The 72,089-nt window shown below is 35.5% G+C and overlaps 5 protein-coding genes and 2 non-coding genes across 9 annotated transcripts in view; 5 read left to right on the top strand and 2 right to left on the bottom strand.

Moving 5' to 3' along the window:
• LOC141666025 (uncharacterized) overlaps positions 1-271 on the top strand; it is a 1,114-nt gene extending 843 nt beyond the window's left edge. Inside the window, exon 2 of the mRNA XM_074472012.1 lies at positions 1-271. This exon is cut by the window's left edge and continues 300 nt beyond it. Within this exon, the coding sequence (XP_074328113.1) occupies positions 1-271 (271 nt within the window).
• Positions 272-14,487: 14,216 nt separating this feature from the next.
• Positions 14,488-15,399, top strand: LOC141666024 (2-hydroxyisoflavanone dehydratase-like). Its single transcript, XM_074472010.1, has one exon. It carries the CDS (start codon positions 14,488-14,490, stop codon positions 15,397-15,399), a length of 912 nt encoding a protein of 303 aa, XP_074328111.1.
• Positions 15,400-18,200: 2,801 nt separating this feature from the next.
• LOC141666022 (putative mitochondrial protein AtMg00310) lies at positions 18,201-19,022 on the top strand. Its single transcript, XM_074472009.1, has one exon. The coding sequence runs from the start codon at positions 18,201-18,203 to the stop codon at positions 19,020-19,022; it is 822 nt and encodes a 273-aa protein (XP_074328110.1).
• Positions 19,023-22,933: 3,911 nt separating this feature from the next.
• On the bottom strand, positions 22,934-23,040 carry LOC141669955 (small nucleolar RNA R71). Its single transcript, XR_012554208.1, has one exon. It is a non-coding gene; the product is annotated as a small nucleolar RNA R71 (small nucleolar RNA).
• Positions 23,041-33,914: 10,874 nt separating this feature from the next.
• Positions 33,915-38,633, top strand: LOC141667449 (polyadenylate-binding protein RBP47-like). Of its 3 annotated transcripts, none has more exons than XM_074473951.1 (6): positions 33,915-34,408; positions 36,005-36,485; positions 37,000-37,085; positions 37,154-37,284; positions 37,536-37,632; positions 38,204-38,392. In XM_074473951.1, the coding sequence occupies exons 1-6, from the start codon at positions 34,067-34,069 to the stop codon at positions 38,207-38,209; spliced, it is 1,143 nt and encodes a 380-aa protein (XP_074330052.1). In that variant the 5' UTR covers positions 33,915-34,066; the 3' UTR covers positions 38,210-38,392. The 3 variants fall into 3 exon arrangements, with proteins under 3 accessions (XP_074330052.1, XP_074330051.1, XP_074330050.1); XM_074473950.1 differs by having other exon boundaries at positions 33,926-34,408; positions 37,051-37,085; positions 38,199-38,633; XM_074473949.1 differs by having other exon boundaries at positions 33,928-34,408; positions 38,199-38,633.
• Positions 38,634-43,491: 4,858 nt separating this feature from the next.
• On the bottom strand, positions 43,492-45,311 carry LOC141666021 (methyl-CpG-binding domain-containing protein 5-like). The gene is made up of 3 exons (XM_074472008.1): positions 45,029-45,311; positions 43,796-43,903; positions 43,492-43,710 (listed from the first exon to the last, which is right to left on the bottom strand). The coding sequence occupies exons 1-3, from the start codon at positions 45,281-45,283 to the stop codon at positions 43,492-43,494; spliced, it is 582 nt and encodes a 193-aa protein (XP_074328109.1). The 5' UTR covers positions 45,284-45,311.
• A 16,181-nt stretch (positions 45,312-61,492) lies between these two features.
• Positions 61,493-61,599, top strand: LOC141669884 (small nucleolar RNA R71). Its single transcript, XR_012554130.1, has one exon. It is a non-coding gene; the product is annotated as a small nucleolar RNA R71 (small nucleolar RNA).
• Positions 61,600-72,089: the final 10,490 nt, after the last annotated feature.

Below are 72,089 nucleotides of genomic sequence, written 5' to 3'. Positions count from 1 at the left end.
TGTCCCTAATTCATTCAACAGAAAGGGAGCTAAGCCATATTACTGCAACCATGACAAAATACCTGGACACAGTATGGAAAGGTGCTTTAAGCTCCATGGCTATCCACCAGGTTTTCAGGCTAAGAATGATACTAGGAAGTTTGCAGCATTATCTCAACATACTCTTGAGGGAAATGGAAATGATCCAGAAGGAAATGTCTCTAATTCTGATAATTGTCCGACTGTTCCTTTAGAGCAGTATAATCAATTGAAGGAGCTATACAATAAATAGTCTAATGTTTCTTATACTTCAACTGATCCTAAACATGCCTTATTAGCAGGTACATACTGTCTTTTATCTAATCTTAATCAACAATGGATAATAGATAGTGGGGCAACTGATTATATATGTCCTAATTTGGATAGTTTTGATCAATATTAATCTATTCAAGAACTTGATAGTTATATAACTATACCTGATGGAACTAGAGTCAAAGTTTTATATATAGGATCTGTCAAGCTAAATGATGAAATAACTTTGCACAAATCCTGCATGTCCCTGAATTTCACTTCAGATTGGTTTCTGTCAGAAAGCTTAGTACAGACTTACATTGTCAAGTTATTTTTACTGCTGATAATTGCTTTCTTCAGGGCCCTTTTCAGAAAAGGCCTCAGATTCATCTTGGTAAAATCACAAACGGCCTCTACAGTGTGGAGAACTCAAATTTATCTCTTTCTGACTTCAGTTGGCCTTGCTTGTCTTAAATCTGTTGAAGCAGTTAAAACTTGGCACCTCAGACTAAGTCATCTACCATTCTCTCAGATCAAATTCTTGTTTCCTGATCTACCTATCAAAAAATGTATTGATACATGTATTTGTCAAATTTGTCATGCTGCTAAGCAGACTAGACTTTCTTTTCCTGTCAGTAGTATCAAGACTTCTAAAGCTTTTGAACTATTACATGTTGATCTCTGGGGTCCATATAGGACCAAATATTTGAATGGATGTAATCAATTTGTCACAATTGTTGATGATTTTACCAGGTTCACCTGGGTACATCTGTTGATATATAAATCTGATGTTGGTCCTATACTAGAATCATTCTTCCAGTTTGTTGAAAATCAATTCAAAACTATTGTCTTAACTATAAGGACAAACAATGCTTTAGATTTATCTGTAAGATTCTGTAAAAATTTATTTCTTAGAAAGGGCATCATTCATCAAACAACATGTACTTACACTCCACAACAAAATGGTATTGTGGAGAGAAAACATAGGCACTTGCTTGATACTTCTAGAGCTTTATTCCTTCATGCTAAACTTCCTTATAAATTCTGGGGAAATGCTATTCTTTGTGCCACTTATCTCATCAACAAAATGCCACTTAGGAGTGTTAATTTTCAAACACCTTATTTTAGATTGTACAAAACAGAACCTCCACTAGACCATTTAAGGACTTTTGGTTGTTTATGCTTTGTGTCTACTCTTAACCGCAACAGATCTAAATTTGATCCACGAGCAATTGCTTGTATATTTTTGGGATATTCTAATAACCAGAAATGATATAGGGTTTATGATCTGCTTCATCATACTGTAAGTATGTCAAGGGATGTTCATTTTTATGAATCCCATTTTCCTTATCATTCCAGTTCCCCTGGATCATCCAATTCATCCTTTCTTACTGATGTATTCTTACCCACTGCTACTGCCATTGACTCATCTGAATCTGCTATTCATAATTTTTACCATCTTCTACAATTACTCATGATTCCATTGTCATTGATTTATCTCATTATGATATTTTTCATGAGACTTCATCCCATACCGTTGATGACAATTCTGCTGAAAGTGTTTGTCCTAAATTAAATCATGTATGATGAGTTAGGAAGAACTTTCTTGTATTCTTATTTAATTTCATTAATATTAATAAAATACTTGTTTTGGTTTTATTATAGGCTTTATCTATTTAAAGTATTTTGAATAAGATGTTCCATAGTTTAAAGTAAAGCTTCTAGAAATATAATGAGATTGTAATAGTGAGATCTAGATGATGATAACTTTAGACTTAAACAGTTCCTGATCATAGGATAACTAATCGGAAGTTAGTGAATCCGTAAAGATTGGTACATACTATGCTTGCTCCCTTTAGGAGGATTTCTTTTCTCATAGGCATTTGTGTGGTGACACTATAGCTAGTATGTAGGTGCTTATTAGGGAATAAGTTCACTGAACATGACTCGATAAATTGGACAACGAATGGAGATTACTAACATGTCAATAGTTATTCACCGAGTGATAGTTGTACAAGTGTCCTTAGACTTGAGATCGTTAAAGTTATCTTGTATATAATGAATTGTGCTTTGGTTTAGTCCTTATTTTCAAGGACGTCCACTAGGTCTATTCCGGGCATAGGGATTTGTGTATGGAGATAGTTAACGTCAATAGAGGATTTACCCCTTCCAGTATCAGAAGAGAATATCCTATGTTAATCTTAGTATGCGAGTTCTGGAATCTCTGGTCAGAGTGTATGAAATTAGAAAGGAGTTTCTAATTTGCATTAATATGAACTTTGCATTATGAATAAGAAATCATATGATTAAATTTGATAGGCCTGACACGAGATCCATGCCTTGTATTTAATCAGAATATTGTAAGGGTATAAGGAATTCATTGTACGGTAACTAGTCACTGACTGGTTCTTGGTATTCTAAGCAGTGAATTCATATTATCCGGATAGTCGTGATATGTTGCGAAGCATCACTCACGATGTATAATAAATATAATTAATCAGTTAATTATATTTAATAAATTTTAGAATTCATATAAATAATAAATCGGAGGTTTATTATTATTTATTTCTACTACCGGCTTAATATTGAACCTATAGGGTCACACCATAAAAGGATTAATTTATTGATGAAGGTTTGAGAGAGCAAGTTGTTTTCTAAAGAGTTTAGAAAAATAATAATGATTAAAATAGTTTTAATTATTATTTAAACATTTTATAAATTAAAGTATGGGATTTATATAATAATAAATATTGATATATTAATTATATGAAAACCTAGTGAGCCTTATATAAAGAATGAGATGAGAAGGGTTTTGGTATGTACTTGTGTTTTTTGTGAAAACTTAGTTGCCACCCTCTCCTTCTTCTTCATCTCTCTCTCTCTCAAAAAAAAAGGGCACCACTTTTATAAAGCTTCATCTTTATAAAAGCTTACTTGAAGGATTATTCTTGGTGGATACCAGTAGAGTGTTTCACAGTCTGAGGAGCAACTGCTAGCATCCATTGTTATAAAGCTTCGATTTTTAAGTTATGATTACGATTCCTCCGCTCCCTTGATTTTACATGTTTTTCTATATGTGCGATACACGGTTTTACGGAATAATTGTTATATCATGCTTTCGCTCGTCCGTAAATTCCTTCATTGGTATCAGAGTCAGGTTCTGCATATAGAGATTCATATAAAAAAATCAGATTTTTTATGCATGTATGGATTTATTATGATTTTTTCAAGTTTATTTAGATTTAATTATGAATTAATTCAAAATAATTTTTGCATTGGATTTTGACCACTGATCTAAGTTCTACAAGTGTTGTAGATCATCTAGGTATTGTTATTCATAATTTTGTGATATGTAGATTATTTATTATGATTTTTTTTTAAAAATTGTTTTAATTAAAATTCATAAAATAATTATGCATGTGAATAAATATGAATTTAATATTTGCTTCCATCCATTGGCTGACCTTGTAATTGTTGCTACAGTAAATGAATTCGTCAGTTTTTTTTGGGACATAAATGCAATAACAGTTACAAAAGGGGCCAATAATGATACTAATAATTGTTATTAATAATGCTACAATAAATGAATTCGTCAATTTTTGTTTTGGAATTTATATAATAGTTTTGAACTGTTTATATTCCCGGAATTGATTTAAAGCTTGGTTTAATTGTTTTAATTGCTTTTTAAATACTATAATAAATCCATACATCAAGATATATCAATGTGTGACATGATATTACTTGCATGCTTACTTGTTTATTTATTTATTTTTATATATGAGATATATGCCTATATTTACCATGCGATGATAGATTTAAGTGAACTTAAATCAAAATAAGGCATACTCTAGAAAATCTAGAATAAGAATCGTTTCTTGCCTTACCAATAATATTATGAATAAAATCATGAGATTCTTGTGTTTGTGAAACACGTAATTAAATATGAATTTTCAATATTGAGAGAAATGATGATTATGTTAAAAGTGGATTTCGATCTGTAAGAAAGGGGTATTAAGTGACGCCTCTTGACAATGCTCCCCCGATCTGGGAATCATCCAATTATCGATTATTGATTTGAAATATTTAATTTAAAAGAAAAAATCTCTTTATATTATGATTATGATTGTAACATAATATAATCCCTCTAAAATTAAATAATATCAAGTACTAATTGGCCAATGACACAACAGGCTTGTGTTGGTCATAGCCTTCCAATATGGTAGAAAGTAGTTCTCATTTTTGAATCATTGTCGTTTCGTGCTACAGCTGAGGGCTTTGATTTTGAAATAAGAAATACTTGTCTATTGCATAGAGATGTGTACAATGAATTGGAATCTAATGGTCGTTACGTACTACAGCCGTGGGCCGTTAGAGACTGATTCAATTGTATGAAATGTTAGGTTAGACTTGACTTAGAATATTGAGTTTGTTGTGCTACAGCCATGACTCAAATTATTCAAGAGGCTAAATTTTTATTAGGGAATAACATAAGATGTAATTGACAAGAGTTGTCTACCTATTGAACATCACATGGCGTTTCGTGCTACAGCCGAGGTTGTGTGATGGAATGTAGGATCCCTATTCCCACTAGCATTATAAATGCTTAATTTTTCACTTAGGGGGTTGTATAAATTAGATAAACTAGTGGGAGCCACTAATGAATAAAGACCCGATTCATATAGTGTTTTGAAATGTAATTGAATATTTGCTAAGTGTTGTTATGTGTTTATCATTTACAGATTTACTATATACGTTATGTCTTCTGCACTATCACTCCGGAGCATACTAGATGCTCACAAATTGAATGGTCCTAATTTTGCTGACTGGCTTCGAAACTTGAGAATTGTTCTCAGGGTTGAGAAGCTGGAATATGTGCTTGACTCACCTAAGCCTGTTGAACATGCTGATGATGCACATAATGATGAACATGTTGTGTATCGTAAGTGGATAGATGATGCAAATGTTGCTCAATGTATCATGCTAGCTTCCATGAACATTGAGCTACAGAAGCAGCATGAGCATATGGATGCTCACACTATCCTAACGCATGTACAAGAGTTGTATGATGTGGCAGGGAGGACAGCTCGATATGAGATATCGAAGGAGCTGTTCGGCTGTAGGATGTCCGAGGGATCATCTGTGAATGACCATGTACTTAAGATGATCAATTTGATTGAACGTCTTGGACAACTTGGTTTTGCCATAAATGGGGAGCTGACTCAAGACTTGATCTTGCAATCACTTCCGGGTTCGTTTTCGCAGTTTATTGTGAACTTTCACATGAATAAGCTGGACGTCAGCCTGGCTGAACTACACAACATGTTGAAGACTGCAGAATCAAATTTTCCCTCTAAGAAGAGTTATGTTCTTCTAATTGGTGAAGGTTCTAATCCTAAGAAAAGGAAGAGGAACCCTCCCAAGAAGAAGAAGAAAGTGGGTGAGAAAAAACCGATTCCACCAAAAGCTGAAGACCCCAAGAGCAAAGCTGTTTGGTTCCACTGTAAAAGATGGGGCACTGGAAGAGGAACTACAAAGTTTACCTTGCAGAATTGAAAAAGAAGAAGGGTAGTGAGACTGCCGCTTCTGATTCAGGTATGTTCATGATTGAAGTAAATATGTCACTAAGTCAAATTTCTACTTGGGTATTATATACCGTCTGTGGTTCTCATATTTTCAATTCGTTGCAGGGACTAAGGAGAAATAGGACTCTCGAGAAAGAGGAGGTGATTCTACGGATGGGATATGGAGCAAGAGTTGTTGTTGAAGTTGTAGGATCATTTGATTTATATATGCCTACGGGCAAGACAATTGTTTTAAATAATTGTTATTTTATTCCCTCGATTGTGAGGAATATTATTTCTATTCCCATGTTAGACTTGGCTGGATTTTCGTTTGTTATTTAGAATAGTAAATGTTCAATGGTATTTTAAATAATGGTCTGTATATATGTGACGTAGAGCATATTTTACTGCAAATTGAACAGACTAATAAAAGGAAAAGGGATGATGAAAATCTTAGCTATTTATGGCACTGCAGACTTGATCATATTAGTGAAAATAGACTGCGGACATTGCATAAGGAAGGGTTACTTGATCCCTTTGATTTTGAATCATATCCTACATGCGAGTCTTGTCTATTAGGTAAAATGACCAAATCTCCATTTAGTGGACATGGAGAGAGGGCTGCAGATTTTCTAGGATTCGTACACACAAATGTATGTGGACCAATTTCTACGCAAGCCATGGGTGGATATTCATACTTCATTACTTTTATAGATGATCGATCTAGATTTGGATATGTGTATTTGATGAAACACAAGTCTGAAGCCTTTGAAAAGTTCAAAGAATATAAGAATGAAGTAGAAAAACAAACCAAACATAGTATTAAATCCCTTCGATCAGATCGAGGTGGTGAATATTTGAATGGAGAGTTTCTAGATTATCTCAAAGAAAATGGTATAGTCTCTCATTGAACTCCTCCATATACTCCACAGTTGAATGGGGTATCTGAAAGGAGAAATCGAACTTTGTTAGACATGGTTCGGTCCATGATGAGCTATGCAGATCTTCCAGTATTCCTTTGGGGTTATGCATTGGAAACCTCAACATATTTACTGAATAAGGTGCCTTCCAAATCTGTTCCTCAAACTCCATATGAGATATGGAAAGAAAGGAAACCGAGTCTTAGACACGTTAAGATTTGGGGTTGTCCAGCTTATGTCAAGAAAGTTGACCCTGATAAGATGGAATCTCGATCCATAAAATGTAAATATGTGGGATATCCTAAAGAGACTTTGGGGTATTACTTTTACACCGATCATAGGGTATTTGTCTCCAGACATGCTACCTTTTTGGAAAAATAGTTTATCCTTGAAGGAAACAGTGGGAGCAAAATAGAACTTAATGAAGTTCAAGAAGCACAAACTACTACGGTTCAAGAGGAAACACCTGTTCAGACTGAACAACCTTCTGTGGAACAGCCCATTCGTAGGTCAGGGAGAGTGTCTCGCCAACTTGAGAGGTATTATGGCCTTGTCATTGAGAATGACAATGAGTTCTCATTCATTGATGATGATGACCCTATGACCTATAATGAGGCTATGAGTAATATTGACTCAGAGAAATGGCATAGTGCCATGAAATCCGAAATAGAATCTATGTATGCCAACCAAGTATGGACTTTGGTTGAAGCACCAGAGGATGTAAAGCCTATTGGGTGCAGATGGGTATACAAAAGAAAGATTGGAGCAGATGGCCAGGTGGAGACCTATAAGGCCAGGCTCGTGGAAAAAGGATTCAGACAAAGGCAAGGGATTGACTTTGATGAAACTTTTTCGCCTGTAGCCCTGTTAATCAATTCGGATTTTTCTTGCGATTGCTGCTTACTACGACTATGAGATCTGGCAAATGGATGTCAAACCGGCCTTTCTCAATGAGAAACTTGAAGAGGAAGTGTATATGACACAACCATAGGGTTTTGTTTCCAAAGGGAATGAACACCTAGTGTGTAAGCTGCTACGAACCATATATGGATTAAAACAAGCTTCTCGTAGATGGAACATCCATTTTGATGAGACAATCAAAGAGTTTGGTTTTATCAAAAACGTAGATGAACCATATGTCTACAAGAAGGTTAGTGGGAGCGCGATAACATTTCTTGTACTGTATGTGGATGACATACTTCTTATAGGAAATGATATACCGATGCTACAATCAGTCAAAATGTGGCTATCAAAGAACTTCACTATGAAGGACTTGGGAGAAGCATCCCACATTCTCGGTATGAAGATCTATAGAGATAGATCTAGAAGAATGATGGGTCTTACCCAGGGTACATACATCGAGAAAATGCTTAAAAGGTTTAACATGGAAAATTCCAAGAGAGGTCTCATACCGATGAGCCATGGAGTATCCCTTTCCAAAAGGATGTTTCCTAAGACACCTGAGGAAAGAGAGCGTATGAGTAAGATTCCTTATGCTTCAACAATAGGATCTATCATGTATGTGATGTTATGTACTAGGCCTGATGTTGCTTACTCAATTAGTGTGACAAGCAGATATCAGTCTGATCCAGGAGAAGACCACTGGAAAGCAGTGAAGAATATCCTTAAGTACTTGCGAAGGACTAAGGATATTTTTCTTGTTTTTGGTGGATCTGAGCTGAAAATAGAGGGTTATACTGACTCTATTTTTCAATCAGAAAGTGATGATAGCAAATCCATGTCAGGGTACGTTTTTACTTTGAATGGTGGTGCGATTAGTTGGAAGAGTTCCAAACAGTCTACAACGGCTGGCTGCACAGCGGAAGCAGAGTATATAGCTGCAAGTGAGGCTGCAAAAGAAGCCGTTTGGATGAGAAAATTTGTTTCTGAGTTGGGAGTTATTTAGAGCATTGAGGAGCCTATTGTGTTGTACTGTGATAACAACGCAACAATAGCACAAGCCAAGGAACTTAGGTCTCATAAAAATTCCAAACATGTTTTGCGACGCTTTCATTTGATTAGGGAAATCATTGAAATAGGAGATGTAAAGATTGAGAGATTTGACACACATAACAACATAGCAGACCCACTCACAAAATCATTGTCTCAGATTCACTTTGATCGTCATAAAGAGAAGATGGGTATTAGATACCAGGGTGATTGGCTTTAGTTCATATGGGAGATTGAAAGTGTTTGTCCTAAATCCAATCATGTATGATAAATTAGGAAGAACTTTCTTGTATTCTTATTTGATTTCATTAATATTAATAAAAGACTTATTTTGGTTTTATTATGGGCTTTATCTATTTAAAGTGTTTTGAATAAGATGTTCCATAGTTTAGAGTAAAGCTTCTAGAATTATAATGAGATTGTAATAGTGAGATCTAGAAGATGATAACTTTAGACTTAAACAGTTCCTGATCATAGGATAACTAATCGGAAGTTAGTGAATCCGCAAAGATTGGTACATACTATGCTTGATCCCTTCAGGAGGATGTCTGTTCTTATAGGCATTTGTGTGGTGACACTATATCTAGTATGTAGGTGCTTATTAGGGAATAAGTTCACTGAACATGACTCGATAAGTTGGACAACTAATGGAGATTACTCACGTGTCAATAGTTATTCACTGAGTGATAGTTGTACAAGTGTCCTTAGACTTGAGATCGTTAAAGTTATCTTGTATATAATGAACTGTACTTTGGTTTAGTACTTAGTCTCAAGGACATCCATTAGGTCTATTCTGGGCATAGGGATTTGTGTATGAAGATAGTTAATGTCAATAGAGGATCTACCCCTTCCAGTATAGGAAGAGAATATCCTATGTTATTCTTAGTATGCGAGTTCTGGAATCTCTGGCCAGAGTGTATGAAATTATAAAGGAGTTTCTAATTTGCATTAATATGAACTTTGCATTATGAATAAGAAATCATATGATTAAATTTGATAGGCCTGACACGAGATCCATGCCTTGTATTTAATTAAGATATTGTAAGGGTAGAAGGAATTCATTGTACGGTAACTAGTCACTGACAGGTTCTTGGTATTCTAAGCAGTGAATTCATATTATCCGGATAGTCGCGATATGTTGAGAAGCATCACTCACGATGTATAATAAATATAATTAATCAGTTAATTATATTTAATGAATTTTAGAATTCATATAAGTAATAAATCGAAGGTTTATTATTATTTATTTCTACTACCGGCTTAATATTGAACCTACAGGGTCACACCATAAAAGGATTAATTTATTGATGAAGGTATTTTGAGAGAGCAAGTTGTTTTCTAAAGATTTTAGAAAAATAATAATGATTAAAATAGTTTTAATTATTATTTAATCATTTTATAAGATAAAGTATGGAATTTATATAATAATATATATTGATATATTAATTATATGAAAACCTAGTGAGCCCTATATAAAGAATGAGATGAGACGGGTTTTGGTATGCACTTGTGTTTTTTGTGAAAACTTGGTTGTCACCCTCTCCTTCTTCTTCATCTCTCTCTCTCAAAACAAAAAAAGGCACCACTTTTATAAAACTTCATCTTTATAAAAGCTTCATCGAAGGATTATTCTTGGTGGATACCAGTAGAGTGCTTCACACTCTGAGGAGCAACTGCTAGCATCCATTGTTATAAAGCTTTGATTTTCAAGTTATGATTACGATTCCTCCGCTCCCTTGATTTTATATGTTTTTCTATATGTGCGATACATGGTTTTACGGAATAATTGTTATATCATGCTTCCGCTCATCCGTAAATTCCTTCATCTGCTAGTGACTCTCCTCTTGTTGATAATCCTAATAGCACCTTAATTGTTTCTCCACCTATACTTCTAGTCAGACATTAAACTAGAACAAAACAAACACCCTCTTATCTGTCAGATTATGTATGTAAAAATGGTAAATCTAACTCTATTAAGCATTGGTGCAACCCTATTGTTGCTCAATCTTTGCCTTCATCACATACGTCCTAGTTATTAACTAATCAGTCTTTGATCTCTGAACCTTCTTGCTATAAGGAGGCTTCTCAACAACCCCTTTGGGTTGAAGCTATGGACAAAGAACTCAAGGCACTTGCAGATAATCAGACCTGGGACTTAGTCCCTTTACCTAAAAATACTAAACCCATTGGCTGTAAGTGGGTGTATAAGGTGAAATGTAATGCAAATGGTTCTTTAGAAGGATGTAAGACCAGATTAGTGGCTAAGGGATATAATCAGAAATTTGGTGTTGATTTTTGGGAAACCTTCTCCCCGGTTGTGAAAATGAGTATAGTTAGATGTCTGATTTCTTTGGCAGCTAGTAATAAGTGGCAGTTATTTCAGCTTGATGTAAATAATGCCTTCATGCATGGTGATTTGCAGGAAGAGGTATATATGAAAGTACCAGAAGGAATTTCCTGTCCACCTAATATGGTTTGTAGTTTAAGAAAGTCATTGTATGGTTTACGACAATCATCCAGAAAATGGTTTGAGAAGTTATCTTGTGAGCTGCTCAATATGGGGTTTGTTCAATCCAAACAGGATTATAATTTGTTCATTCATAAGCTGGGTTCTGAGATCACAATCATGGCTGTTTATGTAGACGACATAATCATCACAGGCAGTAGTATTTCCCACATTAATTCAATCAAGGCTGTTTATGTAGACAACATAATCATCACAGGCAGTAGTATTTCCCACATTAATTCAATCAAGGCACATTTACATTCCACCTTCAGTATCAAAGATTTGGGCATCCTTCATTATTTTCTGGGTATTGAAATCACCTATTTAGCTGATGGGATTGTTATGAGTCAGAAATAATTCACTCAGGAGTTATTACAGGATTGTCCTTTTGATGTCTCTGTTAAGGCTGTCACTCCCTTGCCTTTGCATTTAAAGTTAACTGCTTCTATGGGTGATTAACTACCAGATCCTGATGTCTATAGATCTTTCATCGGTAAGCTCAATTTCTTGACTAACACTAGGCCAAATTTGAGTTATACAGTACATGTGTTAAGTCAATATATGCACATGCCTCGTTCTCCTCATCTACAAGCACTCATTCATACATTACGTTATGTTAATCACACTACTGGCCAAGACATCTTACTACAAGGATTTACCAGTCTTACTCTTCAGGTATTCTCAGACTCTGACTGGGCTGCGTCCCCAGGTTCGAGAAGATCTATCACTGGCTATATACTTTTATTGGGTAATTCACCAATTATCTGGAAATCTAAGAAGCAGGCAACAGTTTCTCCTTCCAGTGCAGAATCTGAGTATCGAGCCATGGCATCAGCTGCCTCCGAGGTCACCTGGGTTGTTCGCCTTTTAAAAGAATTGGGTGTCACAAATTTAACCCCAGTAACGCTTCATTGTGATAACCAGTCAGCAATTCATATTGCAAAAAACCCCGTATTTCATGAACGAACGAAGCATATCGAGGTAGATTGTCATTTTACATGCGATAAGGTTTTGGAGGGATTACTTCAATTAACTTATCTCCCTACCAACATCCAGTTGGCCGACATCTTTATAAAGACAATTCCTTCTCCTCAAATGTCTCACTTGCTGTCCAAGCTGGTATCTATTGCTTCACCAGCTCCCAATTTGAGGGGGGTTAATGGAAATATAATTATACAGTCAGCATCACATCAGCAACCAAGTAGTACAGCAAGCTCATGACTCATCGCCACATCATTCATTCTATTATAACCGTTTTTCCCGCCTAATTATAGATAGATAAGAGTTTGGATAGTTGTATATATTAGAAGCTACATTCTGCTTGTAATAGATTTTTGATGAATGAATAAATTTCAGAGCTTTTACTTGTCTTCTACACCAAAATTAACACAGTACATATATGATATTCAAGATTTTGAATAAAATAAGGATTTTTGTAAAGTATGATTCGCAAAATAATATGTTTTGCAATGTTTTTATGCTACAGAACATAGGTGGTCTCCAAGGTCTCCAAAAAAAGTGGTCTTCATAGAACTTAACTCTCCCTCCCTCTCTCTCTTTATATATATATGTCTGTGTGTGTGTTTCATGAAGTGTCGCCACTAAAAAAGTTAAGTGTCCAAAAAATACTTGTAAAATTTTTCATAATTTGAGTCAAATTTAATTTAATTTTATAATTATATGATAATAAGTTGGAGATTAAATTACTGGAATACAAATTTTAGCACTTAAATATGAAAAAATAAGAAATATAGTAAAAATGATAAAAAAAAATTAAATTTAAATTACCGACTCATGACATTAAGGGGTCGTTTGGTTCAAGATGTGCTATCGGGTTGGAATCAGGAATCGGGTTAGAGTAGTATGGGTATTAGGTATCATATCTGATATCATGTGTTTGGTTGAGTACTTGAATGACTATTTTTAATTTAAAATATGTTAATTCAATAATTTTATTTTAATTAAATATATTAATTTTATTATTATTTTTAATATATTTTAGGTTCATAGATTTTTATAGTATTAAAAAATATATTTAATTGTTTAAATAGAAATTAAATAGTAAAATTAAAGTTGATATCCATACCCGTCCCACATATCAACCTTTCTACTTGGGTATGAAAAACCCATAACTTGAAGTTTGAGAAATAGGTATGAAATTTAATTATTTTGAACCAAAAATCAGGTATGGGGTTGAAATGGCTGAAACGCATACATGATTCCAGAATTTGGCGAAACACACGATCCGTATCCCCTAAGCAGTGTTGTAAAAATACCTGATTAATCCTTAAAAAATATTTGGCCGATCTATTTTTTGAAATCCGATTAATATTTATAATTTATTTTTGAATTATATATTTCATAATAAATAAGGTAAATATATTAAATATTATTAAAAAAATTAAATGTATCCGATTTTTGTTCCGATTAATCCCCTCTAATTAATCCCCGATTTGTCGATTAATCCCTAATCGATACCTAAACCAATTAGGGCCGATTACCAATTTTTACAATCATGCCCCTAAGTTAATCGTGTCTCGGAGAATTCCCGAGAAAACTCGGACTCTGGATTTCCCACGGCCCGTTAGCGTATGAAATGTTTATGAAATACTCTCTCCGTCCCAATTTATCTGTCATATTTGATTTTTTATGGTCAAATTGACTCAACTTTGACAGTAAATTAAATATCAATCTTTCATTATTTTGAAAAACCGAAGAATACGTGTTAAAGTAAATTATGTGTACTTTCTAATGATATAATTTTTATAATTTGTTTCGATTATATACTATATGAAATTTTCAGTCAAAAATTGGTCAATTTGACCATAAAAAATCAAACATGACAGATAAATTGGGACGGAGGGAGTAATAGCGAACACATTCTGAATAATTATTGTATCTTTTTCTCAGGGTTCCTGTACATAAAAATACTAGAAAATTGGATATAACCCCCGAATCATTTATAGATTTCACTGATAAAATAAAAAATTATTATCATCCTACTCTAATTGCATTTTACTTTTTTGGCTGACTTGATCTTCAATTACCTTCTGTGCAAGCTATGAGGTCAAATCTGGATAGACAACACAAGTGGGAGAAAGGATAAAAAACCGAGACTTTCTCGTAAAGAAAACAAGGACGCTGACTACTGAGTACTGATAATCTACTTGTAACTAACACAAGTCACCTCGTATAAATAGACACAAAAACAAACACAAACACTCCTCGTACAACACACACAAAAACAATTACTCACATCTCAATCACAACTTCAGCAAAAATGACATCCTCGGAAACTGAACTAGTTCACAACTTTCCTCCTTTCTTCCAAATCCTCAAAAACGGCACCGTTAAGCGTTTCTTCAACGACCCTTTCTTTCCTACCACCGGCGATGAGCCCAATAGCGACGGCGTTTTGACTAAAGACGTCGTCGTTTCGTCTGACCCTAAAGTCGGTGCGCGTCTCTTCTTGCCCAAAATAACCGACCCGACCCGGAAACTCCCGCTCCTTGTTTATATCCACGGAGGTGGGTTTTCGATCGGGTCGGCTTGTAATCAGCTTTTTACGAGCTACGTTATCTCGCTCGTTGCGAGCGCTAATGTGATAGCTGTTTCTGTTGATTATCGATTGGCGCCGGAAAATCCTATTCCGGCCTGTTATGAGGATTCGTGGGAGGTTCTGAAATGGGTCGGTTTTCACGGGTTGGGTCAAGGATCTGACCCGTGGTTGAACAAGTACGCTGATTTTTCGAAGGTGTTTTTAGCGGGTGAAAGTGCAGGTGCTAACATTGCACATAACATGGCTGCTCGGGTCGGGTCAGAGGATCCGGGAATGAAGATATCGGGTATGGTTTTGGTGCATCCGTTTTTCGGGAACAATGAGGTGAGTCCAATGTGGAAAGTGATATGTCCGGATATAAGTGGGTATGATGACCCGAGATATAACCCGGCTGCGAATCCTGGTTTGATGGGTAAGATAGGGTGTGGGAAGGTGTTGGTGTGCTGTGCTGAGAATGATGATTTCAAAGACAGGGCAGTGAGTTATTATGAAGCTTTGAAGAAGAGCGAATGGAGTGGTGAGGTTGAGATATTTGAGACAGAAGGTGAAGGCCATGCGTTTCATGTTTTTAATCAAGGTTGTGAGAAAGCTGCGGTACTCAAGAAGAAAATGGCTGATTACTTCAATAATTGACATGACAAAGATTTGTGTTTCTGCATGAGCACGTAACATCTTTGTTGAATAAAATGTGAAAAATAAGGCAGTGACTTTGATTTTATCGGTTTGTGTAGGTTTTTGCCTTTGGTTTAGTTTGCTAGGTTCCTGGCTTGATTCGAATAATGACTGCTTAACGGACTTGGAGCAAGCTCTATGTAATCTTAGTAGATTTTTTTGGTTAATTCATTTTAATTTGACTTTGTTTTCCTTATCTCGAACTGAGTTTATTTTCAATTTTTCACTAAACAATTTTACTTTTAATCTTTTGATAAAATAATTTATTATATTTACAGATTTTAATTAAACATTTTTACTATTAATCTTTCCGTGAAATAATTTATTATATTTCACAAAAATTAAGTTCATATTATTAGGTAACTCGTCCATCTTAAATCCTAAATTGATAAAGGTAGGTTTCAACATAATTTTATATTCTTCAACACATATTTCATCCTGTCAACCTAAAACAAAATTTCGTCAATTAAATAGAAATAAATTTGAACTTTTATGCCTATTTTGTCAATTGATATTTTACATACCATAAATACTATATGTACCACAAGTTCCTTGATAACCAAACATAAAGAGATGAGTACCATAACTATTGAATTCTTCAGCAAAATAATCAAAAAATAAAGCCAATATGATAAGTCGGAAAATCAATTTCATCATCTAAAAGTCTAAAACTATTGTTTGACAACAGGTCTTTTAAGTGTTCGTGCTGAAGTAAGGCGACGGAAATGAGAGATCTGTTGAAATCATGCAAAATCTCGAAATTTCATAGATTTTGAGGTGGAAAATAGTCAAATGGGGCGTTTACGATATACGGATTTTTATGGGTGTCCGGAGCGTGAGAAAAAACAATAGTCTGGGATTTGTTGAGAGGTTTGGCTGCAAAGACGAATCTCCCTTGGTGTATTCTTGGGGACTTTAACGACATGATGAGTGATGACGAGAACAGGGATGGAAGAGATCATCCTCGACGATTACTTGAGGGTTTTACAACAACAGTCAGTGAATGTGGTTTGTATGATATGGGTTTTGTGGGAGAAAAAATCACCTGGGAAAAATCTCGAGGCCAGCAAAACTGGATCCAAGAGCGGTTAGACAGAGGTTTGGCGAATCAGGCGTGGCAGAGGCTGTTTCCTGAAACAGAGATCCAGGTTATTGAAGTAGCAACATCAGATCACTTACCCCTGTGTTTGGAGTTAAACAAAAAGGTATATGTGCCTAAACGGAAATGCTTTCGTTTCGAAAATATTTGGCTTAGAGAACAAGAGTGCAGGACGGTTGTTCGTAATGGGTGGGAAATGGGGGTGGATTTGGACATCATGGGAAAGATCAGATTATGTGGCGTAAAACTTGAAGAGTGGGGAGGGGGTACTAGTAAGGTTTATAAGTTGCAATTACAAAAGTGTAGAAGCTTGCTTCGTAAATTGAGGTCGAGAAGGGATGTGAAAGGTATTCAGGATTATAACACAACTAGATGGGAGTATCTTCAGTTATTGGAGAAACAAGAGATTTATTGGAAGCAAAGGGCCAAACAATTTTGGCTAAGGGAAGGCGACAAAAATACTTGTTTCTTCTATAGCTTTACATCAACTCGTCATAAAAATAATAAACTGGAGAGAATAAAGGACAGTACAGGGGAGTGGAAGGAGGAACCAGGAGATATCCATAAAATTACTGAGGAGTATTTTACTGACTTGTTTACTGCTTCAAACTTGGATGGTAAATTAACGGAGGGGGAGGTAGTAAATCAATTATCTCACATGGGCAATGATAGTTTGTTAGTAGAAGTGACAAATGAGGAAGTGTATCAGGCGGTGTTTGCCATGCATCCGGAAAGAGCACCAGGTCCGGATGGGTTTAATCCGGCGTTTTTTCAAGTGTTTTGGTCGATAGTGGGAGGTGATGTTGTCAGATTCTGCAGTGATTTCATGATAACAGGAAGCTTGCCTCAAGGAGTTAATGAAGCGTTGGTTTGTTTAATTTCTAAGACTAAGGTACCGCAAACAATGGGGGACTTAAGACCAATCTTCCTCTGCAATGTACTTGTTCGAATTCTATCTAAAGTAATGACGAACAGGTTAAAATTCCGTTTGCCTACAATTATATCAAACAATCAAAGTGCTTTTGTCGAAGGGCGACTCCTCACAGATAATGCGTTGGTAGCATTTGAAATCAATCATTATTTGAAAAGACGGACTCAGGGTAATAAGGGGATGGCAGCCTTGAAATTGGATGTTTCAAAAGCATATGATCGTTTAGAATGGGCTTTTATACGAAATATGATGGGGAGATTTGGCTTTAATCAGACTTGGATTCAGCGTGTTATGACATTCATTACCACAGTTACATACAGGTTTACGCAGAATGGAGAATAGTTTGGTCATGTTGTTCTGAGCCGAGGGGTTCGCCAAGGAGACCCGATCTCACCTTATATTTATATATTGTGTGTCGAGGGTTTAAGTGCTATCATAAGACGGAATGAAAGCGCTGGTTTACTGCATGAGTGTCTTGCAAAAGGGGCACCGATAATTTCATACTTATTATTTGCGGACGACTGCTATCTATTCTTTAAAGCGGTTAGGGCTGAAGCAAATGTAATAAGACGTATTTTGGAGAGATATGCAGGGATATCAGGTCAGGTGATTAATTAAACTAAATCTGCAGTGAGTTTTTCTCCTAACACCAGGACTAGAGATCGAGCTGCGGTATGTGAGCAACTGCAGGTGCAAGAAAGTGCACATCCGGGCAAGTATTAGGGTATGCGAATGCATATTGGTAGACATAAAAATTCAGTGTTTGTATTCTTGGTGGATAGAGTAGAGAAAAAGCTTCAAACTTGGAGCTCACAAAATATATCGAAAGCTGGTAAAGTGACTTTGCTCAAGTCGACAGCCCAATCAATGCCAAATTTTTGGATGAATTTACTGTTAATTCCAGTGGCTGTATGTGAATCAATAGAGAGGAAAATGAATGCATATTGGTGGGGCACTGGCAAAAATCGCAGGGGAATCAAATGGATATCTTGGGATCGCTTGTGTGAAGCCAAAGAAGGAGGTGGTTTAGGCTTCAGAAAGATTCAGGAGTTTAATATAGCCATGCTCTCAAAACAGGCTTGGAGATTACTGAATGATGCTAATCCACTGGTAACACAACTGATGAAATCTCGATATTATGTTGATTCAGAGTTCACTAATGCGAATCTGGGAGCTAATCCCAGTTACATGTGGAGGAGTATATTAGCAGCTCAGGAGATGGTGAAACAAGGGGGAAGAAGGTGGATTGGGGATGGTCAAGATACACGAGTGTGGCAAGTACAGTGGTTACCATGCCGACAAAATGGTTTGATAACAAGTGAGATGCCCCCAGAGTTGGAGCAGATGAGAGTAAACAGCTTAATGCAAACTGACTGTAAAGCTTGGGATGAAGAGCTGGTGCGAGATTTATTTAATGACAGAGACATGGACTTAATCTTGCGAATTCCTTTATCGATTCGGTCTAATTTTGATTCATGGTATTGGGTTCATGATAATGATGGTCACTTTACAGTTCGGAGCTGTTATAGGCAGTTGAGGGGGGAGCGAGAGTAAGAGAATAAGATGTTTTGGAAAAAACTTTGGGGTCTGAAATTGCCTGGTAAGGTAATTAATTTTTTCTGGAGGGTTTGTTGTGGTGTGTTACCTACAGCTAGGGCGTTGCTAGAAAAATGAGTAGATTTGCAAGGGATTTGTTCATGGTGTCACACAAGTAATGAGGATGTGGTACACATTTTATTTGATTGTGTTTTTGCTAAGGAATTTTGGCAGAGTGTGGGGATGCAAGATTTGATCACAGATAGTGGGGGAGTAGCATTTATGCATCTGATACAACATATTTTAGACACAAAGACTGCTAAACAATGTGGTCAGATTATTTTTATTTTGTTGGGGCTTATGGTATCGGCGAAATGCATGGGTATGGAATATGCGGAGTATATCAGTTTTTGGCATTAAAGCTATGGTTAGTCAGATGTATCAGGAATGACAGTGTGCACAGGCGGAGTTCAGAACCAACACAGCAAACTTGCAGCTGAGAAAGTGGTGTCAGCCTCCTCCGGGATGGATTAAGATTAACGTCGATACAGCTTACCAAACCGGTGCTTCTCATATAGGGTTTGGATGTGTGGTTCAAGATGATCAGGGGCAGTTTATTGGAGCAAGGGCTGCAAAAATCCACGACGGTATATCAGTTAGAGAAGCTGAAGCATTGAGCTTCAAAGAGGCGTTGACGCGAATGAAAAATTGGAGAAATGGCAGGTGTATCTTCGAGTTGGATGCTAGATTGGTAGTAGATGTTGTTCATGGTCATAGTAAGAAGTCTGTTTTTCATGGTATTATAGATGATTGTAGAGAGATGTTTCAACACTTTGAGGAAGTGTTAGTAGCGTTTGAACACAGGTTTGCGAATAGAGTTGCCCATGTCTTAGCAAAGGTAACTTGTTCTATGTCAGACAGTATGGAGTGGTTTGATACGGCTCCAGAGTTGATTTGTAACCTTATTGCTGAAGATTCTTAATATATACAAGTGCATTTTGTTTCAAAAAAAATACAATGTTTTGGTCCGAATTTTATCTAAAGTTATGGCTAATGGGCTCAAACCATGCCTGCCTATGTTGATATCGAAGAAGCAAAAAGTCATTATTGAAGGACGCTTATTGTCTGATAATACTTTCGTGGCTTTTGAGATAAATCACTATATTAAAAGACGCACACAAGGGAAAAATGGAGTAGCGGGCACAAGATAGACGTCTCTATTGGATATATAACGAAATTATACTCAATAAGTATTTCATCAAACTTGGATTAGTAGAATCATGTTGTGTATTCGATCAATAACCTGTAGTTTTATGCATAATGGGCGGATTTTTGATGAAGTTGAACCACATCGAGGTGTGCGCCATGGCAGGGTCGGATCCAAGAATTATATTCCGAGTGGTCACCGACCATATTTTGTGAATACACACTTGTATTTTTTTAATTTTCGGGGGGTACTTTCATATATTTTTTTAAAAAAATAATGGGGGGGGGGTGATCACCATACATATAACGCTGAGGGACTTAGCGCAATCATTCGGAGAAATGAAGATGCAGGGCTGATTCATGGATGTGCTATAACACGAGGGGCACCGACTATTTCCCACCTTCTTTTCGTGGACGATTGTTATTTCTTTTTTAGAGCTACAAATGCAGAAGCAGGAGTAATGAAAAACATATTACGGAGGTATGAACAAATCTCAGGACAGGCTATTAATTTTAACAAGTCTAGTGTTATGTTCGATCCTTCAGTCCAAATACTACAACATCAAATCGTAGTCTAGTTCGTAAATGTATCCAAGTGAATAAAGTACAGGAACCGGGAAAGTACTTAGGTTTGCCAATGAATGTGGGATGAAAGAAAGCTTATGTGCTTCATTTTCTCACTGATCGTGTTAAAAAATATAAGGGTGGAGTAGTAATGTATTATCTAAGTCAGGAAAAGTTACATTACTAGTAATGGCTGCACAAATAATTCTGAATTTTGAGCTATTGTTAAGTGGCATTTATGTCCACTTAGAACACTTCGTAAAGACTCGAATTGGTGGTTTGTACTCAAGTTGTTTGTGTATTTGATGCATTTTTCGTAGTATTTTGCATTTCAGGGGATAATCGGAAGAAGGTCTGTAAATTGCATGATTGATGCTTGGAAGAGTGTTAGGATGAAACCTTGGTTGAGTGCACGAAGAAACCAGCTAGAGAAGACAAGTGAAGAAAAAAAATCTAGATTTTCAGAAGCTCAGCGCGACCGCGCTACACTTGGGAGCGGTCGCGCCAAACACAGAGCGGTCGCGCTGGATCCTAGGGCGGTCGCGCCAGGACGTTTTCCAGAACTCCTGATTCTAATAGAAGATCGATTTGTTGGGCTTTTGGACGGATTGGGCTGCTATTTAAAAACTCTTTAAAGACGTTTTTCATAACAGAGAGCACAAATTTAACGAAGGAGAAGAAGAACTTGTTTTACTTGTGATTCTTTGCTTAAGTTGTAATCTTGGATGCTCGTTTTCTTTATTGTTGAACCTAATACTCTTGTTAACGCACTTTGATTATTTATTTAGTTTATAAAAACTTAGTTTTATACACCATGCTTTCATCAGAACCCACGGTGATGATGAGTTTGGTTATGAACTAATCGTTATCGTGGGGTTCTAACGAATTTACTTATGGATTTCAATAGTTAATTTGTTTCGATATCTTAGTGTGTGGTGATTGTATGATATCCTAGTATTGGTTGTACTTATTAATCTTATGAGCGTCGCGAACTTATAAGATAGTGTGTTAATCTCTATTGAAGCGACAGTGAATATAGAGATTTAGAACTTGCCATGCTAACATAGGTTCATGTATTTGTTATGCATGATTCGTAGATAATTTTAACCATCTTACTTGCCCTATGTAATCACGGTAAATAACTTGCACATTAAACCATTATGTTGTCAAATTCTATAGACATATAGGGTCTCAATATAATCGGTGTCTATTCGGCTTCTATCTCTTTTGCGGATGTCTGGTAGTAGGGTATTTGTACAACGAAAGTTGGCGTTTACTAGTTTCATGTTATCTGATTAGTTGTCATCACCATTGCATGCTAAGGTTAAGAACAATGACTTTGAATGAAGTAGTAATGAAGTTAGAATCCTATGTTTGTCTCATATAAGTAAGTCAACCTAAATTCTCTTAGTTAATGCAATTTAGTATAATCTCTTAGTGTAATCAAAACCCAAATTTGTTATTTGTCTTAACAATGAACGATAGCCATATCATTGTTGCATAAGTACATAAATTGAACTTAACTTGAGCCAGTCTCTATGGGAATGAACTAGAAAGAATTCTATATTACTTGCGAACGTGTATACTTGCGTGTAATATTAGTGCGTGTTTTCGCCCTAACAAGTTTTTGGCGACGCTGCCGGGGTCTTGGTGTTAATTTTTAGTTTATGTGCTTAACATCAGTGGTCATTAAAGTTCACTGACTCAGACTCTTTTACTTACAAGGTTTACTTTAGTCGTGTATTTCAGGTACTCTAGTTATCATTGCAATGGGAGAACCAGTAGTAAATCTGAAAGCTTTGATGGATTATTCTCAACCGAAGATCAATGATATTCAGTTTAGCATTGTCAGACCAACCATCGCGGATAATAATTTTGAAATCAAAGCTAGCACGATTCAGATGGTGCAGAATTCAGACCAGTATGGGGGTTCTCCAATGGAAGATCCCAATATGCACATTAAAGATTTCATCGATATCTGTGACACCTTCAAGTTCAATAATGTTTCTGAAGATGCTGTGAAACCGAGACTATTTCCATTCCCTCTGGGGGATAAGGCTAAGAGCTGGTTACACTCTCTACCAGCTGGTTCTATCATTACTTGGGAGGATCTTGCTCAGAAGTTTCTTACTAAATTCTTTCCTATGGTGAAGAGAGCTGCACTCAGGAATGCTCTTACTCGATTTGTGCAGCAATCGGGAGAAACTCTATGTGAAGCTTGGGAGCGCTACAATGAGATGCTTAGAAAGTGTCCTCATCATGGGATGCCTGACTGGATGATTATCAACTGCTTTTATAATGGTTTGGGAGCACAGTCTAGACCCATGCTTGATTCAGCATCAGGTGGAGCCTTATGGGCTAAGAGCTACGATGAAGCTTATATGTTGATTGAACTGATGGCTGCTAATGAATACCAGAACCCTTCTCAGAGACTACCTCAAGGCAAGGTAGGAGGAATTCTGGAGGAAGATGCAGCTACTGCTATAGTTGCTCAGCTTAAGGCTTTAACGATAAAGATCGATTCTCTGGCTAACTATAGAGTTCATCAGAGGACAAGTGTTTGTGAGCTTTGTGCAGGTTCACATGCGACGGAGCAATGCGCTATATCTAGTGAATCAGCTCAGTTTGTGAGCAACTTTCAGAGATCACAGCAACCAATGCCAGACACTTATCATCCTGACAACTGGAATCATCCTAACTTCAGCTGGAGCAACAGTCGTTCCAGCAATTTGGAAACAAGCAGTTTAGTCCTACTGATTTTCAGCAAAAATTTGCACCAAGACAACAACTCCAACTTCAACAACAAACTCATGGAGGTGCAGGTCTATCTTCGAATGAAAAATCTGAACTGGAGGAGTTGCGGCTTATGTGCAAAAATTAGGCTCTTATATGCCAAAGCTAGGCTGTTTCAATCAAGACTTTGGAGAACCAAATTGGGCAAATTGCCAATGCTTTGTTGAATCAACAACCTGGTACACACCCTAGTGACACAGAAGTTCCAGGCAAGAGAGAAGCACGAGAGCAGGTTAATGCAATCACCTTGAGGTCTGGAAAGGTCGTAAACCCTCAAATTCAGCAAGATGACGATTCTGAAGATTCTGTTCAGAATGCAGGTGCGTCTGCACCCTTGCCAACTCCAGAAAATGAGATTGTAGCTCAAAAAGTTGTGCAGAAGGATGCCGATGTGGAAACAAGGAAGAAAAATATGGAACACACTCCTCCTGAGGGTAATACAGGGGAAAACAGATCTATCTTCCACCTTCTTTTCCTAAAAGGCTGCAGAAATAAAAGTTGGATAAACAATTTGCTAAGTTTCCGAAGGTGTTCAAGAAACCTCATATCAACATACCTTTCGCTAAAGCTCTTGAACAGATGCCTAGCTATGTGAAGTTTATGAAAGGTATTCTCTCCAGGAAAATAAAGCTCGATGACTTAGAGATCGTTGCTCTTACGGAGAAATGCAGTGTTGTGCTGCAACAGAAGTTGCCTCCGAAGCTTAAGGATCCTCGAAGCTTCACTATTCCTTGTACCATCAGAAATATGTCCTTCGACAAGTGTTTGTGTGACTTGGGAGCTAGCATTAATCTGATGCCCTTGTCCGTTTTCAAGAAACATGGACTACCTGATCCAAAACCCGTGAACATGTCCTTGCAATTGGCTTATCGGACCATGACTTATCCGCGAGGAGTAGTGGGGGATATCTTGGTCAAGGTGGACAAACTCATCTTCCCTGCTGATTTTGTAATTCTAGACTTTGAGGAGGATAAGAAGATTCCCATTATCTTGGGAAGACCATTCTTGACTACAGACTGAACTATGATTGATATGCAAAAGGAGAGTTTACGATGAAGGTTCAAGATCAGAAGGTCACTTTTAATGTATTCAAGGCAATAAAGTTACCCACATATAAAGAGTAGTGCTTTAAAGTAGAGCGGGTCGACTCTGTCATGAATTTGGAGCTTGAGCAATTGCCAAAGTCAGATCCCTTAGAGAGATCCTTAATAGGGGAATCAGTTATTGAAGATGAAGAACGAGCATATCAACTGCAGGTTGTGAATGCCCCTCCATGGAAGAGGAAGTTGGATATGCCATTCGATTCTCTTGGGTTAGCAGAGCTGAAAATTTCTCAGGAGCGTTTCGAACCCTTGATTGAAGAAGCTCCCACACTTCAGCTCAACCCACTGCCAGTTTACTTGAGTTATGCGTTCTTAGGTGCACCACCCGACAAGGGGTTGAAATATATATATATATATATATGTATATATATATATGATAATCTAAAGGGTGACCGGCCGGTTCCCCACGTGCTTACAGATGATCCCTCACGTGCACCACAGACAGTTGATATGTTTGGTATGGGTGATGCGCAGTATAGAAGGTTGATTCGGCGTATTGAGGCCATGCATGACATCCACCGACATTTTGCTGAAAATTTGACACACGTTCTCGGTACTGTTTTCTGAGACACTGGTGTTGAGGTTGATTGGCCACCTGATCCTCCACCCAAATAGGGTGATCCTTTTTCTTTCAAGTAGGTATGCCATGATTCCTTGCTATTACTTTCACCGAGGACAGTGAAATTTTTAAGTTCGGGGGTGATAGTTAAGGAATATTTGTGTGTGAGTCCATATAGATGCATATTCATGATAGTTTAGTTAATATAGTTTGCATATTTTTCATATAGTTATTTGTTTTTATTTTTATTTTGCGTATTTGTTTTCATGTTAGTATGTTGCATATAGTTGCATTGGCATTATATCATGATCCCTTAGGTTGCTTTTCTGATTAATTTTTGATGTTGATTCGAGTGTAGTGTTGTCGTATTTAAGGAATGTTAAGTCCTAGCGAATTGATTTGCATGCTAGAAACAAGAAAATTTTCACTAAGTCTTATAGGTTGCTTGAGTGCTAGATCATGATTTGTTTATTTGGCGAGGTTTAATCACTTATTTATGTCTAGAATTTATGCTATTCTCTTAGTGATGAAATAACATGGATTTTTATAATTGGAGAAAAACTTGGATATCAATGCTAGTTGTGGCTAGGCGTCAAATGGCTAGTAGCCGACTCATATTTATATGAGTAGTCTAGGGTTGAATGAGATGGAGCGAAACACACTCGTTCAGAAATTGTTGAAAAAAATATAAAAAAACAAGAAAAAAAGAAATAGAAAAAGGAAAAAAAAAGAAAAAAGAAGAAAAAAATATGTGTTATGTGTAATTGATCACGAGTGGGCTCTTTAATGCTCAAGTTATTAAGTTCCAGGGGACTTTGTGCCCAGTGACCTAAGGCTTTTATAGTCTGGAATCCGCTAACCTAACGCTCACTACATGGGTATTATTGCATAAGTCTTTTGTGGACCTCACTCATTGCACGATCAAATAAACATGTGTGTTTTGTTATGTGTTAGCAATAAAAGCTTGAATCCTTGTATAACTCTGATAAAAATGAAGTGTTGTCAGTCATTTTGTGTTTATTGTTTATTCTGTTTATAACCTTGTGATTTTCTTAACGAGAGGTGAGTTATGATTATTGATCTAGTTTCGAGAGTATATCTGTTAAGCAATTGCACACACGCACGTTTCTGGCTTGTGAGTTCATTTGTAGGATTTGGTTGAACTTTGTGCGAACAATTGCATTCTTTGAGATGTTGCTCATTGGTTGGTTAGTTATTATGAGGGGATCATTGCATTCATGTTAGTTGCATTCATGCATTTTTATGTTTCATTCTTTGAGTCTGTTATGCTTGAGGACAAACATCGATTGAAGTTTGGGGGTGTGTTAAGTAGCATTTATGTCCACATAAAATGCTTCGTAAAGACTCGAATTGGTGTTTTGTACTCAAGTTGTTGGTGTATTTGATGCGTTTTTCGTTGTGTTTTACATTTCAGGGCATAATAGGAAGAAGGTCTGTAAATTGCATGATTGATGCTTGGAAGAGTGTTAGGATGGAATTTTGGTTGAGTGCGCGAAGAAGAAACCAGCAAGAGAAGACAAGTGAAGAAGAAAAATCCAGATTTTCCAGAAGCTCAGCGCGGCCACACTACACTTGGGAGCGGCCGCGCCGGACACAGAGCGGCCGCGCCGGATCCCAGGGCGGTCGCGCCAGGACGTTTTCCAGAAATTCTGATTCTAATAGAAGATCGATTTGCTGGGCTTTTGGACGGATTGGGCTGCTATTTAAAGACTCTTTAAAGACGTTTTTCATAACAGAGAGCAAGGAGAAGGCAATGAGAAGACTAATAGCACAAATTCAACGAAGGAGAAGAAAAACTTGTTTTACTTGTGATTCTTTGCTTAAGTTGTAATCTTGGATGCTCATTTTCTTTATTGTTGAACCTAATACTCCTGTTAACGTACTTTGATTATTTATTTAGTTTATAAAGACTTATTTTTATACACCATGCTTTCATCAAAACCCACGATGATGATGAGTTCGGTTATGAACTAATCGTTATCGTGGGGTTCTAACAGATTTACTTATGAATTTCAATAGTTAATTTGTTTCAATATCTTAGTATGTGGAGATTGTATGATATCCTAGTATTGGTTGTGTTTATTCATCTTATGAGCGTAGCGAACTTATAAGATAGTGTGTTAATCTCTATTGAAGCGACAGTGAATATAGAGGTTTAGAACTTGTCATGCTAACATAGGTTCATGTATTTATTATGCATGATTCGTAGGTAATTTTAACCATCTTACTTGCCCTATGTAATCACGATAGATAACTTGCGCATTAAACCATTATGTTGTCAAATTATATAGACATATAGGTCTCAATATAATCGGTGTCTATTCAGATTCCATCTCTTTTGTGGATGTCTGGTAGTAGGGTATTCGTGCAACGATAGTTGACGTTTACTAGTTTCGTGTTATCTGATTAGTTGTCGTCACCATTGCATGCTAAGGTTAAGAACAATGACTTTGAGTGAAGTAGTAATGAAGTTAAAATTACATGTTTGTCTCATATAAGTAAGTCAACCTAAATTCTCTTAGTTAATGCTATTTAGTATAATCTCTTAGTTTTATCAAAACCCAAATTTGTTATTTGTCTTAGCATTGAACGATAACCATATCATTGTTGTATAAGTGCATAAATTGAACTTAACCTAAGCCTGTCTCTGTGGGAACAAACTAGAAAGAATTCTATATTACTTGCAAACGCGTATACTTGCGTGTAATATTAACGCGTGTTTTCGCCCTAATAGCTATACACGTTATACTATGAGTCAACCAAACAATTCAGCACATACTTTCTGATGGATGTAATCAGAGTGCTTCCAAGCATTCACAACATACAGAGTCCGCGTGTTGCTCTCAGCGGTGAGAAATGGTACCTCTTCCTTCAGAAAGTGATCCAGATGCAATGTGGCTGGATAAAAGTGCATCTTTTGCTGTCAACGTTTGAAGTTCATTCTGTTGGACTTCTCAGGTTTATCAACATGTGCAACAGGTACAGCAGGCACCACATGTATGACAGTCGGCACGTACAGTTGTACTACATGTGTATGCACACCAGTAGACACTGCATATATAATCGGAAAAATGAGTCATGTCGATATCTGTCCAAAAGGCACATTAATCTGTCAAATGACAGTGTGTCCCACATGCACATGTCCCGAATGCACATGTCTGGTAGGCGTCTGACTCCCATCAGATACTCCGATCTGTGCGTTAGGGTTAGGCATTTGTTGGTGAACCCCGTCAGGTATAACAACTTAAGCGTTAGGATCAGCCGCACTGTTCATCACGTTGTTCACTGTGTTATTTTCCATGATCTGTTATTTAACAAACAAGCAGAGAGAGATGTATTAGTCACAGATAAAATATAGATAATAGCTTTAAGGTTGTGAACTACAATCTACGATCAATACAAATAATTTATGTGAGTGCGTGCGAATTACAGATGTGTGTAAACCGCGAATAAACAAAAATAGAAGGATATGAACGGATAGGTTCTCAAGTCCAGATGTATAACTTTCTGCTTAAAGCTATCATGACCCTCACCGTATGTGCGAGTCGATAGCCTCCCAGGATAAAACGAGAAGATGATGTTGTTGCGTGAGCCGAGCCTTCAGCGAGCTTGTAATAAGAAAGAAACTATTAGCAGAGAGAGAATTAGGTTTTTTGTATTTGAGAGAGATGAAGCTGCGATTTCAGATCATAAAACCCTATGACCTATAACGATATTATATAGGCCCGAGAAAACATGTGCGGTACTCCTCATAATTATTTAAAACAAAAATGAATCAATTAATATTCGTAACTGATTCAAATTATATATTGTCAAATCAATTCATAATTCGTATTTTCAAAATAAATAACGAATTAATGAATATTTGTTTAAGAGCCCAAACCAATTGAAATATTATATAGAAAAATTAGTCCGTGATTTGATAGCCAAATTTCCTGCTATATTAGTGTCTGCACGTCACACACGTGGCCTTTGCAAGCTTCGAAATAGCTCCGAAATCCCATGATTTGTACCCCTGCGCACACGTAGAGGATGGAGCAACACATTACTAACATATTTGGACACTAGTATAGTATTGTGATATATAAAGTGTTATGATATATAAGGCTATATAAACTCCTTTTCCATATCAATGTAGAACTAAATCTTATTTATGCTCGCAAGGGTTGGCTCAGTTGGTTAAAAAAGGGGATAACTATCCTCGCAGTCACAGGTTCGTATCCCACAGGAGGAGAATTTATGATTATGCCTCCTAAGCTAGAGCATGTCGCTTAAATGCAGTTTATCTTGGTTCACGTGGTTTGCATGCTACTGCATTAGCCAGTGGGGTTTACCCAATGCGCACTTGAAGGATAGTGGCTGCGGGTTCCCTAAGATAAAAAAGAAGCTAATATATAATTTTTTCCACTTTTGAGGTACCATCCTTGAACAAGCATATCTTATCCATCTCTCAATCATTTTGAGTGATTTTAAGTGTTTCGGAAAGCTCTCACGGAGAAGAACGCATTCCAAGCGTCACCCATTACACACACGTAACATTGATTCACTCAAGTGCGACTTAAAATGACTTGACAATGTGAGACTAATAGTCACATTTTCCAATAATATGACATCTCATTATGACTAGAAGGCCCGTGGTCAGTACTCCAAGGGTCGCATGAGTAGAGGGTATACTATGCACAACCAGATAAGGATGAATTATTATGAATGACATTGTATTTAGAAATGCATAAATAGAGGGTATACTATACATGGCCAGATTAAGGATGTATTATTATGAATGCCATGATATTTAGGAATCACACATGCATGTATTTGCAGGACTGCATCATATGTCCTGACCACCAAGGTTCTCTTAATGTATCATTTTATCCCTCTCTCAAATTTTATCTATCAACTTCTTAATGCCCACTATGACAATTCAGATCATCCCGATTATTTTAAAAATATTGTTATACCTATTTATCTTAGTATATACAAAGTTTGTGTAATAAATTAATTTCAATAAATAGAATTTTTATGGCCAATTATAATTAAACTGTCAACTACCAATATTAATCATTGTTGTTGGAGGAATTTCTAACAACGCGAATCGGAGGGTTGATGGAATAAAAGAGCGTAATTGTATGAATATGACTGCTTTTAGGGATTATGGTTTATGAAAATATGGGGGGGGGGGCAGGACTTGGGAGGTGTCTCGATTTGTCTCGTTGTATTGGATACCTTTGCCAAGATGTCTGCATACCAATTTATATTGGATCAAGCCTACGCAGTTCTGTGAAATTTGGGTTTATCCCTAAGAGACTTTAGGGATAAGTTTCGTTAATGTGGTAATTACTGATTTTATCTGATTTAATTTGAGCGTTATGATATTTTCCGTTATTGATTTATTGAGATTGATTCTTTGCTCATTTCGGAGAGAGGATAACTTGGGCCTTAAGTAATTAATTATTAAACATAATTAATAATTAATAAATTATGTGATTATTAGAAAATATTGGCTATGCCAAAATGTGGCATAACAACTACCCCCAGTTTTTAGTGTGGCTTGCTGCAGTGGAGAACTAAACATTCGTCGATCGCTGAAACAATTAGAGTTTAGTACATAACATAGAGCACCTTCGTGCTCAAAATAATTATGCTAATGCACGTGTGAGACCATGCAAGATCCGAAAAAGATACATATTTCCCTTGTTTGTGGCTACGCGAGCACAAATTTATAAAACCATTGTAAATATCATTATTAAGTTGGACCTTGACGTACACACTCTTCAAGATAAATATAGTAGCGGATTGCGAAATAGTATTGTTGAGGTGAACTGCTAGTATTATCCAAATGTAATAAGATTAACAAACATGCCTTCAGCATAAGATAAGGTGGAACTCCCGACCTTCAATCACTTTCCGTACTTGAGATAAGGTGAAACTATCGACCTTCAATCTCTTTCCATACTTGAGATAAGGCGAGTTCGCACCTTCAATCTTTCCATTTGTAATTTTTCTGCCTATCTAGGCATAAGGTGTCAACAATAAACAAGTTCACAATCCATAGTGTATATCCTTCTAAGTGGTTGTCTTAGCTACCCAACTTAGCAATTTCCAATTCACAAGTTTGAAAATATTTTTCAACATATATGTACTACAGCGATAGTATATGCAAAATATTTTAAAATGCAATTCAATATAATAAATATGTCAATTTGAAATTGTCGCGATATTTATTTTTCCCAAAAATAATGCTTTTTCTTAAACATTTTCCCCAAATTATGCATCTCGCATATATAATTTATTTTTTATAAAGATGCAGCTCGTACGATCTTTTAAAAATTCAAACAAATCTTCAAAATAAATATCTCATACGATATTTTTCGAAAAAAAACATTTCTCCCAAATCGGGTCTCACGAGTAATTTTACAATCATAAAAATACGTGACTCTCACTAAATATTTTTATATAAAAAATAATTAAAAACATAATATTCATGCATCAATGACATAACACGCATCGCATAATAATTAATTTACAGAAATAAATCAGCAGAAAAATAAATCTTATCTTTATTTTTCTTCCCCGACCAATTGTGAATTTCTGGTTCCACGGGTTTTGCCCTTCCGTTGTCGTTGAGGATTCTTTCACTTTTGTTTTAATCCTTGCTGGTGCTGGTTCCAGGAATAGGTCGTCCATCCTCGTTCGAATTCTTTATTTAGTTTATTGTTATCACACGAGTCCAACAAGTCCAACTAAAAAACAAGTTTCGTGGTCTTGTTTTTTAGTTCCTTGGCCTTGCCGAGCATACCCGTACATGATATGGTCATGTACTTAACCGAAAATCACGACCTCATCCTCGATTTTTTTTGTGCCACCGCCGCGTCTTTTTGTTCACCGTGAGACTGATTTTGATACTCCGTATTAAACCGGCTGGACTCCGCTCAATTATGTGTTATTATACAGCCATATAGAATAGATGTGCCACGAGTCATTTTTTTTTATTTTTTTTCCACCATCGGTAATACACTGCCGATCTCCCATTATACGGTTAAACCATAAATTCCACATAGTTTTGTAAAATTATTCGTCCTCCTCGAATAATAAACCCCTTCTTCTAGCGCCAAATGTTGTTGGAGAAATTTCGAAACAACGCGAAATCAGAGAGTTGATGGAATAATAAAGCGTAATTGTATGAATATGACTATTTTTTGAGATTAGGGTTTATGAAAATATGGGGGGCTGGACTTGGGAGGTGTCTCGATTCGTCTCGTTGTATTGGATCCTTTTGCCAAGATGCCTGCTAGGGATGACAATCAGGTCGGATCGGGTATTATAGAATCCATATCCAAACCCAAAAATTTTATCCATACCTGAACCCGACCCGAACCCGAAAAATACCCGAAAATGAATACCTGAACCCGATCCATCGGATTTCGGATCGGATCTGGGTATACCCGAAACCCGAATTTTGTTCAATTGGATATTAATACTAGAACCCGAAACTCGAACCTGAACCCGAAATTTAAAAATTTGTATAATTATTGATACTGCAAGTGCTTGGGATCGAACACGCGACCTGTAGAGAAAGAGTTTTAACGTGTTATCTTCAACTACTCCACCATATCATTAATTGTGTTATTATATGTATAACTAATATTTAAAAAATCAACTAAATTGATATCCAGTTTTTTAGATTTATTACTAAAAGATGTTTTGTTAACCTTATAAACCTTATCACATGTTTAAATGATTGAATAATTATATTTCATTAAACTTTATAATTAGTTAATTTTTATCATAAATATAAAAAATATATGTTCTAAAAATTATATAATAATACATATAATGTATATTATATTATAATATATATATTATATAATATTATAATGTATAATATATAAAATTATAATATTATATATATATTTAATATGTATATAATAATTCAGGTTTTTTTTTGGATTTCGGGTTCGGATCGGGTTCAGATAGAATTTCGGATTTCGGATGAGGTTTCGGGCCGGTATACATAATATCCAAATCCAAAAATTTCCCGGTTTAAAAATTAAATCCATATCCAAATCCAAATCCAGAAAATCGTGTTCGGTAAATCCAAAATTTCGGATTTCGGATCGGGTATCCGTCGGATCAGATTATTTTTCCATCCCTAATGCCTGCGTACCAATTTATATTGGATCAAGTCTACACAGTTCTGTGAAACTTGGGCTTATTCCTAAGAGACTTTAGGAATACGTTTCGTTAATGTGGTAATTACTGATTTTATCTGAGCGTTGTGATATCTTACTGATTTGAAGAATATCTTTGAAAGATATTTTCCGTTATTGATTTATTGAGCTTAATTTTTTACTGGTTTCGGAGAGATGATAACTTGGATTTTAAGTAATTAATTATTAAATATAATTAATAATTAATAAATTATGAGATTATTAGAAAATATTGGCTATGCGAAAATGTGGCATAACAATCATTAATCATTATTTTATTCCATAATTTCATGTTTGAAAATTGTAAGTTGCCTAAGGCCAAAAAGTTTAAATTAAAGGGAGGTGGGGTTGTGTTGTATAAACGCGGCTAGATAAAGCGCTCCCACCCTGACAAATTCATCACAATCGAATCAAGATCAAAACCCAACGGCCAGGATCGAAAGGCGTAAAAAACAATGTACAGAACATCTGACAAAAAAACACATCACTCAGATCCATCTTATAAACTCCCCGCCGCCCCCCTCCCACCACCCCTATCAACTTTCTCTCTCTAAAACCCCTAACTAACTTCTAGAGAGAGAAACAACTCAAATCTCACCTCACCGGAAAATGATGTCATCAAACCCTACACCAGCTGCCGGAGAACTAACTCCACAGCAACAACAACAACAGCAACAATGGTTAGCTATGCAACAGCAGTACCAGCAGCAATGGATGGCGATGCAGCAGTACCCGGCTGCTGCTGTCGCTTCGATGGCGATGCAACAACAGCAACATATGATGTATCAGCAGCCTCAGTATATGCCGTATTTTCAGCAACAACATTATCAGCAAGCGAGTCAAGGTCAGATTCAATCGTCCAGTGAGGATAATAAGACGGTTTGGATCGGTGATTTACAGACGTGGATGGATGAGGCGTATCTCCAGTCCTGCTTTGTTCCTACCGGCGAGGTTGTTTTACATAATTTTATTCATTTGTCGAGATTATGTTCGATTAATTGTGTTTAGATTGCTCAGCTGATTAGTTTTTTTGGAATAAGAATGTTTGACTTTGACTCGTTAAGTTAGAAATTTATGAAATTGAGCTAATTAATACTCGTGTAGCTAATTTATACTCAGTAGTTTTTGTTAGAATAAGAATGTTTGATTTTGACTCGTTAAGTTAGAAATTTATGAAATTGAGCTAATTTGTACTCGTTTAGCTGAAGCTGTATCTTTTTAGAAGTTCTAATTCGTATAATGTAGGATTGCGCTACTTGAAATGGTGAATGACTTATATTTTCATTATGTAGTATGTGTATATTAGGATTTAGAAGTTATTATAGATATTTATCTATGTGTTAGAAGAGAGAGAAGGTTGAACTGTTTGGTGATGAATAACGAAAGATACACTTTACATTGTTTGGTCTTTGTAAAAGCTCGATTTTTACACTCTTTGGTCTTTGTAAAAGCTCAATTCTTTTAAGTAAAATAGATTGTGCTTCAGTGCATTAGAATCAATTTGAGCTGAAATCTTACAACCCTAGAATGGTATACATGATAGTCCCTAGGGCTGGAAGCAGAATTAACCTCATCCTCAACTTTAGAAACTTGATTCTGATTAGTGCTGCTAAATAGAAACTCGAAGATTCCTCAACACATAACTGAATAAGCCTCGTTAGAAAACCAGCTAATGCTTAAATCTAGATTTCGTTTATATTTAGTTCTTGCATAGAACAATGCACTCCTTTCTTTCTGATTACTAGTTGTTTCCAACTTTCCAAGACCATATTTGGGTATGGGTGAATTGTGGACAATAAAATTAAATCTTTGTTTTTCAACATTAAATTTAGCATAGACAGTGCAGTTAATAATTCTGCCTTTCAATCAAAAAGGTTACATTTATGTTGGAGAAATTACAAGCAAAGTGACATGCCATGTACCTATATTTGTGCAAGTGCGTTGGTTTACTGATTGTATAGTGCCAAATAAAAAAAATAGTGAAGAGTATGTACACTTATCGTGTTGCTTCGTTCACTCATATCGAGGATAATATCCGTTGACATCTTTTTTTCGTCTTACTAATAAAATTGGAGTATCCATTTTGCACCTTTTATATGTTAGCACGGTGACACTTTTCCTTATGCATACTGATTTCTATCAGAGATTAAATGTGAGGAATGTTTACCTTCAGTAATATATTTGTGCCTATTTCGAAAGAGATGAGCACCTGGTACATAGAGACTCATCGTGTTCACTAACTTGGAACTATTGAATTTTGGGCTTTACACATAATGGCTGATGAAATTTTCAAGTAATACAGTTTCACATTGCAGTCTACTGTATTTTTTCTTGACGCTGTAACATATTAGCCTCTTTTATATCAAGCATCTGTTTTCACTTTGCAATACCTGAAATGAATTGCCTGTTGATTTCCTTTTATGGTCATGTTTCTATATTTAAAATGTATTCATCTGTATCTGTATATGTTACTCTGTAATTGAACACAGACATGTCCGTTTGTACTCCACTATATGAAACTGAATTTTGGTTCCTTCACAAAAGCAGGCTGTATCAGTAAAGCTTATTCGCAATAAGCATACCGGTCAGTCCGAGAGATTCGGATTCATCGAGTTCCAATCTCATGCAGCAGCGGAGAAGATCTTACAAAGCTACAATGGCACATTAATGCCTAGTACAGATCAAGCATTTCGGCTGAACTGGGCAACCTTTAGCACGGGCGAAAGGCGTCAAGATGCTGGTTCCGATCAATCTATATTTGTAGGCGATTTGGCTTCTGATGTTACTGATACATTATTGCATGAAACTTTTGCCAGTAGATACTCATCAGTTAGGGGTGCAAAAGTTGTAGTTGATACAAACACCGGTAGATCAAAAGGTTATGGCTTTGTTAGGTTTGGAGATGAAAATGAGAGGTTGAGGGCCATGACTGAAATGAATGGGCAGTATTGCTCTAGCAGGCCCATGCGCATAGGTGTTGCAACCCCCAAAAAACCGTCAACAACGCAGCAACAGTACTCTTCACAAGGTGATTAATAAGTTCTCTATTCTAGTGTTTTAGTTTTTCATCAAGTCATTTTAAACCTAATTTAACTTTCTTCTTGTTTCCGAATCATGAAGGTCCTGCCTTCTTTTTAAAATTCATTATACGCTTTTCAGTATATTAAATTTTTTAAGTTGATAGAGCTGATGTGTAAGGATTTGAAGGCATGACCTTGGTTAGGGTGGGGAAGGGGGGATAGCCTTCTCCCTGCTTTATTAGGCTATCCCTAAATCCTGGAATGGTCATGCTTTCAACTAATAAGAATTAGCTTCAAGGCCGTCGTGTTTCCTGTCTGTAGGCAACATTTTCCATGCTGATTTTTTTCTTTGATTACCTGTGATAAACACATGAGATAGTGTGGAAGGGGAATAACTTTGCTATTAGCTATTTCTGGATCCTTGGAGGTCTAGCCTTTAACTGTTAAGAATCAGCATCCAGGCTGTCCTTTTTTCACATGTTTAGGAAATATTTTTCATATTGATTCTAATTTGTTGGTTAGCTGTGATATTGGCCGGTGGTGCTGCTGCTGCAAATGGTGCTCTCACTCAAGGCTCCCAGTCTGACGGTGATACATCTAACACAACCGTGAGTCTTGCTTTCCCTTGGTGAGTTTGATTATGTTTTATCCTACTTTACTAACCGATGTCTTGCAGGTATTTGTGGGCGGGCTTGATTCTGAAGTAGGTGATGAAGAACTCAAACATACCTTTTCCCAATTCGGCGAGGTTATTTCAGTAAAAATACCAATTGGGAAAGGATGTGGTTTTGTGCAATTTGCTGATAGGTATTCCCTCTACAATTTAAAGACTTTTATTTATTGATAGTGATGATCAGCAGTCTTTACAACATTACAAAGTCCTTTGTTTACAGACTATTTATGTATCTTGAATTTGCAAACATAGAAATTGATGTATCTGGGGCCACAATTCAAATTGTTTTGTTACGTTCAAAGAAGAAGATATTAATGACATAGAAAAGGTATCCTGTATCTGATAACCTTGGAATAATCCTGTTCTTCCTGTCTTCTGTATGCAGAACTAGTGCTGAGGTCTCGATTGAACAGCTAAACGGCACAGTTATCGGCAAGCAGACAGTTCGTCTATCTTGGGGTCGCAGTCCTGGGAACAAGCAGGTAGGATCTGTTGATTTATTGATCAACTGTCAGTTTACATATATGACCATCATTAATAATTTAATGGCACATCTGACCTGAGCTATGTGAAAAGAAAATGGCAAGGACTTCTTATTTAATATAGTCCATATCGCAGTTGCTGCAAGCAATTCACATAAATTATACAAAAATAGCTTTAAAAAGTCTATTTCGATATTTAGGTAAAAAAAAAAGAGAAAGAGAACTTCAATTTCTACATAAAATTATATTTAGCAAAATAAAAAAAGAGAAAGAGAACTTCAACTTCTACTGTAAAATGAGATGTTCGTATATTAATATTGAAAATCTCTCCTTTTTTCTTCCCACTCTGAATCATATAGGCCTTTTAAAATTTTTTAACGTATTATTGGAAATCTGTTGTATTTTTAATGTATGATCCGTCTCTTAGGAATTTATGAAAATATCACACTGTTGAACCTGGCCTCAATATTGTAGGTTTTGGACTTGAAACCATCGTGCTTAAATGATTTTCAACATTGTTCAAGTTGCTCTCTGTTTTATAATTTTTTTCCCATATATTTTGGCAGTTTAGAGGTGAATCGGGTAATCAATGGAATGGGAACTCTTATGGGAAGCAAGGTTACAACGGGCATCAGGATCCCAACGGTTATGGTGCTGCTGCTACAGCTTACGGGGCATCAGCAAATGGGTATGGAAATCAATAGCAGCCTGTAAGTTCATATCAGGATCCCAACGGTTATGGTGCTGCTGCTACAGCTTACGGGGCATCAGCAAATGGGCATGGAAATCAATAGCAGCCTGTAAGTTCATATTCGGTCGGTGGAACCAGTTTGTGAGATCAAACATACAATGAAGGGCCTTGAGGCTCGCTGGACATGTTTTTAAACTAAAAATGTACTATGCTAAATTTTGTAGCTGGATGTAGTTTGATATATGATTTGCTAGTATGCTATTATGATTTAAATTTATGATTGAAGACATAGGCTTAGGTTTTTTGGGAATGAGGTTTTTTTAAAACATATTTTTTCAACATTGGATAAAGATTCATGACTTTGGGCAATGGGAGGGGAGGGATGTAAACTTGTCATCTAAACTGTAAAGTTTGATTAGAATGACTTGGGCAATGAGAAGAATGATAGTTATACCAAATATTGGCAGACTTCATGCCCTCTATTAATCCTTGGAACATTAGGGCTGTCTTTGTTATTTCTTTGATACTTTGCAAGTCAAGTCATAAATATTGTGACTTGTTATTTTCCTCCTTTATCTGAACTTATTACTTTCTTCTCCCGTTATACTTAAACATTTTTTTCTGTCATCATTTCATGGAAAGGGGCATTACCGGTTAGATAAAGTAGGGTTAAGTATAGCCACTAGATTTTCTTTCGGATAGTAATTGAAAGCCAGAGAAGAGTCGCAGTTTTACTAAAGTTGATACACATTTGTTAGTAATAGTAATTGTAGCGGGCTCTTGATAGATGATATGTTCACCCCCTTGAACTTTTAATTCTAATACCAAAAAAAAAATAGAACCAATTTTGCCACTTTGATTATGCTCCGGTCTATTAAATTCAGTGGTTAAGAGATAAAACAATGTCATTGTCAATCGTCATTTTAAATCAATACGCACAGGATTTGGAATAGAGTCACAAGCATCGTATGAGTTACATAAATATGACTGACAGGTAATTAATTTCATCCATATATGTGATAAACGTTCATTCTTGCACTGTTGTGCATAAATTATACGTTTGTTAGTTTGTATATATACAAACACAAATCCTCATATGTGCGGTGTGCCTCAACATATCAAATTTTCTCATTTACACATCCCTTCACCTATAACGTGATCAACCGAAAAATAACAAGATTTATGGAAGTAATAATACCGTCGGCAACCACCGGCATCGGAGTTTTGGACTTGGCCAGTAAATATTCATCTCCATGCCCAAGTTCCAGAGCAGAAGCTTACAATAATAGTGGAGAGCTTGCCTTCTGTTCTAGTTCGGCATCTATTTCTGCAGATGTGCTCTTTGATGGAGGGATCAAGCCTTTAAAGCTACTTTCTCGTTCTCAATATCAACAGAATGCAAGTACTTTCCCAGAATCTCCTCGTTCACCTAAACGAATGCTGACAAGAGCTGTTTTAATGGCGTCACGACATAGGAAGAGAAATGATAATGATCATCCATTTTTCACAAAAGCAAAGCAAGAACAAGAAGAAACGTCCTATTTGACTCTATTCAAATTGGTATCAAAACGAAATCTCGTTAAACAAAGCTCAATAGACAGATTTCAAGTCTAAGCTCGAGTTCAAGATCTTCTAGCAAATGGAAGTTTTCAGAATTTTTGGTGTTCCGAGGCTCGTCCAACAAGGAGATTGTGACAAATAAGGACGATTGTGCGTTTACAATGACACAAGTCAGGGCCGTTGAGAGGAGGCATGTTTATTATATAGTGTCTTCAATGAGAGGATTAGCGTCTTCTGCTGATGAATTGTAAGAATCACAGGGTAGCAATCACTCCCTCAGTCCCCTTACATTGCTTTTTAATATTTGTTTAAAGTATACTTTTATATTATTATTATTTTTTTAAAATTTGAAAAGAAAGTTTCATGTTTAAATTTTTATTAAAAAAAATATTATGAAACTATAATTTATTGAAGTCTCATAATACGTGTAAACATTGTACGTAAACTATTCAGCTGGGAGGAGGGAATAACTACCAAGTCAGATGGGAAGGAAACTTTTTCAAATTTCAAATCTACACTGTTTTTTAACTACAGTTCAAATCTAACAATGATTTTTCTGGATTTCTAATTTTCGTTGGGGAAGTTTATGTTAGCTTCAAAAATTGCGAACAATATGCAGAGCCGTGCTAAGTATCCTACAAGGGGCACATTTTTGATGCATGTGTGTAAATATATTTTGTTTTCAAAAAATTAAAATAAGAATAATTGTCTTTTCGAGCAAAAATGTCAAATGGAATAAAGGTTAGAAAATATAAAATGTTAGTAACTATAAATTATTATCTTGAGCAGAATAAAAAAATATATTATATTAACCTTAAATATTTAATTAAGTAAAAAAACATTTAGAAAAAATAAATTAATAACGAAAGTATGTAATACTTAGTTTAGACTATTTTTTTTTTGAAATACTTAGTTTAGACTATTAGTGTTAACGAACATTTGTCCAATACTTTTATAATATGAAGACGTGGAATGAATACGTGGGATGACTCTTAGCTTTTTGAATGGAGCGTTTGACAACATGAGCAGAATGATCATATAATCACATTATATCTTATTATATCCTTATATCTATACTATATATCTATCTATACTATGTTATAATAAACGAGACATTAAAAATTTGGTAGTCGGTCGGTCGATACTTATTAAAATTACTTAATTAAACTTACTTCATTATTCTAATTCTAATTATTGGGTCGATCAATTCTAATTTTAATTGATATTGAAGTCAACTTCCTCTATTACTTTATCAATTTCAATTCTATTTTATATCGAACTCTATATAATTATAATTTATATTAAATTTAATTTAATGTGACTCGGGCTAAGATAAAATAATAATACTATCAACCCTTCTAAAAAAATTATACTAATGAAATTGGATAAACAAAATAATATATTTTATTTATCCAGGATAAAAAAATACATTATACAATTGATTCAGACTAACACAAAACTAAAATAAAAATACAATTTGACCAATAAAAAAAACATATATACTAATTATTCAGTCTAAAATATATTTATCTTATTCATCCGGACTTAAAAAAAAATTTAAAATTAAACTAAAAATAATTAGTTTGATTTGGTCGGTGTATTCGGCATCAGGCTAAAATAAAATAATGTAAATCGCTGATCCGAGATAAATCAAATTAATATTAGACTGAGTATAATTCGTATCCTATTCATGTTAAATAAAAAATCAAATTTTATTTAGAACATAAATATTTTTTTAATACACTTAGAATTATCAATAAAACTATATCGTTCAATAAATAATATTGCCTTTTTCAAACATCTTTTATAGAATTATAGTTAATCAACTAAGTAATCACCATGCAAAAATAATATTTTTTTAAGGTTCCAACATAATGGAGGCACTATATTTTGACCTTCAGTAAAATAATAATTTCATTATAATAATATTTCCCCATACCAATATTATCACTTTAAATAAGTTTAAATATTCTAAAAAGTTATATATATATATATATATATATATATATATTTACTTATATAATAATTATGGAATCATATCATTTAAAATTTTAAACGAACAAAGTTAAGAATTGAATTCAAGTATTTGTTTTTAAAATTATGTAATATTAAAAAAAATGTGCAGTCCATGCATCGCACGGGTTTTAAACTAGTATTATATAATATGCATAAGGGAGATCTTATTCAAATATTTGGTAGTTATAGTCTCTCTATCGCCAAAAAAATCTCAACCGTTGGATCATAAAAAAATGTTATCTTAGCCGTTAAATTATAAAATTAGATATAATAATTATAATATAAATACATTCACTCATAGTTCTTTACAAAGTTTTCTATAACCAATGATAAATAGATATTCTAAATTTAATAGAATAAAAGATTTAAACTAAAAAGTAGGCATTCTAAAACAAATAGAATAATAAGACAAAATTTGTAATTATTATTTTCTTCAATTTCTGGATAATATTTGTTGATTTTTTTTAAACCATCAATGTATTAAATATAACTTCATAAATTTCACGTGCTTATAAAATCGTCAAAATCTAATTATATTCTTATATATAGTAAGCGTAACATACTTTTTATACAAAACTTTGATCATATATCGTCAAAATAATTTCAATCGTTGATTTTGTATAATTAAAAATAAACGATTAAAATTATATTTTACTAGAATAAGTGTATTCTTAATACAGTCATAAATAAAAAAATAATTACATTGTTCTACTACTATTCAAACACCAATTGCGATATCCTGTTATAATACAATCCTAAATAGAATATGATTAGAAATTTAACAAATCATAAATCATAAATATAAGATGATTACATTATTCTACTACTATTTAAACACTAAAATATGAAGATGAAATATGATTAGATATTTTACTATATATAGCTACAGTAATTTAAATCTACATCCGTATATTTCTCAATATTTGTATATTTATTGCAATAAAATTATAACAAATTACCAAAAATAAAAACAATAATGCAACATCATAAATAACGTGTATACTAAAAAAATTAAAAAAATAATTAAAAATCGTGCATCGCATGGGTTATAAACTAGTATATGACGAAAATCTGAAAATGGATTCAGGGGCACTTTCCCATTTCAACCCACGTTTTGTTCTCAATTCTTCACGTTTTCATTACGTAAATGTTGTGATGTTTTGATTTTGGCTATAATTATTTATTTTTAGTAATTTATATTTAAATTTTTTGTTATAAATTTTGTCTTTTAAATTTTATATTCATGTATTAAATTATTTTATTAAAATTTTTGATTTTTTTTAGAAAAATGATAACTTATATGATATTTTTTACCAAACACATCACCAACTTTTAATTAAAATTATCTAAACGCCTAAATCACTCATAAGTAATAATTACAACTTTTAAGTAAAATTATCCAAACACGTAAATAACTAATAAATTATGATATTCATATCACTTGTATTACACTTTTCAACTTAAAGTTATAAGTTACATTTTTTAAGAAATCTCAAACAGGTCCTTAGATCCAAGACCATCACTGATAGCCATGGTAAATAACGGAAATATTTAACGTTCTCACTTTAACACAAAAAACATGTTTGGTGTTGTTAAATGAAATTATGAAATTTTGGTTCCACTCGAGATATCCGCTGGTAAGTATTTTCCCACTCCAGGACAGTTGCTTCAGGTACCTTTTCTTCACCAATTGATGGTGTCCACAAGTCCTTATCTTCATCCACGAGGGACCAGGTAACTTCTTCTGGTGGACATTCAGAATCGAAACTGCATGCAGTTTCCTTCTTCTCAGTGCCTGTCTTTTTGGAAGGCTGCAAAATGTAAGGAAATTAATATATTGAACAAAAGTTCCTTCCACGACATATATAATCGAATGAAAAAAAATTATTGCCTCACCTTTGCGTTGTCATCAGATTTTGATTTATTTTGACTTCCTGTATTTAAGTAGCGTTCGACGGCAATCTTAGACCGGAACCTTTGGCCTGTTATTGGCTCTATATAATACTGCAAAAACACAATTTAAGATATAGACAACTTTTACAGGAAACTTACAATTCTTAAACATATTGTATATGATATACAACAAGAGTATATATATAGTTTTATTTATAGATTTATATGTAAATGCAAATCTCCCCGAGCGGGCTGTTTTATAATTGGATTTGGTTCTTAATTCAGAAGGATTTTATATTTGGATTTGGTTCTTAATGGGAGTTGGTCCATATTGGGACAATCTTACATTATTTTTTTTAATAAAATTACAAGTTTATTTTATCTGAAATTAAAGCATATACATAATAATCAGTTCGCCTCCGAGTGAACCGCCAGCACAGCTAGCCAATATCAAATTAATTCACGTTATGAATCTTTATTTTTCTTCTCCATCTCACTCAATCTCAACACGAATATCAAGTGAGAATCAGTAAAAGTAATTTAAAAATCTCCAGAGTCCTCAAATTTACACATCCCTTGATAGGTTTATACTATTTCAAAATTATTAATCTCTTTATTTTAATCTCATACGGTTTCCTGAATAATTTTATATTCATCCGAATACATATACATATATGAAATTAGATATTGTGTTGAATGCTAAAGACCCTTTATTAATTTATTTAGGAAATATTACTTTATTTTGGAAGATTTCATTATCCACATTCGATTTTGTTGTACATAACCCAAATGAATTAAGTGTTAAGTATGTGCCTGTGTGGGAATTCGTGTAAAATTACTATTTTATATCAATGATCTTGAACCACTAAAAATGTGTAATAACTCATTAAAATACGCTTTGAAGACGCGTTTGTAAAGCACAAAAAGTTAAAATAACTTATGATCCAATTCCTTGTTCAGCACTACCAAATTCATGCTTACCATTTTAATTACTTTTAACTATCAATCAACTTTAATTATGTTGAACATTTCATTATTATTATTAATTTTTTTTCTCTTAAAGCATTCTCGAATTTGCCGTTCATAATTCTACGAGACAACCTAATTTTTGTACCGTACATGCCCGAATCTCAACAATTAATATTTAATAAAAATAAAACAACAATCAAACACATCAATTAAGATAATTTTATATAACATTCCATTTAACACTGCAATCAAATCGACAAATCGTACCTTATCAACAGTTCCGGCAGTAGATCCCTTAGCCCGGGTTTTGGAAATGATCGTCCAGCCCGCAGGCAACCAAACGGGAGTTTCTTCTCCGTCCTCACTTGCTTTTCTGGCCCGCTTCGCCTCAGTGCCCTTAGAACTACCTTCAGAAACAATTAAATCGCCGGTTCCCAGAAGCGGTATAGAGTCAGGTATGGCTTTCGGGTCAGATCTGGGCAACGGGGTCATGATGCACGATAGAATTATAAAAAAGATCATTATACGAATCGCAAGAATACAATTACAATTAATCCCAAAGTGTATAATAAAAATTTAGTAATATGTGAGGGATTACGTGCTTATATAGAGAATGAAAACCCTAATAAAATAACAATATGGACTAAGGCCCACAAATAATTGGGCTTTATTATTCATAAACTAATTAGTTAATATACTCCAAACCCCACATATAAAATATATAGATAAATATATTATTTATCTTCACACTAAATATTTTTTAACTAATTATATATATATATATATATATATATATATATATAGAGAGAGAGAGAGAGAGATGAGGGTCCAATGATGAACTTTTTTAATCGAGTAACCTAGTAGCCAAATATACACCTTTAGATTAAATAAAATAACGATCTAGATTAACAAAATGCAAGCAAAGCAAAGTTGCAGTTATTCTCTGTATCTGACATAGTCAGTTGTACCATTCAACCATTTTTCATTTTATTTTTATGAAATCAACGCATATAAAATAATATAAGTCAATGTATACAAAAATTTAAAAGCACCTTTTTTAAAAATGATGGGCATATTATGCGCTCTGTATTTTTTTTAAAAGAAAAAATTACGTGTTCGGTACAGCTGTCAAGTTGTGTTTCCCATAATCGATAGTTTTGTAAAATTATTTATATGTATTCTATATGACATGTTATTTATATATCATTCTTTATTTTCGCTCCTCATCAATTTTAATTCCCCTCTTGCTAAAGAAACCACCAGTTTTGTAAAAATCAAAAATCGCGCAAGGATGAGATGAATTCAATACGAACTTCATGCACTTCTGGAAAAATGGTTGAGGTGCAAAGACCTCTGAAAATTGACAAGCAATTGAAGGTAACGTAGGCAAATACTCCGGAATGATTAAGTCGATGCACTCAACCTCAATAATATCATCAACTACTTTATGATCCTCAAAAATTGGATAATAGTCAGGTTGGGCTTGGTTTCCACTAGTTGCTTATCACTTGCAACTTTTATATCCTTACTTTCTTTAGCCTCTTTAATTGAATTTTCCGTAACATCTTCAATATACTCAACTTTCAATCTCCCATTTAACCATCTTCTCATTTTTCAAATGCATAAGACGTTGAAATTGAGATGTTATAGTTCCATAAAACCTCTCCCACTCTTCACTCGCATGTTTGTAACTTTCTTTCCTCAGTTTAACTTCATATCTCTTTTCCAATCTTTTAAGTTCATCATGTTGATTATTTAACTCATTCACCGTAAGTTTATATTAAAGTAACCAACGGTCACCATGACAAATATTAAGTTCATAATAGAAAATATCATGTTCACACTCAAGAAAATAGATGTTATCTTCCAAAAATCAATTTGTCACTTAATGTAACATGACATATTTTAAGAACATAAAATAAAAAAGCAAAATGGAAGAATAATTCACGACATGCAGATTTCAAGAGTTAAAAGCGCACGAATGATCAGAATTCAAAAGTTATAGGACCTGGACAATGAAAATTTTGAAGCTCAGGACATCGAATAATATCAGGAAAGCCCAGGGGCTCTTATGTAATTTTGAAAGATTCATGGACTAGATTATGACTTCAGGATTAATTTTAACTATTCAAAATCTTTGGGGGGCCTCTTTTTTGATGCATCAGCCTTTTTGTACTTTCAGATCCTTTTTTTTCCTTATCATTTAATCTTATTCTAGATTTGATGGATATATATTGTGTTTATATAAGCATGCAATTAGGGTTAATGATTCATAAATTGTAATCGAGTGGGGAATGTAATAGGGTTCAAAATTTGGGTATTTAGGCAGTTTTTGGTGATTTTTCAGGTGGAGACTGATAGTTTTGAAGTTGGGTAGCGGCAGGGTGTTATAGAGATGGCACTATTGTGGAAATACGATGATGAACAGTGAAAACATCAGTGAACAAGGATTCCGTCGATGAATAATAATGTAAACAATAAAAAAATGCAGGATTTCGGTTTTAACAATCCTACATAATTAGGTACCTCAAAACAATAAACAAGTCTATACTCCATAAGTTAAACTCTACTAAAGGCCAATAAAACTTTACAATTTTCCGAAAATCCAATACTTAGAATCCTTGAATAAAAAATCAACTAAATTACAACTATAGCAACAAAACCTAACAGAAATCTAAGAAAAAGATCAAACTCTTCTAAGTTCGTAACTCACACTATTCCCTTTAAGTTGCCTATCTAAGTAAGAATACCCCCTGAAGAAAAACAAAGAGAACAAAGGACCGACAAAGAGTGAAAAGCTCATATGCTGATATAAAATAATGCATAACTGAACAAAGAGTAAAATAATGAGTCCAAGAACACGACTGGATATCTGAATGAAGAATAAAAATAATTGTTAATGAAACAATATAAAGAAAGGGATAATCAACTAAACTCACAAAATAAAATAAATGTTTCCCACCAAAAATTTATCATACTCTTACAAATATTCTTATCACTTACACATAATAATCATAAATAATATAATCGAAAGTATAACTAATAAAATATAATCATACTTGTATATATAATTGTTAGTAATATGTTGTGTACTTGATGATAACTTGAACAAAACACTTTGTAGATCTTAATTAAGTGATTTTGTAGCTTTCAACGGCTGATCATTCCAACATCCGTTAAAAGAGTAGCTTATGTACAATAAGTGTAGTAGCACATTCCTGCATATCCAAATAGCTTAATGTAACAGATGCTGTAGAATGTATAAGACTAGATTGATATGCAAGATAGGCTGGTTAATTGTAAATATCAGATGCCTTGTAATCTTGTATAAATGAAATGGAGTTAACTGCCAAGAAAACAGTTTCAACGGATGTTCCATAAAGCTCTCAACGGATGATCAACATAAGTCTCAACAGATGATCAAGCTGAGTTTTAACGGATGATCAAATTCAAAAGAGCAGTTGATAGTGACTTGAAAGTCACATGCGTTGATTGTATGCAAATGGAATGTGGCAGCCTAATTCAGGTTTTAGAGAATAAAAGAAGCATTTCCATTTCCATGCTAAACAAAAGATATTCAAAGATGCTGGAAAGAGAAGTGTAGCAGCACGTAATTAGACTAGAAATAGTTTATCTTATTATCTTGTCTTTTATCATGTAACTTGGTGATATATAAACCAAGTGTAGCAAGTTGAATAGTACTCAAGTTAGTAAGCAATATTCCAGAGAAATAGATAAGGCAAAATCTGTAAGGAATTTCTCTGTTCTTGTTCTTCAACTTGTAAGCAGCTATGTACATTTGTAACACAAAGTTCTCTATTCAATATATATCTCTGGTGGAAAAGTTCAATCCACTAGAAAGTTTTTAAATACTTGTATTTATTTACTTTGTGTTTTGATTTCAATATTACTCTCATTCCGCACTTTGGTTAAATCAAACACAGTTATATATTTATAGAAAAACATTTCATAAAACTGAGAAGAAGCCAGAATTCCATTCAACGCCCTCTTCTGTAATTCTTGTTTGTATTGTTTGGGAATAACAATTGGTATCAGAGCAAGCTCTTGAAAAACAAAGAGTTTAAAGATCACAACAACAAACAAGATGAGAGAAAAGGATGTTGGAGTCAAGATTCCATTTCCGGACAAAGACAACTATCACCATCGGAAGGTGAAAATGCATCTGCATCTTCTATCTCAAGATGAAGCCTATGTGGACTGTATTGAAAAAGGTCCACATGTCCCTATGAGAGATGTTACAGGAAATGAAGCATCTGTTCCAAAATCTAGAGCATAATGGTCTGATCTTGACATTGAACAGGTAAGAAAGGATATAAAGGCCATGAACATTTTGTTTAAATGGTGTTGATGGTGACATGTTTGACAACATCATAAACTACAAAACTGCCAAGGATATTTGGGAAACTATTCAAGTTATATGTGATGGAACTGAGCAGGTAAGGTAAAACTAAATGCAACTCTTGATTTAGCAATATGAGCATTTTTCATAATGAAGAAACTGAGTCACTCACTGATATTTTTAGTAGATTTCAAAAGCTACTAAATGCTTTAAAGTTGCATGGAAGAGTCTATCAAATAAAAGACTCAAAACTCAAATTTCTTAGATCTCTACCAAAGGATTGGAAACCCATGACAGTCTCTCTAAGAAACTCATAAGACTACAAGGAATTCACCTTGGATAGACTGTATGGAATTTTAAAGACCTATGAGCTTGTAATAGAGCAAGATGAGAAAATGGAGAAAGGAAGAAAGAAGGGAGGATCCATTGTATTAGTTTTTGAGCAAGACAAGGAGAAGGAGACAAAGATTGAAGCTGTTGAATCTGCACCAAACTCTAGAGTTTGTGAAGGCAAAGGAAAAGGGCTAGTAGTCGACCAGCTTAGTCAAGATGACATGGATGACTGTTAGGGCTAAACACGCGCTAATAATTCATGCAAGTATACGCTTTTGCAAGTAATATAGAATTGTTTCTAGTTTGTTCCCACAGAGACTGACTTTGTTTAACTATGTAATTTATGCACTTATGCATCGATGATATGGTGATTATCCAATGCTAAGATGATAACAATTTGAGGTTTTGATTATAACTACGAATTAAACTAACAATTATAACTAAGAGAGTAAGAGGGTTGTATATTATATGAGACAAATATGGGATTCCAACTTCATTAAATACTTCATTCAATAGCTTTATTGTTCTTAACCTTAGCATACAATGGTGATGATACTAATCAGATAACACGAAACTGCTAAACGCCAACTTTCGTTGCACGAATAACATACTATCATACATCCACAAAAGAGATAGAAGCTGAATAGACACCAATTTATATTGCGACCCTATATGTCTATAGAATTTGACTACATAAGGGTTTAAAGCACAAGTTATCTATCATGATTACACAGGGCAAGTAAGATGGTTAAAATTACCTACGAATCATGCATAATAATAACACATGAACCTATGCTAGCATGGCAGGTTCTAAATCCTTAAATTCACTGTCGCTTCATTAAAGATTACACGCTATCTTACAAGTCCGCGACTCTTATAAGACGAATAAGCACAACCAATACTAAGTTATTACACAATCACCACACACTAAGGCATCGAAACAATTTAACTAAAGAAATCCATAAGTAAATCCGCTAGAACCCCATGATAACGATTAGCCCATAATCAGACTCATCATCAACGTGGGTTCCGATGAAAGCATGGTATAATAAACGTAGTCTTTATACTGAATAAATAACAAAACCAAGTACCAAACAAGAGTAAGGTTCACAAATAAGAAAACTAGCATCCAAGTTACAACTTAGAACAAAGATTCACAAGTAAAAACAAGATCTTCTTTATCTTCGTTGAATCGTGCTAACACGGTCTTCTTATGGCCCTGCTTGTGCTCTGGTACGTCTCTCTCTTGAAAACATCCTTTAATTGAATATATATAACAGCCCCATGCAAGATAGAAGTCCTCCAATTGTAATTACATTAGAATCAGGATTATGTGATCCCGACCCGACCCGGCGCGGGCGCGCGCTTGACCGCGCCTTTCTGACAAACTGGCGCGGTCGCGCGTTAGACTAGCGCGGGCACGCCGTACTTCTGGAGAAAACTTCTGATTTCTTCTTTTCCTTGCTGCTTCGAGCCGGCTTTCCACAAGCTTTTATTCCAACACCACCTTAACACCAAATTAGCACCAAATAATACTAATTCACCTAATTACCTAGATAATCCTGAAATGCAAAAACACTAAAAAATACATTAAAACACCAACAACTTGAGTACAAATACATCAATTCAAAGCTTAATAGAGCATTATAAACTGTCATAAATGCCACTCAACACACCCCCAAACTTGAATCGATGCTTGTCCTCAAGCATAAACAGACTCAAAGAACAAGAAATAAAAATGCATGAATGCAACTAAATGAATGCAACGATCCCAATAGAATAACTAAACTAATCAACAAGCAACATCTCAATAAATGCAGTTACTCGCATAAAGATCAATCAAATCATACAAATCAACTTACAAACTAGAGACGTGCGTGTGTGCAACTGCTTACAGATATACCATCGCAACTAGATCAATAATTGTTGGGAATATGTTGTGAACTTGATGATTACATTAACAAAATACCTTAGTAGATTTAACTTAGTAAAAAATGTAGCACTCGACGGATGATCAAATATAGTCCCGACGGATGACTCAATATAGTCCCGACGGATGATGATTTGACATCCATCGAGTGAGTAGCTTATGTAACAATAAGTATTATAACACATTTCTGTGAACAATTTTGTATAGATTCTGTAGTAGCATATGAGTCATGTAGACTACTATTAGATATGCAGAATAGGCTGACTAATTGTAAATATAAGATGTCTTATAATTCTGCATAAGTGAAAAGAAGTCAAGTGCCAAATAGCTACCCGACGGATGAATAACAAAGCAACCCGACGGATGATCAACAAAGCTACCCGACGGATGACAAACATGTACCCGACAGATGATCAATTCAAATATCTGTTGACAGTGACAACACAATCACATGCATTGGGTGTTTACAAAAGGAATGTGGGAGCCTATTTAATAGAAAATGAAGAACAAAGAAGCATTACCATTTCCATGCAAGTTAAGAAGATTTTCAAAGATGCTGGAATAGAGTAGTGAAGCAGCATGGAGTTTGACTTGATAGTTTTGTTTTATTATCCTGTCTTATTACCATGTAAACTTGGTGATATATAAACCTAGTGTAGCTAGTGAAATAAATAACTAAGCAAACACTTTTAGAAGAGAAATAGAAAAAGCTGTAACTGTTAAGAATTTCTCTGTAGTTTTTTTGTTCACTTGTAAAGCAGCTGTGAGACAATTTGTTCTTCACAGAGTTCATAAATCGATATATATCTGGTGGATACTTTCAAATCCACCAGAAAGTTTTAAATACTTGTGTTTTTATTACTTTATGTTTTTGATTTATTTAACTTGTGATTCCGCACCTTGCAAATCAAAACACTTATATATATAGTTTGAGTTAGAACATTTTGTAATTCAGAAAAAGTTTACTAGAATTACATTCAACCCCCCTTCTGTAATTCTTGTTGCATTGTTAGGGACTAACAATTGGTATTAGAGCAAGCTCTTGAAGTACAAAGAGTTTAAAGATCACAACAAACAACAAGATGAACAAGAAGGATGTTGGAGTCAAGATTCCTTTTATGGACAAAGATAATTACCACCACTGAAAGGTAAAGATGCATCTTCATTTACTTTCTCAAGATGAGGCCTATGTGAATTGCATAGAGAGAGGACCTCAAGTACCAATGAGAGCTGCAACTGGAAATGAGCCATCAGTTCCCAAACCAAGGCATGAATTGTCAGATCCTGATATTGAACAAGTCAGGAAAGACAAGAAGGCCATGAATATTCAGTTCAATGGAGTTGATGGTGACATGTTTGATAACATCATTAACTGCAAGACAGCCAAGGAAGTTTGGGACACCATTCAAATAATCTGTGATGGCACTGAACAAGTTAGAGAAAACAAGATGCAGTTACTAATTCAACAATATGAGCATTTCCACCATGAAGAAGGTGAAACTCTCACTAATATCTTTAGTAGATTTCAAAAGCTACTAAATGCTCTGAAGCTGCATGGAAGAGTCTACCAAACCAAAGACTCTAACTTCAAATTCCTGAGATCCCTTCCAAAAGAATGGAAACCAATGACAGTCTCCTTGAGAAATTCACAAGAATATAAGGAGTTCACACTAGAGAGATTGTATGGCATTCTAAAGACTTATGAGCTTAAAATAGAGCAATATGAAAGAATGGAGAAAGGGAGGAAGAAAGGAGAGTCCATTGCACTAGTTGCTGAGTTAGAAAAATAGAAGTAGATGAAGATGGAAGCTATTGAATCTACATCAAAGATCTGTGAAAGCAAGGGAAAAGGGTTGGTAGCTAATAAAGAAGATCCATTGAGTCAAGATGATATGGATTATATTGATGAACACTTAGTATTCTTATTCAGGAGGTTTTCCAAGCTCAAGTTCAGAAAGAACTTTAGAGCTGCTAAGCCAAATAGAAATATGGTGGATAAATCAAAATTCAAATGTTTCAAATGTGGCTTAGCTGGTCATTTTGCAAATGAATGCAGAAAGTCAGATTCCAAGAAAAAGTTTGAGCCTGTTGATTATAAACAGAAGTATTTTGAGTTGCTCAAGCAAAAGGAAAGGGCTTTTATAACACAAGATAATGACTGGGCAGCTACTGGACTAGATGAAGATGAAGATACAAGCTATGTCAACCTAGCCCTGATGGCCAAGTCTGATGAGACAGAAACAAGTTCTTCAAGTAATCAGGGAAACAGAAAGAATCTGTGGTATCTGGATAGTGGGTGCTCAAGGCACATGACTGTAGTTCTACCCTGCTCACTGGATTCAAGGAAAGAGCTGGCCCAAGTATTACTTTTGGAGATGACATCATGGGTTTTACTGTGGGATATGGCTTGATTTATAAAGACAATGTCATCATTGAAGAGGTTTCCCTAATGGATGGTCTCAAGTATAATCTATTGAGTATCAGCCAGCTTTGTGATAGGGGTAACACAATAACATTTAATTCAGTAGCCTGTGTCGTGACAAACAAAAGAAGCAACAATATGGTTCTCACTGGAGTGAGAAAAGGGAATGTGTATCTAACTGACTTCAACTCATCAAATGCAGTATCTATCACTTATCTTCTCAGTAAAGGAAGTCAAGAAGAAAGTTGGCTATGGCACAAGAAGCTATCCCATCTAAACTTCAAGACCATGAATGAGCTTGTCAAGAAAGAACTGGTTAGAGGTATTCCTCAAGTGGAGTTTACAAAAGACGAACTGTGTGATGCTTTCCAAAAAGGAAAGCAAATCAAAGCATCATTCAGAAAGAAGCTTGATTCAACAATTGAAGAACCTTTGCAATTGCTACACATGGATTTATTTGGACCAGTTAATGTGTTATCCATATCAAGGAAAAGATTTTTCCTAGTAATTGTGGATGATTTCTCAAAGTTCTCTTGGACATATTTCCTAAAGTCTAAAGATGAAGCTAGTAAAATCATCATCAATCACATAAGGCAAGTCAACAATCATCCTGACTTTAAAGTAAGAAGAATCAGGAGTGACAATGGAACCGAGTTCAACAATTCTGTGATGAGATCATTTTGTGAAGAAACTGGGATAATGCATGAATTTTCTGTAGCAAGAACTCCACAACAAAATGGAGTAGTGGAAAGAAAGAATAGATCCCTTATTGAAGCTGCAAGGACAATGCTTAGAGAATCAAAGTTACCAACATATTTTTGGTGCTGAAGCTGTGAACACTGCCTGCTACACTCAAAATATCTCTTTGGTGAATCAAGCAAAGTGCATGACTCCCAACCAATTGTTCAAAAACAGGAAACCAACTCTAAATTTTGTTCATGTCTTTGGCTGCAAATGTTATGTCTTGAAGAATCAGACTGATCAACATGGGAAGTTTGATGCTAAAGCAGATGAGGGAATTTTTGTTGGATATGCTGTGGGAAAAGCATATAGAGTCTACAATCTAAGAACCAACATTGTTGTGGAATCAATACATGTTGTGTTTGATGACAAAAAGATTGAAGGACCGCAAAATGGAGATTTCCATGAGAGCCTCAAATTTGATAATGTGGAGATGGCTAGTGATGACAGTAGTGATAAAAGTGATCAAGAAACTATAACTAAGGATAATGCAGAAAAATATACTACTAATGAAGCTCATAATTCAACATCTGTCGAGTTACAAAATGCTTTATCCGTCGGGAGATAATCTACATCATCCATCGGGAGATAATCAGCCTCATCTGTCGAACTCAAAGTACATCATCCGTCGGGTCATTGAGAGAAGCTGAAAGTCAAGGTAGATCACTAACAGAAAGTTCCCCTTTCTCAAATCAAAGATTCACAAACTCAAGGGGGAGTTTCTAATAATCAAAACTCAGCCACAAATCAAGACAACAATGAGGCCTCTTCATCTAGAGCAAATCTACCACAACAGAGAAAATGGACAAGAGATCACCCCTATGAGCTAATTATTGGTGATGCATCTTCTAGAGTTCAGACAAGGAAAACAACTCAAAATGAATGTCTGTACAACAACTTCCTTTCTAAGGAAGAACCAAAGAAGGTAGAAGAAGCTCTGTTGGATCCTGATTGGATTCTAGCTATGCAAGAAGAGCTAAACTAATTTGAAAGGAACAATGTATGGAAGCTGGTACCCAAGCCTAAAGGAAAGAATTTAATTGACACCAAGTGGGTATTCAGAAATAAGATGGATGAAAATGACATAGTTATAAGGAACAAAGCTAGATTGGTTGCCAAGGACTATTGTCAACAAGAAGGAATTGATTTTGATGAGACCTTTGCTCCTGTTGCAAGACTAGAAGCCATCAGAATTTTCCTAGCCTATGCAGCTCATGCCAATTTCAAAGTCTATCAAATGGATGTCAAGAGTGCCTTTCTAAATGGAGATTTGGAGGAGGAAGTCTATGTCATTCAGCCTCCTGGTTTTGAAGATCCAAATCTACCTGATCATGTATACTATCTTTTAAAAGCACTCTATGGATTGAAGCAAGCACCTAAAGCCTGGTATGCTTTGTCAAAGTTTCTTTTAGAGAATCACTTCACTAGAGGTATTGTAGACAAAACTTTATTCTTTAGAAATGTTAATGGCTCTAGCATACTTGTTCAAATCTATATAAATGATATTATATTTGGCTCTACAGATGAAAAACTTTGCAAAAAGTTTGCCAAATTGATGCAAAGTATGAAATGAGCATGATGGGAGAACTAACTTACTTTCTTGGTTTACAAGTTAAGCAAGTTAGTGATGGAATATTCATTAGTCAAACTAAATATATTCATGATTGTTAGGGTGAAAACACGTGCTAAAATTCACGCAAGTATACGCGTTCGCAAGTAGTATAAGATATAAATCAGATTCGTTCCCACAGAGACTGGTTTAGGTTAAGTTCAATTTATGCACCTATGCAACAATGTATGGCTATCGTTTAATGCTAAAATAAATAAAAAATTGTGTTTTGATTAAACTAAGAGATTATACTAAATATCATTAACTAAGAGAATTAAGGTTGAATTACTTATATGAGACAAACATGGGATTCTAACTTCATTACTACTTCATTCAAAGTCATTGTTCTCATCCTTAGCATGCAATGGTGATGACATCTAATCAGATAACACGGAACTAGTAAATGCCAACTTTCGTTGCACGAATACCCTACTACCAGACATCCACAAAAGAGATAGAAGCTGAATAGACACCAATTATGTTGAGACCCTATATGTCTATAGAATTTGACAACATAAAGGTTTAATGAACAAGTTATCTATCGTGATTACATAAGGCAAGTAAGATGGTTAAAATTACCTACGAATCATGCATAACAACTATACATGATCCTATGCTAGCATGGCAAGTTCTAAATCTCTATATTCACTGTCACTTCAATAGAGATTAACACGCTATCTTATATGTTAGCTACGCATATAAGACGAATAAGCACAACCAATACTAGGATATCAATCAAACACCACACACCAAGATATTGAAACAAATTAACTATAGAAATCCATAAGTAAATCCGTTAAGACCCCACGATAACGATTAGTTCATAACTGAACTCATCGTCACCATGGGTTCCAATGAAAGCATGATAATAAACAATATAAGAGTAGTAAGGTTCAAAGACAAATCGAAAACAAGCATCCAAGTATCAACTATATTAAAGAAAACAAGAGTCTTCTTCTCCGTAGCCTTCTCGTGCTCTCTAGGTCTTCTTAATCTTCTTGCCTTCGCTCTGGTTTTTTAAAAAATGTCTTCCCATAAGGTTTATATAAGAGTCCAGGAGTCACCGCGCCAACAGAAGCCCAAACAGAATTGAAAACAAATAAAACCAAAATCTGAAATTCCGCACGCACGCGACCGCGTGCTTCCTCCACGCGGTAGCGTGCTGGCGCGCGGTCGCGTGCTCCTAGCGCGCGGTCGCGTGCCACCCTTCTGGAAAATTCTTCATTTTGCTCCCGTTTGTGCTGATTTCTTTGCTCATCATCCCTAGACTAATTCCAAGCACTTCCTTAAGCTTTATTTGATGAAAACCACCTATCTAAGCAAGTTATACCCTGAAATGCAAAAACACTAGAAAACGCGTCAAATACACAAAATACTTGAGTCCAAGACACCAATTCAAGCTGTTATGAGACGCTCTAAGTGGTATAAAATGCCACTTATCACACCCCCAAACTTGAATCGATGCTTTTCCTCAAGCATAAATAGACTCAAATCTATAAAACAAACCCAATACATGAATGCAACTAAATGATAATATAATCGATCCCCTCAGAATAACCATAACCAAATGAATAAACCGATGCCTTTAAGAATGCAATGACTCAAAACAGAGCTCGAATAAGTCCCACAAACCAACTCACAAACCAAAAACGTGCGTGTGTGGATGCTTAACAGATATACTCTCTATACTAGATCAATAACCATAACTTATCTTTCATCAAAACAATCATAAGTTTATAACTAGAATAGACGTTAAACGCATAATGACTCACAACACCTCCTTTCTACTAGAGTTATACAAGGATTCATGCTATTATTGAACACATAACAAAGATGCTTATTGATCGTGCAATGAATGAGGTCCACAAAAGACTTATGCAATAATACCCATATAGCGAGCGTTAGGTTAGCGGATCCCAGACTATAAAAGCCTTAGGTGACTAGGCACAAAGTCCCCTAAGAACTTAATAACTCGAGTATTAAAGAGCTCACTCTTGATCAATTATGCATAAATACATACTCTTTTTTTTCAACAATTTCTGAATGAGTGCGTTTTGCTCCATCTCATTCAACCCTATACTACTCATAAAACTATGAGTCGGCTACTAGACATTTGATTCCTAGCCTTACAATAATTAGCAATGAAATCCTGCTTTTCTCCAGTTTAAAAATCAGTGCTTTTACGTCATTACGAGAATATCACCAATTCTAAATATAACCAACTGATTAAATCTCAACAAATAAACAAATATGATCATGATCTAGTTGTAAAGCAATCATATAAGACTTTTTGAAAATATATATTCCTGGCATGCAAATTAATTCATTAGGACTTAAACATCCCTCTATTCGTCATCACTATACTCACATCAACATCAACCAATCAATAAGAAATAGCTCAACCTAAGGGATCATGTTATTTGCATGCAAATACAACTACATGGACTCACATAATAACACAAACAAATGCAAAAATATGAATGAAATACAACTAAACATGAACTAAACATGCAACATGAATCTATATTTCTGAATGAGTGCGTTTCGCTCCATCTCATTCAACCCTATACTACTCATAAAACTATGAGCCGGCTACTAGCCATTTGACGCCTAGTCTTACAACAACTAGCAATGAAATCCTGCCTTTCTCCAGTTTAAAAATCAGTGCTTTTACATCATTACAAGAATATCACCAATTCTAAATATAACCAAGTGATTAAATCTCAACAAATAAACAAATATGATCATGATCTAGTTGTAAAGCAATCATATAAGACTTTGTGAAAATATTTATTTCTGGCATGCAAATCAATTCATTAGGACTTAAACATCCCTCTATTCGTCATCACTATACTCACATCAACATCAACCAATCAATCAGAAATAGCTCAACCTAAGGGATCATGTTATATGCATGCAAATGCAACTACAAGGACTCACGTAATAACACAAACAAATGCAAAAATATGAATGAAATACAACTAAACATGAACTAAACATGCAACATGAATCTATATGAACACACATACACATACACACACACTAATCCTTACATTATTATCCCCAAACTTAAAATTTTCAATGTCCCCATTGAAGGTAATAATAAGGATTCAGGCATACCTAGTCGTCAAAAAAAGCACCCTCTTCGGGTGGAGGATCAGGTGGCCAATCAACCTCGACACCAGTGGCTCGGAAAATAGTGCCCAAAGCCTGTGTCAAATATGCAGCAAAATGACGATGAATGTCGTGCATGGCCTCCATACGCCTAGTCAATCGCTTATACAGGGCATCACTAACACCGGTCCTAACAACTGCCTACTGCGCATGAGAAGAACCCTCTGTAGGCACGAGAGGATCCGTTCGGCCACCTTCTACATCATCAAAAATATATCCCAACCCCTTGTCAGGGGGTGCACCTAAAAATGCATAACTCAAGTGATCTGGTAGTGGGTTGAGCTCAAGTGTGGGAGTATCTTCAATAGACGACTCGAGATGCTCCTGAGAAATTTTCAGCTCTGCTAACCCAAGAGAATCGAATGGCATATCTAACTTCCTCTTCCACGGAGGTGCATTCAAAAACTACAGTTGCTCTGCCCCTTCTTCATCTTTACTATCAAATTCCCCTGTTAAGGTATCTGACTTTGGCAATTGCTCAAACTCTGAATTTATGACAAAGTCTACCCACTCTACTTTAAAGCACTCCTCTTTAGCTGTGGGCAACTTTATTTCCTTGAACACATTAAAGTGACTTTCTGATCATGAACCTTCATCGTAAGCTCTCCCTTTTGTACATCGATCATAGTTCGGCCTGTAGGAAAGAATGGTCTTCCCAAGATAATGGGAATCTTCCTATGTTCCTCAAAGTCTAGAATGACAAAATCAACAGGGAAGATGAGCTTATCCACCTTAACCAAGACATCCTCCATATACCTCATGGATAAGCGATGGATCGATCGGCTAGTTGCAATGACATGTATGTCGGTTTCAGATCAGGTAGACCAAGCTTCTTGAAGATAGACAAGGGCATAAGTTTGATGCTCGCTCCTAAATCACATAAACACTTTTCGAATGAAAAGTTTCCGATGGTGCAAGGAATAATGAAGCTTCCAGGATCTTTAAGCTTCGGAGGCAACTTCTGTTGCAGCACATCACTGCATTCCTCTGTAAGAGCAACGGTCTCTAAGTCATCGAGCTTCACATTTCGAGAGAGAATACCTTTCATAAACCTCGCATAGCTAGGCATCTATTCAAGAGCTTCAGCGAAAGGTATGTTGATATGAAGTTATTTGAATACCTCCAGAAACTTAGCAAATTGCTTATCCAACTTTTGCTTCTGCGGCCTCTTAGGAAAATTAGGTGGAGGATAGACCTCTTTCTCCCCTGTATTACCCTCAGGAGGAGTGTGTTCCACAATTTTCTTCCTTGATTCCACCTCGGCATCCTTCTGCACTTCTTCTTCAGCCACAACTTCATTTTATGAAACTTGAGATTTTTCAGGCTCATTATCTTGCTTAATGTTGGGGCTTGCGACCTTTCCAGACCTCAAGGTGATGGCGTTCACCTGTTCTTCAACTTCCCTCTTGCCTGGATTTGCTTCTGTATCACTAGGAAGCGTTCCTGATGGTCGATTTAATAAGGCGTTAGCAATTTGCCCTATTTGGTTCTTCAGAGTCTTGATAGAAACAACCTGGCTTTCGCATATAAGAGCTTGAGTTTTGCACATCAGCCTCAACTCCTCCAATTCATATTTTTCATTCGAATATTGACCTTTACCTTCATGAGTTTGAAGTTGGAGTTGTTGTCTTGGTGCGAGTGGTTGCTGAAAACCAGGAGGATTGAATTCCTTATTTTTAAACTGCTGGAACTGCTGTTGCATCACATTCTGATTGTTGCTCCAGCTGAAGTTAGGATGATTCCAGTTGTCAGGATGATAAGTGTCTGGAACTGGTTGCTGCAATCTCTGAAAGTTGCTCACAAACTGAGCTGATTTACTAGATATAGCGCATTGCTCCGTCTTATGTGAACCTGCACACAACGCACAAACACTGGTTATCTGATTCACACCATAGTTAGCCAGAGAATCGATCTTCATAGACAACGCCTTTAGTTGAGCAGTGATAGCCGTAGCTGTATCCACTTCAAGAACTCCTGCTACCTTGCCATGTGGTAATCTCTGGGTTGGATACTGATATTCATTAGCAGCCATCAGTTCAATTAGATCATAAGCTTCCTCATAGCTCTTTGCCCATAATGCTCCACCTGATGCTGCGTCGAGCATGGGTCTTGACTGTGCTCCCAACCCATTATAGAAGCAATTGATGATCATCCAATCAGGCATTCCATGATGAGGACACTTCCTAAGCATCCCCTTGTAGCGCTCCCAAGCTTCACACAAAGATTCTCCTATTTGCCGCGCAAATTGAGTAATAGCGTTTCTGAATGCAGCTGTCTTCGCCATAGGGAAGAATTTAGTGAGAAACTTTTGAGCAAGATCTTCCCAAGTAGCAATCGAACTAGCTGGTAGAGAGTGTAACCAGCTCTTAGCCTTGTCCCTCAGAGAGAATGGGAAAAGTATCAGCTTAATAGCATCTTCAGAAACATCATTGAACCTGAAGGTGTCGCAGGTCTCTATGAAATCCCTAATGTGCGTATTGGGATCTTCCGTTGGAGAACCCCCAAACTGGACTAAATTCTGTACTCATTGAATTATGCCAGGTTTGATCTCAAAGGTATTAGTTGTGATAGCTGGCCTGACAATGCTAGATGGAATGACATTGATCTTGGGTTCATAAAAATCCATCAAGGCTCTCGTTCGTGCTGTTGGATCTCCCATTGTAATGAGTACCTGAAACACAACAAGTAAACCTTGAAAGTAAAAAAATCCGAGTCAGTGAACTTTAACGACCACTGATGACAAGCACATAAACTAAAAATTAACACCGAGTCCCTGGCAGCGGCGCCAAAAACTTGTTAAGGCGAAAACACACGCTAAAATTCACGCAAATATACGCGTTCGCAAGTAGTATAAGATATAAATCAGATTCGTTCCCACAGAGACTGGTTAAGTTCAATTTATGCACCTATGCAACAATGTATGGCTATCGTTCAATGCTAAGACAAATAACAAATTGGGTTTTGATTAAACTAAGAGATTATACTACATAGCATTAACTAAGAGAATTAAGGTTGAATTACTTATATGAAACGAACATGGGATTCTAACTTCATTACTACTTCATTCAAAGTCATTGTTCTCATCCTTAGCATGCAATGGTGATGACAACTAATCAGATTACACAGAACTAGTAAATGCCAACTTTCGTTGTATGAATACTCTACTACCAGACATCCACAAAAGAGATAGAAGCTGAATAGACACCAATTATGTTGAGACCCTATATGTCTATAGAATTTGACAACATAAAGGTTTAATGAACAAGTTATCTATCGTGATTATATAGGGCAAGTAAGATGGTTAAAATTACCTACGAATTATGCATAACAACTATACATGAACCTATGCTAGCATGGAAAGTTCCAAATCTCTATATTCACTGTCGCTTCAATAGAGATTAACATGCTATCTTATATGTTAGCTACGCACATAAGACGAATAAGCACAACCAATACTAGGATATCAATCAAACACCACACACCAAGATATTGAAACAAATTAACTATAAAAATCCATAAGTAAATCCGTTAGAACCCCACGATAACGATTAGTTCATAACTGAACTCATCATCACCATTGGTTCCAATGAAAGCATGACAATAAACAATATAAGAGTAGTAAGGTTCAAAGACAAATCAAAAACAAGCATCCAAGTATCAACTATATTAAAGAAAACAAGAGTCTTCTTCTCCGTAGCCTTTTTGTGCTCTCTAGGTCTTCTTAATCTTCTTGCCTTCGCTCTGGTTTTTTAGAAAACGTCTTTCCATAAGGTTTATATAAGAGCCCAGGAGTCACTGCGCCAACAGAAGCCCAAACAGAATTGAAAATAAATAAAACCAGAATCTGAAATTCCGCACGCACGCGGCTGCGTACTTCCTCCACGCGGTAGCATGCTGGCGCGCGGTCGCATGCTCCTAGCGCGCGGTCGTGTGCTACCCTTCTGGAAAATTCTTCATTTTGCTCGTGTTTATGCTGATTTCTTTGCTCATCACCCCTAGACTGATTCCAAGCACTTCCTTAAGCTTTATTTGATGAAAACCACCTATCTAAGCAAGTTATACCATGAAATGTAAAAACACTAGAAAACGTGTCAAATACACAAAATACTTGAGTCCAGACGCTCTAAGTGGTATAAAATGCCACTTATCAATGATCTTCAAAAGAAGTTTGAACTAATGGATTGCACATCTGCAAAAACTGCCATGGCCACTGCAACCAAACTTGAATTAAATACTACTGAAAAGTTTATGGATATTTCAAGTTATAGAGGCATGGTTGGCTCACTTCTATACTTAACAGCTAGTAGGCCAGTGTTAGGTCACACAACACTATAGAAGGGGGTTGAATATAGTGTTTATATAATCAAATCGACTTAGAACACATATATATAATAATAATCAATTTTATTCAATATAATAAACTCTGTTACAAAGTAGAACAATTGTTCTCTCTCAGTGATGTATATGATTATCACTAAGAGCTGCTAGGTTACAACTAATAATGTTCTCGTGAATAATAACACATCTAGTGTAAACCCTAAGCTGTGTTTATATAGTACACAGTTACAAGATATCTTCTAATTGATATGAAATATATCTCCTCCTAAAATATATCAATCAAATATTATCCTTTTACAAGTCTTCTAGTCGTCCAACTCCTAAAGCATATCTTCCTTTGTTTAGTCCAGATCCTCTCCTAGAAATCAGCCGCACTTTACTCCTGAAGCATATCCTTCCTTAAGTTCTGATATCACAAGTTCTGATACCTTAAGTTTTGATATCTTCATGTCTTCAGTAAATCCTGATTCCCAGCTAAGTCATGATATTAAGTTCTGAAATTAAACACATGACATCACAAATATATCTAACAATCTCCCCCAACTTGTAAATTATGAAAATATACAAGTTTATAGATTTGATGATGTCAAAAACATGTAAGTACAAATGCAATAAGAATTTATATGAACAACTAACTACAACTTACAGTCTTTGCAGCTTTTACCAATCTTACTGAATCAATCTGAATCCAAAATGATTCTTTACAAAGTTTGATATAAGCTTCTCTTCTGCATTTCTCAAGACTTGAGCTAATGTAGCTTTGACTTGCTTCAGCTCTTCATCTTGACTTCCAATCTGGTAGATGGCAGTCCTAAGTGCTGAAATGTGATTTCTTTCCAATCCATCACCAAGTCTGATTACTCTGGGATGTGAAGAGTCTTCATTGTAGCATATACACTTTCCCTTCAGAATTACTTCTATGGTAGCATAATTCTTCTTCATTGGAATTTCTCTTCCATCATCTTCAACTATCTTTGGAATAAATTCTGTAACCCTTGATCCAGAGATTCTGGCTTTATCCCTTATGGTCTTCATTATGAAATTTGACCATCTTCTGGTAACCTCAGACTTTATCTTCAAAAGATAATGAAAGAATTGAAGTTCTTTGAGAGATTTGTTCAGCACATCTGATTCTGACATTCTGTATGTTCTTCCATCTTCAAGAAATAGAATCAGTTTTTCTTTGGGGTTTCTCTTATCATGAACATCCATTACCACTTGAGCAGATATAACCTTGTTAAGGTATTTCTGTGTAACCTCCTCAAGTGGATCGTCAGTTAATAAAAATGGATCTTTGATAGTTACTTCAACTCCTGTTATCTTCTTGGCTTCGCTTGATCCTAATCCAGATCTGTGTCTTTCTTCTCCGGTATTCAATCCAACAGTCATGAGATCAGATATCAGTTGACTTTTCTTAGGATCTGATGGTTTAGCATTTTTCCATAGAAGTTTCTTCTTATTAGCAATCGACATCTTGTCCAAATCAACTTGAGTTTTGTTAGAGGTTGATGATGACTTCAGAGTTTGATCAATAACTACTTTCTTATCTTCTTGAGCAGATTGCTTCTCAGAATTTGATAAATTATGAGCTTCCATAGTTTGAGTAGATTGAGCATTATCAGTATATGAAACAAGTATGAGCGAAAGAAATGCTCAGCAAGCAATAAATAGCTTATGATTTAGAACAACAACAACAATATATCTGATGAACAAAACCAAACCACAATACCTGAATCGTATCAAAACTGAGATATATTTGATAATAAACAACATTTGTATATATATTTTGTTTTGGGATTGGAATCCTCGAACGACGGTGTGTTGCCGCCGGTAATCAGCCGCGGAGCAACACCGGTATGCCGAAGCATATCCAACTAAATAAAAGGTACCCAAGGCATATATCAGCCTAGCAAGGTGTTACATCCTGTATAACACATAGCTCACGCTGGACCGCCGCCACGACCTCTTACGCAACCATCCGACCCATAAAAAAACAATTTTCCGTTAAAGGAGTCGAATCAAATGACATCCTTAACCACATAACTCCCCATTTCTCATGGTCCAAAGTTATCTCAACAACCAATTATGAAATACCTAGAATAATTAGTTATTCGCTAATCTCAATTCAAAGCTTCACTGTATAGAGTAAGTTGTAGCAAAATATAAAAACATTTAACTATTCTGAACTTAGAATAGAAGAGAAATTGAAAGAATAAAATTTAGAGTCAATATCACTTGAATGATAAGTGAAGATATATAAATACTTGCATAATATGATTCGAAAAAGTCACTTGAACGATAAGTGAAGTTAGGGTACTTGCCTGGTATGTTCGATAACCTCTTTCTATAACTCTTCTTATAGCTACTGGCTACTATCTTCGTCTAACACTTGACCACACTCCTTGCTACTCGATTCTATAAACAAAAGGACTATATTAATTGATAAAACCAAACTCAATCGACGTAATTATACGTCTTGACATCTACCAGATCGTTTATAACTAAGCATGGCATTTTAAAACTATAAACATATAGCATGCATATCACATAGCACGTAATCATTTCATTCATATATCATGTAACCACATATTTCATGTAACATATAAGTCAGATCGTTAAAAGATATGTCTTAGTGCGTTCAGAATTAAAATCAGGTCAATATTAGCATTTACCTATCAAATAATGACTCAAACTAATACAGAAATCAAATGTCATTACAATACAAAAGAAATTAGGACTTAAAAGTATTTTTATTGGAAGCGTAATATTTTTCTGAGTCTATACGCGTTCGTTTCGTATTAAACGGACGAACGGTTTAACTATTATGAATAAAATAAGAAATAAATGAAAATAAATCAATTAATAATAATATTAATTGACTTTTAAATACCAAAATATAATTTTTAAAAGTCTAAAAATAATTTTTAGGAATTATTTGAATTAATTATAAATAATTTATATTTATTTAACTATTTATAAATAAAATTAATTGATTAAATGAATTAATCAATTAATTAAATCCATAAATAATTAACCAAAATAAATTATAAATAATTAAATCAAATTGAGTTTTTGAACATAAATAAAAGAAAATAATTTTAGAAATTTAAAATAATTAAGGAAATAATTTTTAGAATTTAAGATAATATATAAATGATTTTTTAAAGGTAAAATAAATGATTTTTAGAATTTTTGAAAATGAATTTTGAAGAAAATAAAAAGGAAAATCACACAAACAGTTTTAAGGTTAGGGGTTTAGGGAATAAGAGATCAAAACCGGTTCAATAAAAATAATCCACCGGGTCGTCAAGAACCCAAGCGGGTTGGGGAAGAACACCACCTGAGTTCTGGGTTTTCCAGAATCCGGCCGGTGACTCGCCAACGCCGGCCGAGTTCCGGCAGCCACCAAAACCACTCCAAACGATACGGTTTAAACCGTATCTTGCCTCCAAATCATTCCTCACACTTCCATGACTCCAAAAATCACGACAACAACATCACACGATGACGGAATCAACGATTCCGATCAAGTCGACGAACTCAAGTTCGTGTTTTCGGCGAACTTCGATTTGCCTTAAATCAACACCAAAACTTACGTTTTATAGCTCAAAATCATCAGGAAGCTCATACCAATTCATTACAACCCTCTAAACTAACCACCAATCAATCAAAAGTTCTGAAAACCGAAATAAAAATTCAAGAACAACCAAGAATTCGGGTTTATCAATCCCGGACAACAACGATGCAACCAAATACAAAAATCGATCCTAAATATCATTCTAAAGCTACTAGTAACATCAGAATCAACTGAAAATCATCACAACACAAAATTGATTTCAAGAACAAAAATATAAAAATTGATTTTTCGATTTACTGTACCTCAGATTCTAAAAAGGGTATCAATAGATAGAGTTTGGAATAAGGATCATTTTGGTGTGCAGAGCTTTGGATTTGGTTCCCGGAATCAATCAGAAACAGTGATTCAAGTTGATGCAGAGGATTTCACCCCCAAAGCTTATTCTTGGATTTTTATGATTTTCAGAAAATAAATGAAAATAAAATTAAAAGAAAACAGTAAATCCTGCTATTTATAATATCTGGAAAATAAATACCCAAAATCAAATAAGGGTACTTTTATTCCCGTAATTAAAATAGTTAATCCCCAAAATTATAATTTCGGGGAATAATTTTAAAATCGAAAAAATACAAAATTAATATCAACATTCCCCAAAAATTGCAAATAATTCGAAAATACAAAAATAAAGGATAATTGAAATACGAATAATTTTACAAAAATAAAAACATGAATTTTGTGGGGTTTGACGTCCCGGTGGGGTCCCGGTCCGTTGATCTTTTTTGAAAAACAGAAATGATCCCTAAATTACCAGAAAAACTCGGAAACACCTAAAATACATTCAATCGCACATAAATTGAAATAAAACGAGTATCTTAATAAAGAAGCTAATAAATACGCGTCCTGGTTGCGGATAGATGCATATAATTGCAGTTCAAACATATATTAGTCAATCGAAAAAAATTTCTGGCCCGCACGGAAACACGCATAACAGCTATAACATCTAATATCATGACAATAATCACTTTAAATTTATAAAACACATAATATTTATTTATTTAACATATAAAATATTCACGTAAATTTTTTCGGATATTACATCCTTCCCCCTTAATAGGATTCTGTCCTCAGAATCAGCCTAGGAAAACAAATGAGGATACTTGGATCGCATTTCGCTTTCCAACTCCCAGGTCGACTCTTCAACCTTGGGATTCCTCCACAAAACTCGCATTAAAGATACAGACTTATTCCTAAGCACTCTTTCTTTCCTATCTAATATCTGCACTGGTTGCTCTACAAAAGATAAATCTGGCTGAATCCTGATTGGCTCATATTCTATCACATGGTTTGAATTAGGAAAATAACGCTTCAACATCGACACATGAAACACATTGTGAATATGCTGCATGTGAGGTGGTAACGCTAACTCGTAAGCAACCTTTCCCAAACGCCTCAAAATCTCAAAAGGGCCAACATAACGCGGACTCACCTTTCCTTTCTTTCCAAATCTTGATAAACCTTTCCAAGGTGAAATCTTCAATAGCACTGCTTCACCAACTTCAAATTCCATATCCTTTCTGGCAGGATCAGTATATTTGCGTTGACGATCTTGAGCCGCTATTAATCTTTTCCGAATGAGTTCTATTTTCTCTTTTATCTGCTGGATCAATTCTGGACCCAAAATCTTTCTCTCACCGATCTCTTCCCAACATATTGGAGATCTGCATCTTCTCCCATACAAAGCTTCATAAGGAGGAATTCCAATACTGGCATGATAACTGTTGTTGTAGAAGAATTCAATTAATGGCAAATGTTCGTCCCAACTCCCTTCAAAACTAGTACACATACCCTTAGCATATCTTCTATGGTCTGAATTGTCCTTTCAGTTTGACCATCTGTCTGCGGATGATACACGGTACTCATATTCAGCTTCGTTCCGAGACAATCTTGAAAACTTCTCCAAAATCTTGAATTAAATCGAGGATCTCTGTCTGAAACTATGGATACTGGAACTCCATGTCATGTCACAATTTCCTTAAGATATAACTGGACCAATTTATCCATTGAAAATCTCTCATTGATAGAAAGAAAATGTGCTGACTTCGTCAATCTGTCGATAATAACCCAAATAGTATCATGATTTTCCCTGGTAATCCAACTACGAAATTTATCACTATATGTTCCCACTTCCATTCTGGAATGTCCAATGGCTGTATCAGTCCACTGGGCCTTTGATGTTCCGCTTTGACTCGCTGGCAAGTATAACACTTACTTACCCATTCTGCAATTTCCTTCTTCATGCTTGGCCACCAAAAAATTTCTCTTAAGTCTCTGTACATCTTCGTACTCCCGGGATGAATTGAATATTTGGAGTTGTGAGCGTCTCGAAGAATTTCATCTTTCAGCTCGGCTACGTTGGGTATCCATAAAAATCTTAATATCCCTTTATCATCATTTTGACTCCCTATCTCTTCTCCTGTCAAACTGTTTCGTTCATGGCTCATGACTTCTTCTTGACATCTTCTTATCTTCTCTAATAGTTCTGGTTGAAAAGACATTACACAAAACACATCTGTAGACATACTTGGGGTGCTGACCTCTATTTCAAGCTTCTTAAATTGCTTGATCAAGTCCTCGGATGAAGTGATCATATTTAAACTTTCTTTTCTGCTCAGCGTGTCGGCCACTACATTTGCTTTGCCTGGATGATAGTTGATAGTACAGTCGTAGTCTTTGATCAATTCGAGCCATCTTCTTTACCTCATGTTCAATTCCTTCTGGGTTAAGATATACTTCAAACTCTTGTGGTCCGTGTATATCTCACACTTTTCTCCATACAAATAATGCCTCCATATCTTCAATGCAAACACTATGGCTGCCAACTCAAGATCATGCGTTCGATACTTCTTTGCATGTGGTTTCAGTTGCCTTGAAGCGTAGGCTATTACTTTGTCGTGCTACATCAAAACACATCCTAATCCTTTGTAAGACGCGTCACTGTAGATAACAAAATTTCCTTGTTCATCTGGAAAGACTAGCACCGGAGAAGATACTAATCTATTCTTTAATTCTTGGAAACTCTCCTCACATTTCTCATCCCATTCGAACTTCTGGTTTTTCCTGGTAAGCTTTGTCAACGGTGTAGCTATCTTCGCAAAATCTTGCACGAACCTTCTGTAGTAACCTGCCAATCCCATGAAACTTCGTACTTTCGTTGGTGTCTTTGGTCTTTCTCAGTTGATTATAGCTTCAATCTTTGCCGAATCCACTTCCACTCCTTTATTGCTAATCACGTGTCCAAGAAATAGTACTTCTTTTAACCAAAATTCACACTTGGAAAACTTTGCGTACAATTTCTCCTGTCGCAGTATCTCAAGAACTATCCTTAAATGCTCTGCATGCTCTTCTTCTGTCTTGGAATAGATCAGAATGTCATCTATAAACACGATCACGAATTTATCCAAATATTTCTTGAATACTCGATTCATCAGATACATGAAAGCTGTTGGTGCGTTGGTTAATCCAAATGCCATCACTAGAAACTCATAATGCCCATATCTGGTTCTGAATGCGGTCTTTGGAATGTCTTCTGTCTTGATCTTTAGTTGATGATATCCGGATCTTAAATCTATTTTAGAAAACCATACAGCGCCTCTCAATTGGTCAAACAAATCATCGATCCTTGGCAACGGGTACTTATTCTTAATGGTCAGCTTATTCAATTCTCGATAGTCAATACACAGTCGCATACTACCGTCTTTCTTTTTGACAAACAGTACTGGTGCGCCCCACGGAGATACACTGGGTCTTATAACTCTTTTTTCCAAAAGATCTTGCAGCTGAGTTGCTAATTCTTTCATTTGACATGGTGCCATCCGGTACGGAGCTTTAGATATTGGTTCTGTTTCGGGTGCTAAATCAATTGCGAATTCAATTTCTCTGTCGGGAGGTAATCCTGGTAGATCATCTGGAAAGACATTTGGAAACTCATTAACAACTGGAATTGCTTCTAGTGCTGGAACTTCCTTGCTGGTGTCTACCACATGGGCCAAATACGCTTCGCAATTCTGACGCAATAACTTCTTCACTTGAGCTATCGTTAAGAACTTCTTCTCTTGCTTATTTCCTCGAAATATCACCTTTTTCTTACTATCCGATGTCTGAAGTCTCACTTTCCTATTCTTACAATCAATATGAGCGTTATTTTCTAACAACCAATCCATTCCTAAGATAACATCAAATTCTCCCAACTTAAAAGGTATTAAGTTGGTATAAAAATGATGTCTCGCTATCTCGATGTCACATCTCGGGCACACTCAGTCGACGGAAACTTGATTATTATTAGCTAGTTCTATCATTAACACTTGTTCTATCGACAAAACTTTGAGAAATAAATGACCTTGTAGCTCCAAAATCAAATAAAACTTTAGCATCTACGTAGTTGACTGGAAGCGTACCTGCAACCACGTCAGAACTCTGAACAACATCCTTCATAGTCATGTTAAATGTCCTGGCCCTTGGCTGGTCCTTTGCTGGTGGTCCTTCAATCCTTGCCACATTAGCTGCTAGTACCGTTGTCTGGCAGTCCCTGGCAATATGCCCCATCTTTCCATACTTAAAACACACTATCCCAGATTTCTGAGCTGTAGTCTGACTTCAACACTCATTAGCATAGTGTCCCTTCTGATTGCACTTGTAACACAACACATTAGCCTTACAAATCCCAAAGTGCCTTCTACCACAAAACTTACAATCTGACGCTGGTGGATGATTGGGCCTCTGCTGATTTGAATTCTGAAAACAGTTTCCATTTCCTGGTTGTGGTTTCTTAAATCCCACACTCTTAT

The sequence above is a fragment of the Apium graveolens genome, chromosome 6, assembly GCF_009905375.1.
Source record: "Apium graveolens cultivar Ventura chromosome 6, ASM990537v1, whole genome shotgun sequence".
Lineage (NCBI taxonomy): Eukaryota > Viridiplantae > Streptophyta > Magnoliopsida > Apiales > Apiaceae > Apium > Apium graveolens.
Note: the sequence above shows the minus strand (reverse complement) of the source record. Positions and strands in the feature narration are given on the sequence as shown.

Excerpts from the sequence above, each read along its gene's own strand:
- LOC141666024 (XM_074472010.1), top strand. The coding sequence starts at position 14,488 with ATGACATCCTCGGAAACTGAACTAGTTCACAACTTTCCTCCTTTCTTC.
- LOC141666022 (XM_074472009.1), top strand. The coding sequence starts at position 18,201 with ATGCATATTGGTAGACATAAAAATTCAGTGTTTGTATTCTTGGTGGAT.
- LOC141667449 (XM_074473949.1), top strand. The coding sequence starts at position 34,067 with ATGATGTCATCAAACCCTACACCAGCTGCCGGAGAACTAACTCCACAG. Across the intron at positions 37,285-37,535 it reads TTTGTGCAATTTGCTGATAG|AACTAGTGCTGAGGTCTCGA; the intron begins GTATTCCCTCTA and ends TTCTGTATGCAG. Across the intron at positions 37,633-38,198 it reads GCAGTCCTGGGAACAAGCAG|TTTAGAGGTGAATCGGGTAA; the intron begins GTAGGATCTGTT and ends ATATTTTGGCAG.
- LOC141666021 (XM_074472008.1), bottom strand. The coding sequence starts at position 45,283 with ATGATCTTTTTTATAATTCTATCGTGCATCATGACCCCGTTGCCCAGA. Across the intron at positions 43,904-45,028 it reads CTGCCGGAACTGTTGATAAG|TATTATATAGAGCCAATAAC; the intron begins GTACGATTTGTC and ends GTGTTTTTGCAG. Across the intron at positions 43,711-43,795 it reads AATCTGATGACAACGCAAAG|CCTTCCAAAAAGACAGGCAC; the intron begins GTGAGGCAATAA and ends TACATTTTGCAG.